This window comes from Lactuca saligna, chromosome 7 (genome assembly GCF_052625555.1).
Source record: "Lactuca saligna cultivar CGN05327 chromosome 7, ASM5262555v1, whole genome shotgun sequence".
Taxonomy (NCBI): domain Eukaryota; kingdom Viridiplantae; phylum Streptophyta; class Magnoliopsida; order Asterales; family Asteraceae; genus Lactuca; species Lactuca saligna.
Window position 1 is genome coordinate 49375121 of NC_136423.1, and position 72089 is coordinate 49447209.

General features: G+C 40.9%; 3 protein-coding genes across 4 annotated transcripts; all 3 read left to right on the forward strand.

Moving 5' to 3' along the window:
* Positions 1-16500: 16500 nt before the first annotated feature.
* On the forward strand, positions 16501-19707 carry LOC145004672 (zinc finger BED domain-containing protein DAYSLEEPER-like). The gene is made up of 2 exons (XM_078963640.1): positions 16501-16807; positions 17508-19707. The coding sequence occupies exon 2, from the start codon at positions 17514-17516 to the stop codon at positions 19572-19574; it is 2061 nt and encodes a 686-aa protein (XP_078819766.1). The 5' UTR covers positions 16501-16807; positions 17508-17513; the 3' UTR covers positions 19575-19707.
* Positions 19708-21173: 1466 nt separating this feature from the next.
* On the forward strand, positions 21174-23378 carry LOC145004166 (Small nuclear RNA activating complex (SNAPc), subunit SNAP43 protein). Its single transcript, XM_078963057.1, has 8 exons — positions 21174-21398; positions 21774-21866; positions 21968-22094; positions 22192-22305; positions 22374-22572; positions 22641-22686; positions 22779-22854; positions 22933-23378. The coding sequence occupies exons 2-8, from the start codon at positions 21810-21812 to the stop codon at positions 23211-23213; spliced, it is 900 nt and encodes a 299-aa protein (XP_078819183.1). The 5' UTR covers positions 21174-21398; positions 21774-21809; the 3' UTR covers positions 23214-23378.
* Positions 23379-24427: 1049 nt separating this feature from the next.
* LOC145003990 (transcription initiation factor IIA subunit 2-like) lies at positions 24428-25925 on the forward strand. Of its 2 annotated transcripts, none has more exons than XM_078962897.1 (4): positions 24428-24545; positions 25054-25207; positions 25340-25390; positions 25635-25925. In XM_078962897.1, exons 2-4 carry the CDS (start codon positions 25079-25081, stop codon positions 25773-25775), a joined length of 321 nt encoding a protein of 106 aa, XP_078819023.1. In that variant the 5' UTR covers positions 24428-24545; positions 25054-25078; the 3' UTR covers positions 25776-25925. The 2 variants fall into 2 exon arrangements, with proteins under 2 accessions (XP_078819023.1, XP_078819024.1); XM_078962898.1 differs by having other exon boundaries at positions 24469-24545; positions 25051-25207.
* The last annotated feature ends 46164 nt before the right edge of the window (positions 25926-72089 follow it).

The following is a 72089-nucleotide window of genomic DNA, read 5'->3' on the forward strand; positions in this document are numbered from 1 at the left end:
AGAAAGGCAAAGTCAGAAGTAGTTCCATGTGCTGTTCCAAAAGAGTCAATTTGCTTTTATTGCCAAGAGAAGGGGCATTGGAGACAAAGCTGCCCTATTTACCTAAGAGATCTAAGAGATGGGAGAGTCAAAACGTATGGATCTACTTTAGGTAACTTCCATTAACTAACTCTTTTAAGTTCCTATTCTAGATTCTTAATACATGATGTGATAAGATTGCATTTCGATGTTTTGTAGGATCAAAGAAAAGAAAAGAACCTTAAGGGAAGAAGTGAGCGGAATCCAACTGTGAAGAAATGGATTTCGATCGCATTACTTGAAGATTAGAATCTTGAGCTACTACTTGGAGTTAGAATAAGATTGCTAAGAAATATGTATTAACATAGTTTTTCAATTAAATTTCATTTTAAGGACAAATTTTTTCCGCAATAAAATAAATTTTGATTTTATATTATTTATTTATCCTTGCAATGATGTGTATGAAAAATTGATGTTTGTAAGTTTCTGTGGATTTGATTCTTAATTATATTATTTGTGGAAAGGTCAAGAATTTACCAAATAGGGAAAGTTTCTCGTCGCCCAAGTTTCAATTGGATAGAAACTTGGAATCATACAACTTGGTTGCATGATGAATGAGAAATTTCATATTTGGAAATTAGACTTATTCGTTGACAAAGTGTCAAGTGAAGGGCTAGGAGATCGAGTACACAAGGTTGTGTGTTGATCAAGTCCACCACAAGAGTAACAAAGATATTAGTCATGATGTACTAAGGTTAAGTAAATATGATTATACTTATGAGATTAAGTGTAATTCTCAGTTGATATATTGAAAGAGTTTCAATCAATAGCAGAACAAATAAAGAAGAATCAGGTAGGCGGGAAGATAAAAGTTTCTCTATTCTAAGAAGAAGGGAGAGTACCTTTTATTATGTTTTATGATAGGTCTTAATGACTAAGAACCATATCTAAATTGATCCACTAAGTGAGTCTTAGTACAATTGTATGTCTGAGAAGAGGAATCAAGAATTGAAGAAATGGTTAAATCAAGAAGTCAATCATACTTCGTTCCAAAACCAAGTCTTAGAGTTAAGATTATGACATTGAGTGACAAATCTTAAGAAGGTTATAACATTCATTAAATGTGGAAAGTTGTGAATTCTTGGATAAGACAAAGACCAACTAGGACCAATTTTGTGAAGTGTTTTTTCTTGATAAAAGCTACACTAATTCCTGAATATTTGTTTGTCAAGAAATGTTTATTGACAAGAGAATCTTATATGTCAAGGATTCAGTGGGAGTCTTAATGGTCTTGAAAGGTTTCAAGAACTGATCAAGAATAAACCTTATCAATAATCACTAGCACACGACTTAAGGTTTACAACCTATCGTGTTGACACTATCTTGTTTCTGTTCCGTTCCAATTGAGTTAATTATGCATGTGAGTTTTATGAGTTATCACTTAAATGCATAAAAGGCAAGCACTTTGCTCAATGAAAAGTACATTGATAGGAAAGGGTGAGCTGCTTAACTACTTGGAAGACATGGTGGGCAGTCGTGTTACCATAAGGCAAGAAATCAAGATTAAGAAAGTTCGGTCCATATGAGTTCGGATGTGTCGCAAACTTTGGTTTTGGAAAATTCGCATGGACAGGAACTCATACACCATAAAATCTAAGTGTCATAAGATTACCTCCTTCATGAAAATGACTGTGAGGAAATGCTTTCACTAAGAGAGATTTAAGAAGATAGTGATTGTGAAATTGTATTCTCGAATTCGATTATGGTTACGGTATCCCTTTCCATAATTCGAATTGTGAGATTTGGCAATTAGTCTGAATTGTTTAGACACACATATGGGCTATCTAAGGCAAAGGTGTATAAGTTTAAGAAGCTTAGATAAAGTATTATCATGTCAAAGCTAGTGGGAGCATAAGTGTTATGCTTATTTGATAATAATCATCATGATAGTGGGAGGATAAATGTTGTGTTTGTATGATTATTAAAACAAGTACTGCAAGTTAGCAATATTAATTATAGAAAACAAGAGTTATACTTTGCAAAGTCGTAAGGGTTGAATAGTTGTTTTGCTATAATTAAGGGAGAGAATATTATGCTTTATTTCTAATCTAAAGGATTAGGTTGTGGAATGTTAATAAATTTAGTCAAGGATACATAGTGTTATGGCATTGTTCGAATTATGAGAACGTGGCACATTAAATATTATGGCAGAAGATTGATAAAGTATCATATCTTTATGTAAGACATTATGCATCGTATCCCATACGCTTCGGGTATAGGATTGATTGCTAGTGCTATTATATTTGACCATTCTAAAATTTTCCAAATGTCTAGCGCAATTAGAGGGAAAAAGAACTAGAATCGGTTTTGACTAAAATAATTAAACAACTATCAAAGGACGATCCAAAGCTCGCTGAGGATTGGTCGCTTGTGAATAGTTGGAAGTATGGTATTGGATGGACCATATCGACATTATTATGAATAGATAAGATTCTATTAAGAATAAGTTGTCGTATGGCAAAATATGGAAATGTTTCCATATTGGGAGTTGGATATTGAGAATCTATGTTTGGATTAGAAAGTTTTATGCAAGAAGGATGTTCAAAGGAATGTACTTTGAATGAGAGACATCATATCTATCGAATTGCTTCTGATAGAGATTGGCCAAGTCTTGATGATTTTGAGTTATGAATTTATGAAATGATCATTGCATAAAATGTTAGAATCTAGCATATTCTATATAGGTGGCAAGAATTTGATATTCTTATACTTATGATAAGGATTGGGAGTTGTGAAATGAGTATGATTGGAAATTTATTCATTTCATCTATTTCACAAAGTAAGTACCGTAGGTAAACATTGTGTGCATGCTAAGAGCATGGGACAATTGTTGTTATAATTCAAGTAAGAAGTTGATTACCCGAAAAAACAAATAATGAGTAATCAATATGGTGATTAAATAAAATGTTTTATTTATACCCAGAGTTTGGGGCCATATGGGATTAGTATTATTGTGTTTCACTTTCCATGTTTTGACTTCCTGAATAATTAAATTGATCCAGAACAATCAAATTATTCGAACGGACCATAGTCGTTCATACGTTGGAAGTAGGTATGAATGTAGACTGTTGTGAATTGGTGTGTGGATTGTCTAAAGTGTATTATACATAAGCAAATGTTTGTTGCAACGTTCATGAGTGCTTATGAATATGATTTGAGCATTGGATTAAACCCACGCTCACTTGGATCACTTCATGGATTTTATCACGAGTGATTGGTGAGACGATAATCTCTTATATTCTTGAAACCGAGATGTGTGAGTTGTATCTTACGAGTCGGTTACACATTGATAATATGTAAACGCACCAGTAACTTGGTGTCATAAAACATATTGTTGTGTGTGATTCGGTGAGTGAGTACAAGCAAGCATTGAATCAAAGTTTATCCGTTCCTTTTATCCAAAGTAGGATGAAAGCGATATCTTTGGGCCCCTCGATGATTTAGTGATGACACCTAAGCGCTTGGCCAAGTCGTGATTAACTTGATGTGTTCAAATGTAGTCTATTGTCAGTCGTCATAAATCGGAAATCGGGAAACAATATAGAGAGAATGATTGAAGTCCATGTCTCACGTCTATACGATATCTAGAATGGAGGAATATATGATCCCTTATCTAAAGGACACGCTTCTGATAGGATCAGAGTTGATAGCGGCTTTTGAAAGCTACGATTGCAGATCAGGATCTGAAGTCATACGCAAAATAGTTATTAGACTTATCCAAGTGGGAGACTGTTGGATTAGTGTCTAAGTCCATAACTATTTTGGTATGTACTTGACCCGATGGTGCATGGTCCTTTTGGGTTGCCTTCACCAAAGCAACTTGATAGGATGAATTATGGAGAGAGAAGATTAATTATGATTTATTAATATATTATGAGAATAATATATTAAAGGAGAAATCATGTTGTTTAATTAATATTAGTCAAGAATTAATTGATAATTAATTTTGTGGCTAAAAGAGATTAATTAAACTTAAGGGACTAGAACTGTAATTATAAGATAATTGCATTTGGGCTATGGATTACCTTGGAATAATAGGTTGGACGAATTCTATGGGGAAACCCATTAGAAATCGTCCAAGGGTTATTCTAAAAGGGTCCATGGGCTGCTTAGGGCTTAAGCAGTCAAATTAGGGTTTCCTAGTTGAAAACCCTAATAGCCTACATGTATATATAGTGCCCTTAAGCTCCAAAAACGTGGCTAAGAGTTACACTAGGGTTTCTGGACCTTTTGGACAGCCTCCTCTCTCCTTATTCTTCATCCTCTTTCTCTTGGTGTTTGTGAGCCATTAAAGGAGTGGCACTTGTGACTCTAAGCTTTCTAAAGTCATTACAAGGAGGATTTGAGATTGTTATTGCTACATAACAATCAAAGGTAATTCTCTAAACCCTAATTTCAGTTTATAATATGTTAGATCTAAGATGGTAAGTCTTGGATACATTGCATGTACAATAGAGAAACCTAGAAGCAAGCATTAGGGTTTCCATGAGCACATATGATGTTCTTATGGCCAAAAACCAATCAAAATGATCAAATAAGTTTTAACGCCACCAAGCTTATGAGAGGTATTGCACTTTACTGGGAATTACACTGTGTCTAATGCAACTTTTCTTTATTAGTCAAGAGCTTGTTTGATTAATTTAGTAAAAAGTTGAATTTAATTCACAGAACTTATTTTGATTAAATGATTTTTGTAGTAAAGGTCATTAGAGCTTGTTAATGAACCTTAGTACTAGTTTTAACAAGTGCGTAGTCAAATATTGTGTTGAAGGTTAATTATATGATTAGAGGAGTCACCACGAAACTGGAATTGCTTTCTCTTAATTGAATTTTCATCACTTTAATTTTAGTCATTTCTTGTCATTTTCAATTTCTATTAGTTTAATTTTCATAAATAAACCACCCATTTTTATGTTTATTGCATTCATCAAGAATTAGATCACGCCTTACGCAAAGAGGTGTAAACATTAGGACATGTCCCTGAGGATCCGATCCTGCTTACCTGTACTACCTGTTAGTGCAATAAAGCAGTTCATTTTATATTTTTATTTGTTTAAATCGTGTACGATAGCGGTCTTAACAAATTGACACCGTTGCTGGGGACATGGTAAAACACTAATAGTTTTATGCCAAGATCTTCACGTACAGGTAATCTGATTTTTGATCCAGAGATTGAGAAGACTTCTAGGAAGCTAAAGAAGGAGGAAAAACTTCAAAAGCAACAAACAGAAACTTCAAACTCACCCATACCACAAGGCACTCCCTTGTGGAACGAACCTAAACACTCATTTCAACCTTTTCCAAAAGCACCACCTACCTCACCCGTTAACAGTCCGTTCAAAACCTACTCTTCATCATCTTCAGTAAACCCCAAACTTACAGATTCTTCCGAAACCGAATCAGAATTCATCATGAGCGAAAACAGAGACGAAGCTGAAAAAAATATCTGTGAGTGGGCAACACAAGAGGTTACCCAGCAGCCCTTGTGTATCACCTTTCCATAAGCTCAAATTCGGTTTAATCCATCTGCTGCCCCCATTTCAAGGCTTTGAGAATGAATATCCTCATAAATTTCTCAAGGAATTCCATGTTGTCTGCTCTGGAATGAAACCCATGGAGTTACTGAAGACTAGATCAAACTCAAGGCATTTCCCTTCTCAATCCAAGATGCAGCAAAGGAGTGGTTATATGTCCTCCCATCTGGTTCAATAACAAGCTGGAATAAACTCGCCAAACTCTTCCTAGAAATTTTTTTTCCTAAGGCGAACGTTTCAAATCTATGCAAAGAAAGTTTGGGTATAAAGCAACGCAAAAGAGAAGCTCTCCACACTTATTGGGAGCGATTCAAGAAGTTGTTAGTCCGATGCGCACAACATGACATTAGTGATTATCAGTTATATCAGTGTTTCTGCGAAGGATTGACACCTATGGAGAGGTGACTAATAAATGAATCTAGTAGAGGGTCACTTTCATACATGATACCAACAGAGATCAGGGCATTAATAGAGAAGCTGGCCAATGAATTAAAACATTCAGCAACTGAGGAAGAGTGGTACCCAGGCCATCCAAGAGGAGTTAAGGAGATGAGCAACACCCACCTACAATTCCAGATTTCAGAATTGACTAAAGTTGTCCTTTTGTTGACAAAAGAATAAGGTATTTAGCCAAAGGTCAAACCTTGCGGGATCTACTGCAAAACCAGGCACCCAACTGATATGTGCCCAATACTTCAAAAAGATAATGAAATATGTGCAAGTTATGGAAGGATTTCAGCAAAGGCCATTTGATCGACATCGCAACAACCAAGCTTAGGGAGGGCCTCAAAATATCAATTTCCAGCCAAGACCTCAACAGAACTTTCAGCAGAGAAACCAATATCAAGCTCCACCCGAGTTTCAGCAACCTTTTCAACAAAATCAGCACCAAATCAATTTTCAGCAACCATTTGTTCAGTCACAAGCTAGTAGTTCTAGCAAGTCTTTGGAAGACATAGTTAAAAGTCTTACAACCAGTACCCAAGCTTTCCAGAATGAAACAAAGTCTAGCATCAAAAATCTGAAGCAGCATGTATCGTAACTTGCGAACTCCATGAGCAAATTAGAAGCACAAACACAAGGAAATTTCCCATCTTAGATTGAGAAGAACCCAAAGCAAAATGATTGTGTTGTCACCCTCAGAAGTGGTAAAAACTACAAAAGGCCATATCAGCAAGAAGATGAGGAACAAGAGATCGTGGTTGAGTAAGAATCTGAGGCAACTAAAGAGATGTAGAAAAAAAAAAAGATGGACCTGCTGAAGCTGAAGTGAAAATTACCCCTCCTCCTTTTCCCTCAAGACTGAAAAACACTAAAAAAGAAAAGGAAGATAAAGAGATTATGGATTTCTTCAGAAAGGTTGAGGTAAATATTCCCCCTCTTGATGCAATTAAACAACTACCCCGATATGCTAAATTTTTAAAAGAGTTATGTACTTTAAAAAGAAAATTAAAAGGAAACGAAACAGTTAAAGTAAGCGAGAATGTATCAGCTGTTTTACAAAAAAGGCTACCCCCAAAGTGTAAGGATCCATGAGTATTTACTGTTCCTTGCAAGTTGGGGAACCTTTCAGTGCCAAGAGTTATGTTGGACTTATGAGCTTCTATAAATGTTTTACCATATTTACTTTTTAAAACTATCAGGGTGAGGCCTTTAAAAAGAGCAGGAGTCATCATTCAGTTAGCTGATCGTTCTCTGGTGCACCCAAAAGGTGTACTGGAAGACGTTTTGGTTCAAGTGAATGAACTCATATTCCCAACTGATTTCTATGTTTTGGATATGGGAGATGACGACTCACCAAACTCATGTTCCATTCTTTTGGGGAGACCATTTTTAAAAATTGCCGCAAGGTTAAGGCCGAGCACCAGCATCCACATGGTAAGTTGCAACCGTTAGAGATTCCCGAGTGGAAGTGGGAACAGATTACCATGGATTTTATCACCAAATTTCTGAGGAATGGCAGGGGTGTCGATGCAATTTTGGGTGATTGTGGACAGGTTGACGAAGAGCGCTCACTTCCTTGCCATCAGTGAGAGCTCTATCGCGGAGAAGCTGGCAGAGTTGTACGTTAGGGAGGTGGTATCACGGCATGGAGTACCGATCTCGGTCGTCTCAGATCGAGATGTGCGTTTCACTTCAAGATACTGGAAGAAATTTCATGAGGAATTGGGTACGAGGGTGCATTTTAGTACCGCATACCAACCACAGACCGACGGGCAGAGCGAGGGGACGATTCAGACGCTCGAGGATATGCTTCGGGCATGTGTACTGGATTTCGGCGGGAGTTGGGACACGTATTTTCCCTTGGCTGAGTTTTCCTATAACAATAGCCATCACTCGAGCATTGGTATGCCACCCTTTGAGCTATTGTATGGAAGGAGGTGTCGTACCCCCATTTGCTGGGGCGAGGTAGGGCAACGTGTGATGGGTAGTACGGAGATAGTGCTTCAGATGACAGAGAAAATATGGTAGGTCAGATAGAGGTTATTGACCGCTCAGAGTCGCTAGAAGAGTTATGCGGATAGGCGACAATTCGAACTCGAGTTCCAGGTCGGTGATTTTGTGCTCCTGAAAGTGTCTCCTTGGAAAGGAGTGATCCGTTTCAGGAAGAGGAGCAAGCTGGGGCCCTGTATATCGGGCCGTTTAGGGTGATCGCGAGGGTGGGCAGAGTAGCATATCGTTTGGAGTTACCTACGGAGTTAGGTCAGATTCATGACACTTTCCACGTATCGCAGTTGAGGAAGTGTGTGGCTGATGAGTCGGCGGTGGTACCGTTAGAGGATATCCAGGTAGATGTGAGTCTGAACTACGTCGAGAGACCGGTTGCGATTATGGATCGGAAGGTCAAGGTTTTAAGGAACAAGGAAGTGCCCCTGGTGCAGGTCCAGTGGCAACATCGGAGGGGGTCCGAGCTGACTTGGGAACCGGAGCGCGAGATGCGTGAGCAGCATCCAGAGTTGTTTGAGGAATGAGACTTCGAGGACAAAGTCTGATTTTAATGGGGGAGAATTGTAACATCCGGACTCCCAGATATCTTATTTATGCTTTAATATTGAGTTTTTGGAGAGAGACTCAGCGAGTAGGCACTCAGACTCGCCGAGTAGGAGCGCGGATGGTCAGACTGGTTTAATGGTGGACTCGGTGAGTCCACGTTGTTTAATGAAACCCTAATCCACAGGGTTTGAGACCTATTTAAAGGGGCTTATAGCCACCATTTGCGGCTACCAGACCCTTGAGAGAAACCCTTATTGTGCTTGAGCGTTTGTGAGAGAGAAGAACCCATTATTAGACATTTGTGGGTTTGTTTTGCAAGAAGAAGTTGATTCCATCTTGGAGGAGGCCAAGGAAGTTGCATATTCGTGGATTTCAAGCAGAGGGCATCATCTTTGAGGTAGCATATCGACCCTCTTTTTGTTTTGTTAAGAAATCCATGGATCTAGGGTTTCCTATGCCCTTTATTGGGTTGATTTGTTGAGAATAAGGTCCCTTATCATGTTTAGACTTCAGATCTGGACCCATAGTGGTCCAGAGAAGGTTATCCATATTGCTTTATGTTGGGTTATGGTAGAAATGAACTTAGAGTGTTGTATTTGGGACCAAATCATCAAGTAGTGTCATTTGGATGTTGCATGTGTATCAAGTTCGAACCTTTACGTGTTTATTGAGCTTGGGGAGGTTAGATCTATGGATTAAAGGAGCAGGTCTGACCTCAGAAGGTCATTTGAGTTTGAGCATGGCTTGAACTCGCCGAGTCCAAGAACAGACCCGACGAGTAGGATGAGTTTCTCCATAAATCACGCATATGGTAACTCGTTGAGTTGGGGAAGTGACTCAGTGAGTCATTTGGGGTTTTGAGGACGTGAGTTCATGACTGAACTCACCAAGTCACAATTATGCACTCAACGAGTTTGGTCAAAGGGTTGACCATTGTATTTTGTTGACTTTTGTTGACTTTTAGGGTTTGGTCAACTTTAGAGTATTTGAGCCTTCAGAGGGGTAAAATGGTCTTTTACCCTCCTAAGAGTGCTAAGAGAGGGAATGGTCTAGCCTTGGGAATTGTGTTGATGTCGAGTGTTTATTTTTGTATGATTAGGCGGAGGCTAGATCCTATTTTACGGAGACCGAGATTTCCAAGTTACCGAGTTACACGAGGTGAGCCTTCTCACTATACATTACCTAGAGTGGTATTATGAGTTGATCGGAAGGTCTTATGTGCTATATATGAGATTGTGTGCCATGTATGAGATTATGTGCTATGTGATGTATGTATGATAAATAATTGTATAGACCGGACCGGAGGGTCCAACGATTCAGACCGAGTCGGAGGACCCAACGAGCTATGACCGGACCAGAGGGTCCAACGAGCTACGGGACCGGAGGGTCCCGCTGAGACATATCGGCCGAAGGGTCGTACAGTAGCCTCGAGTGGCGTATGTGTTGTATGTGGTATTTTGGGGAACTCACTAAGCTTTTATGCTTACAGTTGTTGTGTTATGTGTTTCAGGTACTAGCGAGGACCGTGGTAAGGCGCCGACATGAACCGTACACACCGAGAGGAGATTTGATTTATGATCTTGGGGACATGTTTGATTAATAACTATTGTGAAACACTTTTTTTAGAATGCTTTATATTTAAAATATCGTTGTTGAAAAATGAAAATTTTGTTTTGAAAATCTCGTCATTACACACTGCTTGCTCGTTAGCTATAGAAACACGCAAAGGTCTACTCATCGCCTCTCGCTGGATACTAATGTGCTTATTGAATACTAATGAGAAAAAAGACCGACTCGCACCCGAGTTAAATAACACCAAGGCAGGTACAGAATTCACAAGAAAAGTACCTATGCATAACATAATATAAACACAAGATCTTATTACAGCATAAATAAATATGAACAGAATACATACCAGTCACGACATCGGGTGCTGCACTAACCTCCTCTGCTATCAGCTGGAATGCTCTCCCTCGCACCTTTGGCGCCTCGGCCTTCACCAGCTGACCCTCAATAGCTTGCGTAGCAGCAGTGATAGATCCCTGAGGTGTCCCATGTGCTGTCCCCCTCAACTGTGGACACTCAGCCTTCCGATGTCCGATCTGGTTGCAATGAAAGCAAACCATGAACCCCTTTGGGGCAATCCTTGGCGATATGCCCCTCCTTGCCACACTTGTAGCAAGCACCAGACCTACAAACCCCCTCATGACCTTTGCCACACTTCCCGCAAGTGCGGCCCTTCTGTCCCCCAGATCTCGAATCGGCGGGCTTTCCCCGCTTGGCCGCCGGCTGAGACTGTGTCGGTCGGCGATCCCTGCTCTGAGACTCGACCTCCTCCCTGGCCTGAGTCTCTAGCTCAATCTCCCTCTTTAGGGTATTTTCCTGGATCTCAGCAAATGTTCGGTATGATGACTTTGCCGCGAACTCACGAATGTCTCTCCTCATAACGCTCAGATATTGGCTCATGCGTGCCTGCTCGGTCGACACGTGCTCAGGGCAGAACATCGCCCTCTCATGAAACATCCTGGTAATCATAGTAACTAACTCCGTACCCTGCTTGAGGGTCAAGAACTCTTGAGCCAATCGTTCCCTTTCCACCGGGGGAACGTACTCGTCTCTGAACATGGCGGTGAACCTCTCCCAGGTCACCGCTGAAATCTACGCATAACTAAGATGCGTTGTCAAAACTGCCACCAGTCCTTCGCTCCCAAGCGAAGCTGGTTCAGCGCAAACCGAACCCTCAGATGATCTGGACACGAACAAGTCTAGAAGCATCCCTTAATGTCAGATATCCATCTCATCGCAGCAATCGGGTCTTGTGTCTCGTCAAACTCTGGTGGCTTCGTGTTGCTGAACTCCCGGTACAACAACGAGTCACCCCCTATGGCCTGGCGGCAGCGACAGCTGCAGTGGCCGCAGCAACAACAACATCAGTAAGAGCAGCGTACCGCTCATCAAAGGTCTCAATCAATGTGGTCTTAATAGACCCGAACATCTCTAAAACCTCAGCTCGGACGGCAACAACCACCTCCTCATGAATCATCTGGCGGAGCTCCTCATTGTTCAAACCTCCCTCGCTGGTCTCTGGTCTGTGGCGCGTCCAAACCATGATGTCTCTGAAATACAACATAAAAATATCACGGACTCGCTCGAGTATACCCGCACTCGATAACCCAACCCTTCTTGATTCCTAGTACCCTAAGGAATCCTACTTGGGCTGCACACTGATCCGGTGTTTCCAGTAGTACGGGCCTAATACTACCTTCCACACCGTACCAGTATTCATCCCAAGTCACAAGTACTCTATCTGCTCCACACATAAACTACCCTTCGGTAGACTCTCATAGCACCTCACTGCTATTTACTCATTCTAAAACATCCCATGGTAGCAGAAATCTTCCTAGGCTAAGGCATCACAAATCAGACCACTCTAGTCCTAATATGAATACCTAGCCTAATCTGTCATGCATAATACATTTCAATATATATATATATATATATATATATATATATATATATATATCATAACACATAATCTAAGGGTAATTTAGGAAATCACCGTTCTGGCGCTGGCTGATCATACACACTGTTTCCTTGAGCATCTTCCAAATCCTTTTACTCTTTAGAAAAATTGTTTATTTTATAAAAATCTTTCTCAAATCCTCAGTTTGAGTTCAAATACACCCAAAGGTGAATCTGAATCCCTCAAACTAAGGCTCTAATACCAATTTGTAACACCGTTAAATTTCAAACAATTTTTCATTTGATTTTAATAAAAACATTTCATTTCCAAATCATCCCAAAATCGAATATCCAATTTTTTTCAACAAAAACACAATACAAATCCAAATTCCAATGTCTCAAAACATGTCATCTACAAGTGTGTACGGATCATGTCGACGCCTTCCCGCAATCATCACTGGTACCTGAAACATATAACACACAAACGGTAAGCATAAAAGCTTAGTGAGTTCCCCAAAAAACCACATACAACACATACGCCTTTCCAGGCCATAACTCTATAGGATCTTCTGATCCAAGTGTCTCAGGGTATTTCCATCCTATAACTTTGTTGACCTTCCGGTTCATACTCTGTTGACCTTCCGGTTCATACTCTGTTGACCTTCCGGTCCATGTCATCCTGACCTTCGGTCCACATCATCATAATCATATCATAACATATCACATATACAACATGAATCACATATTCACCATACACATAAGACCTTCCGGTCACACATAATTACCCCCATCGGGTAAGACATAGTGAGAAGACTCACCTCGCTGATGTCGGATAATCACTCGAGCTCGATTCCCCAATGTATCGCCTCCTATATCATAAGTTCATCTCTAATTATACCTTCCTAACTTAGTTTGAATAACACTATTAAGTCAACTCTAGTTAACCATGGTCAACGCTGGTCAACGGTCAACCTTTGACCCGACTCGTCGAATCTTGCATAGACTCGTCGAGTCCATACGTGAACTCGAGTCCTTTGAATCCCTTCTGACTCACCAAGTCACTTACCCAACTCGGCAAGTCATCCACTGATCTGAATCACGGGACAACCCGCTCCGACTCATCGAGTCTGCTCATGGACTCAGCGAGTTCGTTTCATTCACAACCTCAAACACCCTTCTGAGGTCAGATCTATTCCTATAATCCTTAGATCTAACCTTTCCAAGCTCAATAATCACGTAAAGTCTCTATCTTGATGTACATGCAACATCTATATAACCATGTATGATGATTTAGCCCCAAATACCACAACCCAAGGTTATAACCTCCATTACTCTCCATAAAGCTTGATGAGTGAGGCTCTCTGGACCTCTATGGATCCAGATCCAAAGCCTCATCACCAGAAAGGGACTATTAGACATCAAATCAACCTAACAAAGGGCACAAGAAACCCTAAATCCATATATACTTCATAAAACAGAAGATGAACTGAATTTAATACCTCAAATGCGATGATCTTAGCCTTAAATCCACATAATAGCAACCTCCTTTGCTTCCTCTTGGCTAAGACCTCCTTCTTCTTGCTAAACAACACCACAAAGGTCAAGAATGGCTTCCTTTCTCTCTCAAAACGCTCAAGCACTCTAGGGTTTCTCTCTATGGACTGGTAGCCGAAAATAAAGGCCATAAGGGCCTTTAAATAGGTCCCAAACCCGAGAAATTAGGGTTTCTTTCTTCAGCTCTGACTCGGCGAGTCACTCCCCTGACTCGTCGAGTCCCCTCATTAACCACATCATCCAGTCGCAACCAAACTCGATGAGTCTGAGCACCAACTCGTCGAGTCACCCTACATAAATAAAGAATTGCAACATAAATCAATATACTTGGGAAACTGGGTGTTACACTCAGATCCCGACGCTCGGCCGCCACAGTCTAGCTCAGGCCAAGAGGCCCTAAATAACAATCCAAAACAGTACCAACCGCTTCTCAGAAGCAACAAGTGTAGCGTTCAGAATGCTGCCCTGCGGTGGTTCTGCACTAATAGCAGATAACCGCTAATGATGCACAACCCACCAATAGGACATCTCCATGTCGCGTCGGTCTAGATAAGACAAAGGTACTATCGGGGTCATGCTCCCCAACGATAGGTATAAAAGAGATCCTTCTCCTCCAGAAGAAGGGATAGCCTCTCTCACTATCTTAAATTAAACCATAGTTCTCTCATACAACTACTGACTAGACCATCGGATTCTCGTTACTAGACTCCCTCCTGGACGACGACTAATGTCGGTTCTTTCTTTGCGGTGATTCTCAAGAAAAACAACCATGAACATCGTTAAGCTCAGAGACATATCACAACATTTGGCGCCATTTGGACGTGTATTCAGAGCTACACAACCTTAAAACGACCCTAGACGGCAGCAATGACAGGAAAGACATCTATGACGTCCAACGGGGGAGAAACGATCTCACTCAGATCAATTTCGTCGCTTGATTACACTCAACCATCTATCTTAGATGGACAAGCCTCTACCCACACTCCAACAACATAGATGCCTGGTCCAATATTAGGAACGAAAACGCCAACGATAACTGCCATATGGTAACCGTTGTCTGTTACACAGAGCAGCCAATTACAACTGTAGTTGTAGCATCTCAGTCAGCAACGATTTAGCTGTCGCAACTAGTGGTTTGCCTGTCGCAATCACCGACCCAACGATCATAGTGGTCGACTCAACTGTCACAACTGGTAACTCTTGGCCGCAACCGTTACCACAAAAAAGGCGGCAACCATTTAGTTCCCACAGACCATACCATCTTCTACGCAATCTGTAAAGTCGAGATACCAGTTTTCTCTAGTGGTAGGCACACCAACATTTTATGTAAAAGAGCCACCACGACTCAAATCTTACATAAACCAAACCCATGAAACCCTTCCTCAGGTGCGTATTGTTGCTGGGACAGAAAAACAGCAACTAGCAAGCAACATCTTCGACATCGGAAACAATTGGAAGCCCAAATTCATTATCGATAAGGGGAATATCAGGGTCCGAAAGGGCGGTAACAAACACCAAGATCCTAAGAACGAGGTTCTTACCATCAAAAGACCGCACAAGAGGTATGAGCGCCGAGAGGTCAACGATGATGTGGAAGTATTATCTAGAAACCTCTTGAACATCAACTTCTCATAAGAGGACCCGAGGCCAAGCGATTGGAAACCCAAGATCTGCTCCAAATTACTGCTTGTATACGCCAAAAACAAATCCATCTCATTTACATAGATAATGGTAGTAGCACCGACATCCTCTATGAACATTGCTTCTGATAGCTGTCAAGTTCCTGGAAGGAGGACCTGAAACCACCAACATGCGGCCCTTTGATCGGTTTCATAAGATACAGTCTATGGCCATTGGGCATTATAAACCTCCCGTTCATGTTGGTTAGCCATGACGGGAATGAAGGCATCACACAAACAATAGAGTTCTCAGTAATCCTTCAAGTAAGTTTGGTGCAAAAATTCATATATTGGTTGAATACGTTAGCAAATCTGCATCGTGAAGGTAAGATAGTCGTGTTACAGCCTTAGAAATTCAACAAATAATTTTCTTTGTTGATTCAAATCAACAGTTCAACTTCAGTTTAATCTTTCAACTCATTTTAATCAAAAGTGTTTTCACATCTACAAAACAAAACTTTAACATAATAAGTATCATATATCTCAATTTAAAACCAAAATACAACTAAAAATACCAAACAAAACTTTAACATAATAAGTATCATATATCTCAATTTAAAACCAAAATACAACTAAAAATACCAAGACCTCACATAAAACACAAGAACATAAATGACGACATGATTAGTCTTGTCCTAAATGCTCGTTTAAAGAATTTGAAATAAAAATCATTGTATTTTTTAACAAATTATATATAAAGAGAATGCTAATTTTGAAGAAAAATTAAGTAAATATAATTTTAAAATCATGTTATAAATTTAAGTTAAATAAATAATCTAACCATCAATAAATTAAAGAAATCTGAGTATTTTATTTTAGTTATAAATTTATAATATAAATAGTTTATCAACGAGTATGAAGATACATAAATTTTATATATAATTTGCATACAAAAAACATGATTTTAGTTAATTTTATTTTATACAACCTACTCTAAAATCAATGTTCAGAATTTTATATTAATAAAAAAAAACAATTACTAAGCTATGCTTTATTTAAAATAAATTTTGACTAAAAACATTGGTTTATTTATTGCATTGATTTTTTTACTGCAAAAGCATCTTAATTTGTAGACCCACCCACGCTATGTCTACTCCAAACAAGTCCCTTATTAGAAAAAAGTAAAGCTATGTGGTTCAATGGGCTGCAACCCCCTACACCAAACACACACAAACACACAAAACACACACTAAACAAAATATATGTTAAACATATGTCATCTCAAAATATTAATGGATCTCAAAGTCCATATCCAATCCGCTTTTATTTTTATTCCCTTTTGTGAATTGTGATTTCACATTTTTTACAAAGACCCTTATCGTCTTCTTCCTTGGCTTCCCCCAACAAACCCCAATTCCAATAGTCCAATTCGCTTTCTCGGGTTCAAGCCCAATCTCTCATCTTTCTCTCTCCTCCCAACTTTCTCTCTCCTCGAAGAACCCCTCTCCGGATCTCGATTTCACCGGATTCAGATCGGTGTTTTCGCCGCTGCAGCTGCTGTTATCGGTATAATTTTAACCCATACTCTTAATTCGCTGTTTTCTGCTTCGATTGATGTTTTTTTTTTATGGGTTTCTGGTGTTTGACCTGTTGATTGATTAATTAGTATGCTTCAGTGTTAAATTGCTTGAATCCGAACATGTTTAGTTGATTAATTGATTAATTGATCGTTATATATAGCTCCATTTGGTATGGATTTTTGATGTGTTGACCTCTCTGGGCTTAATTCTTTATCTTTCTAAGAGGAAACCCTAGATCTGTTCAGATGAACTTGTTTCAGCCCATGGATGTTGAGATTCGTCCTGTTTGACCCGAATTCCGACAAAGATAACGGACTTCTCTATGTGCCCATGAAGGGTATTTATGTAAATTAGACTCTCTCCTTTAATTCAACTGAACCACATCGAGTTACATCGAGTTCTCCTGTTATGGTGAAGATGGACTTAAAGTGGTTGGCCCAATTCGGTGTTCTTTTAAAGTATAAGTCTTCATGCTATACGGGTTTGTACCTTGTTCATACATATGTGTACTTAACATAAGATTTGTGTTTCTCTTCAAGTCCATGTACACTTTTGTACATAAAGACTACAACCTGCAAATTGTAATACAATAATTCTTCCTCAGAAGAATTGTCAATATGAATTTGAACATTAAATAGTTAAAAAAAAAAAAAATTGCAATTAAACCTTGTTGTCTATTTGTAAAGGTATTCATGGAGTCACTTCCCACTGAAAACAACGCATTGGTCAACATGGAGATGCAGCCGGTCTTCCTAGACGCGCAAAACATGGAATCGCAACCCAACAAACGCCGAAAGAAGAAATCAATCGTATGGGAACACTTCACAATCGAAAACGTGGGCCCCGGTTGTAGACGCGCTTGTTGTAAACAATGTAAACAATCATTCGCATACAGCACAGGTTCAAAAGTCGCCGGAACAAGTCACCTGAAACGCCACATCGCCAAGGGCAGCTGCCCGGTTGTCCTCCGTAACCAAAACCAAAACAACCACCCCGACCTGTCATCACCATTCACCACCCCACAACCACCAAACACCGCCACCGAAACACCCAAGCGCCGCTACCGGACCGCCTCTGCCGCCCCGTTCTTCCCCTTCGATTCCGACCGCTGCCGCCATGAAATCGCCCGTATGATCATCATGCATGATTACCCACTTCATATCGTTGAACACCCAGGTTTCGTTTCCTTTGTTCATAACTTACAACCGAGGTTTGACTTGGTCAACTTTAGCACTGTGCAAGGCGATTGTGTGGCGACTTATTTAAGCGAAAAGGATAAAATCCAGAAAGTGATTGAATCAATGCCGGGTCGGGTTTGTCTCACGGTTGACTTATACGGGTCGTGTCAAACCACGGGTTATGTTTATGTAACGGGTCAGTTTGTGGATAGTGAATGGAAGATTCATCGGAAGCTTTTAAACGTGGTAATGGAACCGTATCCCGATTCCGATTCCGCCTTTAGTCATGCGGTTTCCGCTTGTCTTTCCGATTGGAATATGGAAGGGAGGTTGTTCTCGATTACGATCAACCAACCCGTGAGTGAAATCGGAATCGAAAGTCTCCGGAATCTTCTCTCGGAAAAAAACCCGAACATCCTCGGCGGTCAATTACTCCTCGGAAACTGTCTTTCCCGTTCCATAAGCGGAATCGTATCGGAATCACTCGCCGCAAATCATGAAACCGTGAAAAAAGTACGTGATTGCGTGAAGTACGTGAAAACATCAGAATCGTTAGAAGAGAAGTTTTTATCCCTTAAACAACAACTTCAAGTCCCGAGTACAAAAACGTTAGCAATCGACAACCAAACGCAATGGAATACAACGTACGAAATGTTACAATCGGCATCGGAATTGAAAGAGGTGTTTTCTTGTTTAGATACCACCGATTCCGATTACAGTAAAGGCCCGACTCGCGAAGAGTGGAATGTAATCGAGAATCTTTGCGCGTATTTAAAGATTTTATATGACACCGCGAATCTTTTAACAACCTCGAGTGTCCCGACAACAAACACGTTTTTCCATGAAGCGTGGAAGATTCAACTCGAGCTGGCTCGGGCAGCCGCCAGCGAGGATCCGGTCATCAGCGGGCTGACCAAACCAATGCAAGAGAATTTCAATAACTATTGGAAAAATTGTTGTTTGATATTAGCAATCGCGGTAGTTATGGACCCACGTTTCAAGATGAAGTTAGTTGAATTTAGTTTCACAAAGATATATGGTGACGAGGCGCAAACGTATATAAATATAGTGGATGAAGGGATTCATCAGCTTTTTCTAGAGTATGTTGCGCTCCCGGTGCCGCTAGCGAATGGCGGTGGTCCGGTGACCGGAGAATTGAAAACGGAGGATGGGGATGGTGGGGGTGGAGGTGGAGGTGGTGGTGGGGGGCCGGGGTTGACGGATTTTGATATGTATATTATGGAGACGACAAGTCAGCAATCGAAATCTGAGTTGGACCAGTATTTGGAGGAGTCGTTGTTGCCACGTGTGCATGAGTTTGATGTGGTGGGGTGGTGGAAGTTGAATAAGGTGAAGTATCCGACACTTTCGAAGATGGCGAGGGATATTTTGTCGGTGCCGGTGTCGACGGTGGCGGCGGAGGCGGTGTTTGAGGTGGGGCGGCCGGAGATGGGGCGGTACCGGTGTTCGTTGAGGGCGGAGACGGTGGAGGCGTTGGTGTGTGCTAAGGATTGGTTGCGTGGTGAGATGGTGGAGGCGAGTAATGCGATGATTAAAATGGAGTTTCCGATTTGAAAGTTTGGTGGTTGTTTGTGTTTTTTTAGTGGTAGTGGTAGAAAGTGGTGAGTTTGTAGACTTGAAATTGTTGGGATGCTTGTGACAAACTTTATTGTACAATTTGAGTTCAAATTTGTGGGTATTTCGTAAAGCTATATTTTTTTTTTCTCGAGACTATTGATTTTTGTGATATATATTAAATTATTTAAAACTAGTTTCGTATTTTTCAAAGTTGTTAGGATCTTTATGATTCTTAATTATATTTAGATCGCTTTGGGTAATCTTATGTATGAATCTTCTCTGATCGTTTTTGGGTAAAATCGGGATATGATCATAGGATTGAATCATATCGTTATTATTTATTTTGTATAAAAGAATTCTAATATTTTATGTTGTCTAAAGCAATGTTTGGAACATCACAAAAATAGTTTATTTTTTCAAATTTTTTTAGATTGTTTGGTTTAAGAAATCAAAAATAATTTATAAGTTAATATTTTAAAAAGATATTCAGACCAGCATTTGAACAAGTTGATTGAGTTATTTAAAATTTTCCAAAATATACATTTTATTAGTTATATTAAACTTCAATATTCTACAGACATTTTTAGCTATTTTTATAATTTTTTTAGTTAGCTTATCAATTAATTTTATATCAAACATTTTTTTCTTCATTAAATGGTTAATCAAGTTGCAACTAACTTTTCAAAGGTCATGAGTTCAAGTTGTCTTTGACGAATATGATAATAACTAGATTAATTTGATGTTCCAAAAAATATTTTAGTTTAATCCATAAAATACAGTCTAAATAAATGAATGAATATGAACCCTAAAAAACCTCTTTTGATTTTTTTTATTGTTAAATAATATATCGAAGTGGTATTTTTATGTTTAAAACTATTTATTATTACTGATATGTTTCAATGTAATTTTTTTATGTTTTAAATTGTTTGTTTAGAATATTATTACAAAACGGAAAACAATTTTATATATATAGAATCATATGGAATTTTTAATAATTGAAGGATAAAAGAGAATTAAATATCATTCTATATTTTTTTCTACATATCTTTTTATTCATCTTAAATGATGATATATGTAATATTTAATGAAGATAATAATATATATTTTAATATAATAATGTGACAGATGTCATCATTTAAAATGTATAGGATCATTTAAAATGTATAGGATGATGTATAAAAATAAATATGCTGTAAATCAATTAGGTTTGAAGGAATGGATGCAGTAGAGGGTGCACTCCATTGTCATGTCAACTTGGAATACCACCCCCTTCCTACGGTTTTGGTGCGGTAGAGACCACTCCAAGGGAGCGCTTCTTTTTTTTATTATTATTGTCATTCCAATTGATGGTAATTAGTTAGATTATCAAAGGCTTCTAGCTCAACGGTATCGGGTGTTGCGTTCCCTCCTAAAGGTTGAGGGTTCAAGTCTCTTTGGAGATTATGTCAAATTAAGAGTAGTTTATAGATTAGAATACATTTGCTGTTAAAAAAAAATAATAATAAAAAAAAACAGATTAGTCAGATTAAAAAAAATGTTTTTTTTTTAATTATAATAAATGTGTCGACATGGCACCACTCTCTGTAACTTACAAAGCTACACAAGTTCTTTCTTTAAGCCTAAAAAAAAAAAGACGTCGTGCGTACTCTCTTCCCTGTGTTCACCTTCAACCGTCTCCCTCGCCTGGTCGCCTTCATCCTTCTCTCTTCAGACTTCGCCGGACCACCTGAAGACGGGCGCCGCCGACGACCCACTAGACGATCTACGTCGACTCACCAGACGCTTCCGCTGCTATCTCGCCTGATTTTCTCCTCAAAATAGGTTCTTTTCAATTTTCAATTGTGTAATTTACTATGTTGTTGAATTGTTATTTTCTTGTTGAACTTTAAAATTATGGCTGAATTTTTTCTTAAATGGTTAGTTGTTATGCCTATTAGGTGTTTGATTAAATGCCACAGTGAATTCCATTTTTTCAGATGGTTAGTTGCTATGCCTATTAGTTTCTTTATGCAATTACATGTGATTTGAATGCGATATGCGGCTATTCTAAGTGGTGCACCATCTGTTAGATAACAATAAATAAAATGGTTAATTTTGCAAAAAACATGATGATCATTTTTGTTAAATTTTCAAAAACTATGGTGTTTTGATAGTTACACAATCTTAATCCCTAACAATGAATTTCTTAATTATCAGGGTCTTTTTTGGAAATACCAAATTTTTTTAGACTCAATGGACCTCAAACCCTTTAGACTCGACATTGATGACCTTATCAATGAGTTTGCAAAGGTACTCAAAACAACTTCCCTTCCATTAATCTCTCTTTTATAGAATTCAAAGTTTTATATACTGTTTTTTTATGGAATTTGGGGTTTAATTATTTATTTCAGGGTGAAATGACTACATTAACTGATATGAAGAAAATATGGCTTTCTAAAAAATTCTCATGCATCTTCCAGGCTAAACCCAATTCAAAATTAGGTTTCTTTATGCAATCTCTTTATTCCCATTCCATAGGTATAAATTATAAATTATACACCCTCATTTTCTCAAATTAATTATTTAATAACTGACAATATACTGTATATATAATTATATGTATATTCTGATGCAGGTTACATGGTATCTAATTCTTCCATATCACACAGAATCGGAGGGCTTTATTGTCTTTTCTGCCTACATGAAACACAACCATTCAAGCCTCCCTTCAGAATCTATTTATGTGCAAGTATGTTGTTTTTTTATATAATCTTTTCTTTATTTTTAACCTCATGGGTTTAATTTTTTATTTGGTAGGGGAAATCAAGAGGCTTAAGGAACTTGTTGTTGATGCAAAAAAAGAGAATATAGAAATTGTATCAATTTTAGTTAAAAATATGTTAGAAAGGGATTTATTTCTTTATGGAGCTACTGATTTAAAACAAGGATCTGTTGAAGAAAGGGTGAATGAATTAACAAATTTACAAGATGCACGTGTTCAACATGCCAATAAAAAGTAAATCTTTAAATCTTGAATTTAACATTGAATTTAAATTTTGAATTTAACATTGTTTTAAATGTTAGGTTATTTAAAGACACGGAAATCGAACGTTACATTAACATGGACATGGTGAGTTGCTATTTTTTTTTTTTTTTTGGGAATATTTCATAATGATTTTTTGTGACTTTTAAGAATTGGATAATCTTTTTTGTTTTTTTAAGGATAAAGAATTTGATGTTGATTCACTCAAGAAAATGTCAAGAGATTATTATTCGGCTAAAGAGCTAGCTATAAAAGGTTTGTGAAAGCTTATAAATAAATAACTTGAGGTGTTAACTGAGTACACGAGTGAAATGACTGTTTTGCCCTTTACAGAAGCGGAAAAGGTGGTGGATACACGTGATATAAAGCACATTGCTGAAAACCAGATATTGATTGGGGATGTGATTGGGAAAACAAGTGAAGATTGGAATGTTGAGAAAGAAATGTTTTATAAGAAAACTGGACACGTGGCAGAAATCCAGAGCAAAGAACAACAAAATGGAAATGGAGAAGACTTTGAAGCAATTGAGTTTAATGAGAATTCAGGAGAGGAAGAGTATGTAAAAGATGACTTTTGTGATGAGTTAGAGCAACAATTATTAGCTTTAACATAATAAATCATAATCATAGCAATTGAATGGTTGTACTTTGTGATGAAGGGTGTTTTAGTCTTTTACTATGATGCATTGTGGATAGTTGCATAGAGTATAATCAAGAGATTTTCTTGGTAAAATTTGATTACAAAAACTATTTTATTATATAAGTTATTTTATCAATAATTTTATGCTAATTAGCACCGATAATCAAGTTAGTCAAGATGATTAAAAAATTGTATTGATGTGGGGAAAAAAATATCATTTTGTTTTGGTATATAATTGAAAAGAGATTATTTGAAGCTACACATGACTTTTATTTTAATAGAAATAATATAATTATGTGGTGGATAAATCCAAAGGGTCACTCAAATCGTCACATTTGAGAACTTGTGTTTTGTGTGATGTTGGATTTTTGGTTATTAGCTCTTTTGAGAATCATGTTTATTGGTTGGGAAATTTTAGAGTTTGCTTGATTTATGTAAATTGTTTTTCGTTTTTTTTTTATTTATTATTTATTTTTATTTTTATTTTTTTTTCGATCATAAACCATATTGACTGGTATGGCTTCGAATAAGGTTTATGATCTTTGGTTGTAACTAAATTAAAACAAATTTTAAATCCATTTTCCGGTTTGATTTTCGAGTCGAGAGGTTTTGACAAAAAAAAATTAAAAAAAAAAAAATTTAAATCCCTTTTTGCTAGAATAAAACGGATACAACATATAAATGCAAATATAGGTTTAAATATCTAATAAAATTATGATTCAAAATGTCATAACCATAAAGGTTTCAAAATCTTGCATTATTTCTGTTGAAAAAACACACTTCAAAAACATGAAATGGTCAATATATTTTTTTAATTATTTCTAGAAGGCAAACAAATCGTTTATAACATATTTAACCGAATATATGAAATTTCTGAAAATTTTCATCACTATGCAATTTTTTTTTTAAAAATAGGAATTATTTCTAAAATTTTGTAAAAAAAATTCATGAAATTTAAATAATTATTTTCATGCTTTATTGACTTAATTCTATCATAAGTAAGACGTAAGGTACAAGTTATTATTGAGCCAGGCCCTGATTAACGTTATTAAATGGGCTACAAGCTTTTTTCGAACATCTAGAAGCTCAGAAGTCGAATGGACGATTTTACCCTACAAAGACCTTCGATCAGCCATCTTCTATCATCAACAAGAGCAGGGGCAGTTTCGTCTTTTGATCATTCGATGCTTTACCCTCTCCGCCTATATAAGGCCAGAGCTACAAAAACTAGGGTATAAAAAGCAGATCTCATTCTCCCTCTGCACCAAAGTTTCCACTTTCCACAACCTCAACGAGCGGAAAAAAAGTGAGTCCGATTCTCTATAAATCATCAATTTAAAACTCAATTGATTTCATATTGAATGATATATGCGCGTTAACTGTGTTGATTTATGTCTATATTGAAGATTCTCGTGCGAAATTATGCGATGCCTGCTGTTTGTTTCAGATTTTGAGTTTTTGTTTGTTTGATTCAAAATTCTGACATCTCGCTTTGTTGGTTATGTCATCGTGATTTCGATTTCGGATTCGAAGTTTCAGATTATTTTTGGGTGTTTTCTTTGAATATGGTAGCTCGGTTGCTTCGTATCATAACACTAAAAATGTCATGTTTAATTTGTGTCGTTTTGCAAATCGAAGTACGCATGAACGAACTTCATATTGTGTATGAGTGAATATCTAATTCAGGTTTAGAATTTCTGTAAAAATATCCCCAAGCGTAGATTTTGATATCTTTTGATGAATGAGAAATGAGAAATGAGTTTTTTCTTTCATCTTGTACAACATGATAATTATGTTGGGATTTGATTTAGCAGGTTGTTGATTAAGAAGAGAAATCAAATGGCAACATTTGAGTTGTATCGTAGGTCAACAATTGGAATGTGTTTGACTGAAACTTTGGATGAGATGGTATCAAGTGGGATTCTTGGTCCTGAGCTTGCTATCCAAGTTCTTGTTCAGTTTGATAAGGTCTCTTAACTCTTCAGAGCTTCTTCTTCTTCTTCTTTTTTAACTATGTGTTAATTAAGTGTGAAGGTAGTATGTGTATTGATGATTATTTAGTCTATGAGATTATGAGATATCATGTTTTGTTGGTTGTAGTCAATGGCTGAAGCTCTGGACAATCAGGTTAAGACCAAGGTCTCTATTAAGGTAAATAATTTCCATCTCTTTAACTCTGGTGTGGAGACAAAATGACCATTACACCCTTTACATTCCAGTTAACAAATTTCATAATATCCATCAATGTGAACATGAGATAAGTTACATAAGGTAAAGAGTTAGTGTCTTGATATACATTCAGTCTTAGGCTTTGGCTTAAGCATGTAAAGAGTTAAATGACGATTATACCCTTGGTGTATGGATGCTGATGTTTTTTGTTTATATAATGACACAGGGGCATTTGCACACGTACAGATTCTGTGACAATGTGTGGACATTCATTCTTCAAGATGCTCTGTTCAAGTATGATGAATGTCAGGAAAATGTTGGAAGGGTTAAGATAGTGGCATGTGACTCAAAATTGCTTGTTCAATGAGAAGATTATATGTGATTTGGTAAATTTTTAAGCTTAGAATCAATGAATGAATGTTAATGTCTTAATGAATGAAATATTATGGGGTTTGTTCCTCTGTTGTAAACTTATCATGGAACAGAGTGAATTCCATACAATTTCCCCATAAACTCACTCACTTGTGTCACTCTAATTTCATTTCACTTTTTTTTTGGCTTTTCAAAAGTGATTATTTCGCCGTTTTTGTAACTATTTTAAAGGTATAAATATTGGGAGAAAAAAAACATTAAATGGACTAATGAGGAAAGGTGGACATTTGACCATTATATATGAATGTTTCCATAAAACGAGCTAATTCATACAAACACTTGAAAGAACTTTGATTTAAAGAAAGACCTTGAAATGAATATCACAAACACTACGAGATTTAACATTTCTTGCGATTTTTTTTATATATTTTATTTATTTATTTATTTTTTGTTGTTGTTGTTGTTGTTGTGTAGAAACTTATATTGAAGTCATATCATTATGTAATAAATTTTCATGAGCCGGTGATTTTGTTATAAGACCTCACCATATTTGGTTGATATAGAGATTGGTCTTAGTAATAGAAAGAACTGTATTAAATCCTTGCAATTAAATTCAAGGCGTATCAATAAAGTAATGCAATAAAATTGAAAAATTATTTATAGTATTTGACAATATCGGCTTATATAATACCAAAATGCAATAAAGTTAAAAAATTATTTTTTAGTGTTTGACAAATTTCGCTTATATATGTAAAATGACCAAAAAGACAGTAGTGAAATGGTAAATTAGTTACGAGAAAAGAAATTTGAGGTTACAATCCATTTGTGTTTTGTAATGTGGAATCGTTAGGGTTTGCATTAGTTTTGTATGAATAGATGCAAATGTTACATAAAACGACCATATATATTATACAATGTGAACAAATAAATAATACAATGTTTAACACACCTCCTTAATTGGAGCAAGGGTTTACAAATGATCAAATGTCCCAAAAGTTCAAAAATAATTGTATAGGTATTCTTTAGTAAATATATTTTCAAATTGATCAGTTGATGACACGTGCAACACACAAACTTGCCTAATAGCAACATGTTCTCTAAGAGAATGTAAATCGATATCCAAATGTTTGTTATTTGGTGTGGACTGGTTAGGGGCTAAATACATGACAATCATTATTACAAGAGAACAATAGTAACACGAGATAAGGGGAAATACAACTTGAGAAGAAGGTTTCAAAGCCAAGCGACAACTTATTGGTGTTTAGATGATCACAAGATGAGGTTGTCACCAAGATAGACCCAAAACTTGGACAACCCGATTAGTATTAGAGTAAGAGACCAAAAAATCAGTACGAAATAGATGAATCTTAAGATAACGGAAAGAATGCCCTGAATATAGCAAAGAATATGTTAGGGTAAGGAAGTGGGGTTCCTATAGGTCATGCATGTAGAGGCAGACTTCTTGAACTGCATACACAATATCACGAGTATGTGACATTGAGATATTGTAAGGCCCCTACAAGACTCTGATAAAGGGTTAGGTCCGAGGCAGGCTTGCTTTTAGAGGTGAGCTTAGGCTTAGAGTCTGTAAGGGTGTTGCATGAGTTACATGTATCCATGTTAACATAAGTAATGATCTACCTATAAAATGAGGAGCGAGAGAGAAATAGGCAAACAGGGTTCGAGTCGCAACAATTGCAAGAATAAAGAGATAGATTCCAAGACATGGGAAATTCATATTTAAGTCGACCAATGACATGAGTAAGTAAGGCAGCAAACAAGCAGTTAGAATGATATCATCAAAATACAGAAGTAAGTAGGTGGTATCAGACCTGTGATGATATGTAAAAAAAACGTATCAGAACGTCTTCTTTTAAGTCGATGGAAGAGATGTGAACAGAAAAAACGGTGATATCATGCATGTAGGGTCTATTTAAGATCATATAAGGACTTACATAGTCAACAAAGGTGATTAGGATTTTACGATTCACATAACCATGAGGTTGTTTCATGTATACAACCTCACTAAGATCATTGCGGAGGAAGGTGGTTTTCATATTGTTAGGACACGACAATGCTTAAGATAGTGTAAATAGTGGTTATCTTGACGAGACTAAAAATGTCATCAAAGTCAAGACCAAGTTGTTGAGATAAACCTTTGGCTACAAGTTGACCTTTATATTGACCGTGCTTGCCAATATTGTTAAACTTGTGTCGGAAAAGTCAACGAAAACCAACAATGTTGGTGTGGGAGGCGGTAGGACAAAATCCTAAGTGTGATCGTAGAAGGAGATGCCATTTCAAAATCCATGGAAACTTTCCAATAAGCATCATAAAGTGCATGGGGATTAGAGCTAGGAATGGTTCACATGTCAAATGTGACTGACATGTTTAAAATATGTTGAGGTTTGAGAGAGTCTGTGTGTGACTTGGTTGTCATATGGTGACTGGTGTGAGGAGCAGAAAGAGGAGCTTCAAGAAGGGATGAAGTAGGACTTATTGCAGTAGAGAAAGAGAGAGATATCATATCGAAGGGAAGATTGAGACACCTTGTAACACCCAAAGTTTTAAAGGTCAAGAAAGGAAAAAAAGCCCTAATTTTAAGGGTCGAATCGGTGAGTCCGAGCAGGATCCGGGTCAAGGTGTAAGTGGCCAACTCAGCGAGTCGGCCAAGTGGACTCGGCGAGTCTGGTCTGTGCGAGGAAAACCCTAGATCCGGGACTTTGGGCACTATTTAAGCTTCTTATTCTCTCCATTAGGGTTCCTTAGAGCATCCCTCATTCAGGAAACGAAGCCTAAGCCTCCATTGTTGTGCATCCAAGCATCCAAGCCATTTTTGGGTGATTTGAAGGAAGAAGAGGGAGGGGAATCAGTGAAGCTTCAAGGATTGGCTTCGGATCTGGAGTTTGTGGAGTCTTTCTGAGGTATTGAAGGTATTAAGTCATTTCCTTCCCTTAGATCTATTTTGGTTGTGAGTTTTGGGCTTTTTAGGCCATGATTAGCCACCCTTATAGGTTAGAAGTCGGATCTGGAGTTGCTACTTCAAATCCAAGTGTGTTATGGCCTAGAGAAGCAAAAAGTATCAGCCCTTAAGTCGATTTTGAAGCCCCTTGGCCTTAAACACTAGTTTATGGCATATTTTGCCTAGATCTCCTTCTCTACACGTAAAGTTTGCAACTTTACGTGAGGAATAGGCTTGGGAAGGGTAGATCTACAGTTTGGAGTCCATGCATGACTCAAAAGTCCTTTGCATGTAAGGAGAAATGAAGGGACTCGGTGAGTCCTTAGAGTGGACTCGGCGAGTAGCATGAAGTTGTGGATAAACTCGACGAGTGGGATGAACAACTCGTCGAGTCGTATGAAGATTGCCTTGTACTCGGCGAGTCTGTTCTTGGACTCGGCAAGTCAGGTCGCGAAACCCCAAACCCTTCAAGTTGAGACTCGAATCAATGAGTCGGGTGGAGACTCAGTGAGTTGGTCAGGTCAGGACTCAGAAATCGGTAGACTCGGCGAGTCATGGACTGACTCAGCAAGTCGAGTCACGAATGGAAGGAATCTGACCATTTTGAACTCGGCGAGTCAGTAGGGTGACTCGGCGAGTAGTGTTGACCTGGAAGGTTGACTTTGACCAGGACTTTGACCTTGACCAGGGTTGACTTGGTTGTCTTTCAGGGGTCAGTTAGACTCAGTGTTGCATTGATATTGGTAGTTCGGAGAGCAAGGGGAGCAGGAGTCCAGTGAGTTGTCGGGCAGCAGCTAGTGAGATCATCAGCAAGTTCAGCCAATGCAGGTGAGTTTCCCTTTGTGTGAATGGGTCTAAGGCCACAATGCCGGCCCATGTAGTTATGAGTAGAAGACCTGGGGGTTAGCCCTAGGCACAGTATGCTAGTATGATTTTCAGGACGAGGTCCAGTAGTAGCGGGGGGTGCCCAAGGATTTGTTTATATGATAGTTTATACTTGTTGTCTGTGTGATACATGTATGTGCCTGGTAGGGAGGTAAGTGTGGGCGAGGTCCCATATCTCACCAATAGCAGAGTGTGGATGGGGTTCCATATCTCCATAGTCGCATAACAGGGGCGAGGCCCAAGTTAAGGAAGGAGTGAGGGTGGGCTGGGCCCGTATCTCACTACCACTAGGAGCGTGGACGAGGTTCCATGACTCATCAGAAGCAGTACATGGGCGAGGCCCAGGATAGGCGAGGCCTTAGGACAGAACCAGTTGTATATGTTTAGTTATGTGTTGTGATATGTTTATGTGATATTAATTGTTGGCGAGCGAGGCCCTGTAACAGGCGGGGCCTAACTAAAACAGATCTGTATCCGAGCGGGGCTCGAAGCCATGCGGGGCCGTTGTAGCGGGCGAGGCCCGAGGTAGGGGGCGAGGCCCAAGATAGCGGGCGTGGCCCAGTATGTGCAATATATGGTTATGCATGGTATGTTGGTAGGGTGGGGAACTCACTAAGCTTCGTGCTTAAGGTTTTCAGCTTTGGTTTCAGGTACTTCCGGTAGTGGAGGGAAGAGCTCGGGGTAATCGCATGGCACACACCATAGATTAGACAGCCTAGGAATGTTTACTCTGATAATGAACATGTGTTTTGAAAACTTATACTCATATTATGTTTTGGAATGATGACTTTACTTTAAGTAATGATTTATTTATAGAAATTTTTGGTCTTAAATTTTGGGTCGTTACAAGTTGGTATCAGAGTCTTGGTTTGAGGGATTCGGACATGCTCTCGAGTGTGTCTGAACTCAAACTGAGGAAGTGGTAAAGAAGTTTTCAAAATGGAAAGACAGTTTTGTAAAAAGAGTTTTGAGAAAGAAAACGGTTTTAGAAAAGCAAAAAGAATTCAGAAAGAGAAGAACTTTGAAAAGAGAAAAGAGGTGTGGTGCATGCATTCAACCGAGCTCAAGTAAGTACCCCAAAATACCCATAAAAGTTTATGATTTGATTATCAGTTAATAGAACAACATGCTAGATTAGGACTAAGGATCTAGGGAGGATGCCTTATGTGCCTGTTATATGTGCTTTTGATCTACATGATAGTGCTGAATAGTCAGTAGTGGGATCGCCTGATTAGGTTATGCCTGAGTTTATGAGTTGTGTTGCATGCTAGTTCAGATTCTTGCTATGTGGATATGATTGCTTGAGTGTGTTATGGTTAGATTTTCCCTTTGTCTGAATGCTGCTTGCTTTGTGCATTGTGGGATTCTGAGTAATAGGAGTTAGCCATTAGGTGGATATGGTACGTCACATGTGATCAGGGTTGAATAACCTCAGAGTGTTGGGTTTGGTCCTACTGCGCAGCTCTTGTTTGAGTCCAATCGTTGTAGGAACGAGTCCTCTACTTGAAGGATTATTTGAGCCTCGTTACATGTGATGGTATCCAGGTGATGGCTAATTGGCATCACAAGGGGACCTTCAGCAGCTGAGGGCTGGTTTGAGTTGAGTCAGAGGTTTCCCTAGGGTAAGCCTAGGATGAGGTAGTACTGGGAGCAGTAGAAGTAGAAAAGGGACCTGGTGGAGTCAAAGCAGTTCTTGAGGAAAGTACGGATAGACGTGGAAGGTAGTATGGGCCCGTACTACTGAAAGCAGAGGATCCGTACTCGATTCGGGAAAGGCCGAGACAAGACCGGGAACCTGGTAGTGAGTGTGTTTGGTCTCGCAGCAGTGAGGAGTATTCTGATAATGGTTATGTTATATGTTTCAGTATGGTGACATTGCAAGGGGGACCAACGGGCGAATCAGGTGCCGGAGAGGGATTGGGCTCGGGTTTAGGGACCGAGCAGCTCGAGGAGCGGATGAGAGAGTTGATATCAGCCGAGGTTACGCGCAGTATTCTAGCTCAGACTCCTGTGATCTTTGGCACGGTCAAGGAGGGTATATTGGAGATTTTGGATGAGAGGCTGGGAGCCTTCCGTACGGATATGATGGCTTTGTTGGGAGCGCGTACCTTGACATTTTGGGAGTTCAGGGCTTGCGGGGCACCAGATTATCATGGGGCTAGGGACCCCATCGCTAGCAGCAGATGGTTGGCTGATGTTGCCAACACATTCTGTACGAGCCGGTGTCGTGAGGAGGACAAGGTCAGACTTGCTTCCTGTCTTCTGAAGGACAGAGCGAGGGATTGGTGGGAAGAGATTGGTCATGCTTTGGGTGATGATGCCGCGTTGGATGCGATGACTTGGAATGATTTCTCAGCTAGGTTCAGAGCGGAGTTTTCGCCGATTATTGAGGTGCAACAGTTGGCCAGGGAGCTTCAGGATTTAACGCAGACTACTGAGACTGTGGTGGAGATCACCGCCAAGTTCAGGGAGAGAGCCCTTCTTGTTCCGCAGTATGTCGCGGATGAGGAGATGAAGAAGGCACGATATCATGAGATGCTGAGGGATGACATCAGGGAGTTCGTGAGCAGGTCCGGTTGTAAGACGCTGGAAGATATGATTTTTCGGGCCAGGGAGAGGGAAATTGATTTGGAGCAGATCCGGAAGAGGAAGTCAGATGAGGTTCAGGTAGCTGTGAATTCAGGCAAAAGGCCCAATGGATTGAATTCGAAATCGAGGGATTATCAGGACCACAGTCGATGCGGAAAGTGTGGCAAGGCGCACAGGGGCGTGTGCAGGAGTGGTAGTGGTGGTGATTAGGGCTGCTTCAGGTGCGGTCGGACTAGTCATTTTAGCAGGGATTGTACTGTTACCACCACTCACGGATCAAACTTGATATGTTTTCACTGCAATCAGAGGGGCCACAAGAAGGCCCAGTGCCCCTGTTTGTCTTCAGTAGGACGGGTGATGGCACCTGCCCCTGTAACCTTGAGGATCACAGATGACCGTCAGGGCCGTGCGAAGGCGCCTGCGGTAGGAGGCAAGGCTTTTCAGATGGCTACCTTGGAGACGCGAGCATCGCCGGACGTTGCAGGTATGCGATTTCGGTTTTTAGTTCTTCTGTTTGTGCATGATGTTATATTGGTATGTGTGACATCCCCAAAATCATGGCCAGAAATGACCGATTTTGTTTATGCTTTATAAAAATCAGAGTACTTCATTTTATAAAAAGGTTGCGGAATTTGTTCCCAGAAAAACACGATAAATACGTTATTAAAACATTTTCGAAGAAACGTATTTTTATACATCTTAAAACGTTTGGGATGGCATCGTTAATACAGAAACATAAGCATAAACAGAACTTTCATTTATTTACACTAGTGATCTACATCTCTTTAAATCTCTCAGTGTAAAGTGACTTCATATCAACACCTGTGATATACATAAACTGAGTGGGTCAGGTTGGGAAACCTGGTGAGTACATAGGGTTTTCAACCCACAATAATATAATTGTTATGTTTAATCATCAAACAATTAACCCCATTACCCATCCCCGTTATCTTCTTTACTCTTAAGGATTTAACCTAAGAGTCGTCTATCCTGCATTTGTTTATTCCGAAGTCCCTTACTTCCAGGGTTATAGGACTGGCACTAAATCCATAGCTGCCGATGTTAGTTCGTAAAGCACTAATTCCATAGCTGCTATATCCTACTCATCGGGTACTAAATCCATAGCTACCAGTGTTCAACAGGTACTAAGTCCATAGCTACCAATTCCTACAGGTACTAAATCCATAGCTACCAGTGTCTAACTAATAGGTACTAAGTCCATAGCTACCAATTTATAACAGGTACTAAATCCATAGCTACCAACGTCTGACATGTACTAAGTCCATAGCTACCGGTGTTTGTCCCATAGGCACTAAGTCTATAGCTGCCAATGTATACTTACGTCATCTTCTATCTCTCATCATCTATCTACCCATCATCATACCCCACATATTCGTATATATAAAATATGTATACAGTTTAAATCTTTTAAAACATGTATAAAACGTTCATCCAACATAGACAGCAAGTATTCAAATAATATGCACACATAGCACGTAGTTTATATTAAATACTTCATATCTATGTGTAAGATGAAAGGGACTATGCACTCACCTGATTAGGTGGTGATTCCGAACTCAGACAGCACTTCGTTATCTCAAAACAATTTTCCTCGACAAAACCTAGTATCAATACCACTAGGGTTTAGTTTTTAACGTTAACCACGACTAATTAATAGTCTAGCTATTATTACTATTATATAAGCGTTAAATAACACTCAATATAACTCATAATAATAGCCCAAATAATTGTTTTAAGGTCTTAATAATGTTACTATAATTAAATAAAAGCTATATTAAATATAGTATAGGCATAACTCACTTACAATGGGTTTTTATTAAAAAACCGGGCTTCGTTGGAGCAGTGTTTCCGAGCCGAAAGCTTTTCTTCTCGGAGCCGTCGGGCGCTCCAGGGCTTTCTTCTCGTGATAGGGAGGTTCTGTAGACTTGGGAGGGGTTTAGGGAGGCTAGAGAGAAGTTAGAGAGAGAAAGAGAGGCTTATGGTGTGAAGAAAATATGAGGAGTTCACCCTTGTATTTATAGGAGTTTTATAGTAAAGTAGCCTCTAAGCTTCGTCCGTAACTTTTGCATACGAGCTCCGTTTTTGTTTGTATTTTTACCGTTGAGATCCTATTAATGAGATCTTCAACTTTCGTTTAGACCTCGTTAGCTAATTCTCATTCTATCTCGGATTTACAAAACTGTATCGAATTCGCCGCGCTCGAAAAGTAGAGACTAAGCTTCGTCCATAACTTTCCCATACAAGTTCCGTTTTTGTCTGTCTTTTTACCGTTGAGTTCCTATTAATGAGATCTTCAACTCTCATTTAGACCTCGTTGGCTAATTCTCATTCTATCTCGGATTTACAAAACTGTATCGAATTCGCCGCCCTCGAAAAGTAGGGACTAAGCTTCGTCCATATCTTTCGCATACGAGATCTATTATCGACGTTCTTTATATCTACGCGTTGGTATTTACGAGTACTACAACATTCATTTAGATCCCGTCGGCTAAAAATCAACCGATCTAAAATTCAGTTTTCGGGCTGTGCACTGCTAAGCTGAAACTTTGAAAAATCATAACTTCCTCATACGAAGTCAGATTTGGGCGTTCTTTTTACGGATTTTCTCATTTTAACATAATCTACGACTTTGTTTTAGATAACTAAGGCTAAAAAGTCTTCTATCATAAATTCACTTTTTACGCTTCCCGGTGTCGTGCCGGTTTTGCCGTAAAACTTCGACGGGCCATAACTTCTTCATTATAACTCAGATTTCGGCGTTCTTTATATGTATGGAAACCTTGTGACATATACTATAACTTGGTTAAAATTATTTATTCTAAATAATCTTTTGCCGAAAAGTCGTTTTCGACCCATATTGCCTCTAAATTGACTTGGCCGGATCTACGGGCGTTACAATTATCTCCCCCTTAGGATGATTACGTCCCGGAATCATCAATGAAACAGGGCTCGTATAATGACTCCATACGTCATCTCTTCATCCTAGGTAATAATTATAAGTTCTATATTCCTTCAAGTCTATCTCTTAGACTCATTGACTGTAAGCAGTACTCGATCATGCACCTGCTCTCTACCTCAGGCTAGTCTTCAAATTATGACCTATCATCATGTGATGCACATTTAAACTTAGGTCTCTTAGAGTTAAATTCTAAAATAGACTATGCCTTCCTTCATGTTCTAATGTGATATAATCACACTTTAACATGTAGCGTTTCTGGCTACCAACTTCTTTAACAACGAACGCGATACTTCTATTGATCGCTTTGATTTCAATTGTTTGGTTTTTGTCGGACGCTACATCGAATTTGGTTCCATGAACCACGCAACATACTCATTGTAGTCGGACTCAATTCGGTACGACCACTAGGGTCGGAAATTAACAATCTTTTTAGTCATTATCGAAACGATGGTAATGACATACTTGAAAAAAAAATAGAATTAGTTACTAGCTTCTTGGTAATCCTTGTGACTTTCCTTGATCCAAGTGTGAGTCCTGTGCTTCCGGTAGTATAGGCCTCTACTACCATTCACACCTACTCATACTCGTCCCAAGTATCGTCTCGCAGTTTCCCAAGTCACCATGCAGCAAATCACACAACAATTTCACACACCAGATAACAAAACAAAGATTTCATTATTTCTCGAAACTATTACATAGGTGTTCAAGTTCACCCTAGACTATGCCTCTACTAGGCTACATCGTACGAAACTATGGCTACTGCATAATCCGATCTTCGGGTAAGAAGTCCTCATTCTTGATTCCTTGCATGGTTCTCTGCCTCGTCAAGGATCATGTGAAATGCCCTCGGCCTTGGTGGCGTTTCTGGTCTTGCTGCTTTATTTTTCCTTGGGTAGTCTCTGGACATGTGCCCCTTGCCTCCACATCCATAACATACTTTGTCATTATGCGTGCAGTCTTTGGAATAGTGACCAGTCCTCCCACACTTGTAACAAGTCACTTCTTCATTGCACTTTCCACCATGCTTCTTCTTGCATCTATCACACCATCTTGCTTCACCTCCATCTGCTCCTCCAAGCTTTGAGAATTTTCTTTCCTTGTTCGGCCTTGAAGATCCTTCAAACTTCCGCTTCTCTCCTACCTTATCTTTTTCTAGACCTTTTTCTCTTATCTGGGCCTCTACGTTCTTAGCTGCCCTAACAGCTGCTTTCAAAGTAGTTGCCATTTTGACCATTGGGCCAAAGTCAATGGGCAGTCCGTTAGCAAACCTATCAATCTTGGAGAGTTCAGTAGGCACCAAGTAGGGGAATAGCTTCATCCTTTCGGTGAATGCGGTGGCATACTCGTCAATACTCATCTTCTCTTTCTTCAGGTTCTGAAACTCGTTGTTTAAGTCCATCAGATCTACCTCCGAGCAGTACTGCATTTTCAACTGCTCCAAAAACTCTTCCCACGACATCCTTAAGGCTTCTCCTCGTGGCATTGTATCTGCCAATAGCTTCCACCAGCTCAAGACTCCAGCTTTCAGCTGTCTTACTGCGAAGACAGTCTTCTGTTTCTCATTACAGCTGCAGCTCTCAAACACCATCTCCATCTCAAAGATCCAATCCATAATCTCAACCGGCTTCGGGCTTCCTGAGAGACTTGGGGGTTTCGCACCCAAGAAATTCTTGTATATCCGCCCATCCTTGTTGTTTCTCCCTTCAGGGCCATCCCTTTGCTCACCTTGAGTCCCTACTTGACTCACTTGGCGGCTGTAGTTCCCTTCCTCTGATTGCTCGGGAACTGGCTATGTCGGTTCAACATGTACGGTAGGTTCGTCCCTATTCAACATTTGTCTCATTTCTTCCCTTTGTTCAGCCAACATAGCCCGAATCATGGCTTGAACTCCAGCCATGGTGACTGGATCAGGCGCAACTTCTTCTACAACAGGTATTTGCTGAACCACTGGGGGTTGGTTCCTGTTCCCATTTGCGTTTACGTTTCCGCTACGGGTTCTTGCCATCTTGATCTATACACCGAATAAGGTGAATCTAGATCTTAATTTAGGATTGACGTCTAAAATCATTCTTATCACCCCGAAACGTTTATATGCTAGTTCTAATATCGTAGTTAAACGCTTAGAATCCTAAACATATAAGGCTTCCAGATCCGGTCGGCAACAGACCATAGATCCGAACAAATAACAACAAATCATGCACAAAGCGTTTAGCAAATAAAAGCAATTTAGGCATCATTCCTAAAATAAGCTAGTGCTCACACCTGACAATCATCGCTTAGCATTCTAAGTTTAAGTCTAGAAATAAATCCATATTCCTAGTTCGCTTAAACTAATGCTCTGATACCAACTGTGACATCCCCAAAATCACGGCCAGAAAAGACCGATTTTGTTTATGCTTTATAAAAATCAGAGTACTTCATTTTATAAAAAGGTTGCGGAATTTGTTCCCAGAAAAACGCGATAAATACGTTATTAAAACATTTTCAAAGAAACGTATTTTTATTCATCTTAAAACGTTTGTGATATCATCGTTAATACAGAAACATAAGCATAAACAGAACTTACATTTATTTACACTAGTGATCTACATCTCTTTAAATCTCTCAGTGTAAAGTGACTTCATATCAACACCTGTGATATACATAAACTGAGTGGGTCAGGTTGGGAAACCTGGTGAGTACATAGGGTTTTCAACCCAAAATAATATAATTGTTATGTTTAATCATCAAACAATTAACCCCATTACACATCCCCGTTATCTTCTTTACTCTTAAGGATTTAACCTAAGATTCGTCTATCCTGCATTTGTTTATTCCGAAGTCCCTTACTTCCAGGGTTATAGGACTGGCACTAAATCCATAGCTGCCGATGTTAGTTCGTAAAGCACTAATTCCATAGCTGCTATATCCTACTCATCGGGTACTAAATCCATAGCTACCAGTGTTCAACAGGTACTAAGTCCATAGCTACCAATTCCTACAGGTACTAAATCCATAGCTACCAGTGTCTAACTAATAGGTACTAAGTCCATAGCTACCAATTTCTAACAGGTACTAAATCCATAGCTACCAACGTCTGACATGTACTAAGTCCATAGCTACCGGTGTTTGTCCCATAGGCACTAAGTCTATAGCTGCCAATGTATACTCACGTCATCTTCTATCTCTCATCATCTATCTACCCATCATCATACCCCACATATTCGTATATATAAAATACGTATACAATTTAAATCCTTTAAAACATGTATAAAACGTTCATCCAACATAGACAGCAAGTATTCAGATAATATGCACACATAGCACGTAGTTTATATTAAATACTTCATATCTATGTGTAAGATGAAAGGGACTATGCACTCACCTGATTAGGTGGTGATTCCGAACTCACACAGGACTTCGTTATCTCAAAACAATTTTCCTCGACAAAACCTAGTATCAATACCACTAGGGTTTAGTTTTTAACGTTAACCACGACTAATTAATAGTCTAGCTATTATTACTATTATATAAGCGTTAAATAACACTCAATATAACTCATAATAATAGCCCAAATAATTGTTTTAAGGTCCTAATAATGTTACTATAATTAAATAAAAGCTATATTAAATATAGTATAGGCATAACTCACTTACAATGGGTTTTTATTAAAAAACCGGGCTTCGTTGGAGCAGTGTTTCCGAGCCGAAAGCTTTTCTTCTCGGAGCCGTCGGGCGCTCCAGGGCTTTCTTCTCATGATAGGGAGGTTCTGTAGACTTGGGAGGGGTTTAGGGAGGCTAGAGAGAAGTTAGAGAGAGAAAGAGAGGCTTATGGTGTGAAGAAAATATGAGGAGTTCACCCTTGTATTTATAGGAGTTTTATAGTAAAGTAGCCTCTAAGCTTCGTCCGTAACTTTTGCATACGAGCTCCGTTTTTGTCTGTATTTTTACCGTTGAGATCCTATTAATGAGATCTTCAACTTTCGTTTAGACCTCGTTAGCTAATTCTCATTCTATCTCGGATTTACAAAACTGTATCGAATTCGCCGCGCTCGAAAAGTAGAGACTAAGCTTCGTCCATAACTTTCCCATACGAGTTCCGTTTTTGTCTGTCTTTTTACCGTTGAGTTCCTATTAATGAGATCTTCAACTCTCATTTAGACCTTGTTGGCTAATTCTCATTCTATCTCGGATTTACAAAACTGTATCGAATTCGCCGCCCTCGAAAAGTAGGGACTAAGCTTCGTCCATATCTTTCGCATACGAGCTCTATTATCGACGTTCTTTATATCTACGCGTTGGTATTTACGAGTACTACAACATTCATTTAGATCCCGTCAGTGATAGCTTCATTTTATTTACTTATTTTTATAGTTTATTTTAGTACATTTCATTCGCATTTTAGTTAACTTTCATGCATATTTTCCCTTTTGTTATTTTTATGACCATTTCGGGGTACTTTCTAGTTTCTTGAGCATTATTGCAGATTTTCTTGGAAACTAGCGGGGTGGCACTCTTGCGAGGCGATTGGGCTTGAAGGGAATTGGAGATTTCATGCTTGATGGCTATGAAGGTGATTCATGGGGTGGACTTGTCAATTGCTTGAAGGCTTGGAAGAATTGAGCTTTAAATTTGAAAGATGCGGGGGAACATTCAAGCGTATGAAAATTATTAATCGGGCGAGTTCACGAGCTTTGGAGGATTTGGAGAGGTCAAATTGGGCTTTAAATGAAGAAAAACTTGAAGAAAATGGGCTAGGAGGTGATTGGATTCGATCTGGGCTAGTGGGATATGCTTTAGAGGCCCAAAATCTCAAAGAAGCCCATGTCAGGCACCACCCGCGCAACCCACCCGCGCAGCAGCACGCGGGTCGCGCAAGGCCCTGCAGGGGCAATTTCGGGAATTCTTCTTTTGAGCTATTTGAGGAAGGTTGGTGCCCATCTTTTGCATACTCTTGGACATCCGATTTTTGAAGATTCTCTCTGGAGTTTTGGAGACTTTTGAAGGCCAAGAACCCTTGAAGAACATCATATTTTTACCTCTTGATTCTTGCTTAATGTTTGGTACAAATTTCTCTAACTTTGTTTCTTTGTGTTTAGCCATGCTTGGCTAAACTAATCTTGGTTAACTTTTGTTTAATCCTTTGAACTTTTGTTGAATGTTGAAGAATCCATGAACATGTTCTTGAATCTTTATGGAAATGTTTTGTGTTTTAACATCTTATCATTACTTGTATGTTTTAGTTCATGAGTTTAAATGTGTTTGTGGTGATTAGTTGGCTAATTTCTTGATTAAGTAAAGGATCCTCAAATTAGCAAGCAACAAATGATTTTTGTGTTGTTTTTACTTCACACAATCATAAAAACATTTCCTCCAACATGGTGGTGAAAGCATTTGACCCCTCTTGGATTTGGTGACTTTTTGGTTCTAAATGCTAGTTGACTTTCACTAATTACATGCTATTTGGAATTAGTGACTTTGACTATGGAAATTGTTATGAGCTTCTCTAGCCATTTCAACAATTAAGAAAAGTCTAGGTAATCTCAAGCTTCTTGGATTACTATAGTCAAATTGAGGATTTAAAACAAGTATTGCACCATTGAATTCTAATGATATGTTCATCAAAAGTCAAAGTGAGAAAACTTTAAGTCAACCATCTTTCCCTTATTGATTTTACATCAAATTCTTATTTTTGTTGCAATTGTCTATTTAAATCATAGTTAATTCTAGTTAGCTTCAAGTATTTCAAAACACCAAAACCCCCCATTTTATTTTTATTGTTATTTTACAAGTATTTTTACAAAGAGATTTTTCATAGAGTTAGAAATTGAACCAATCTCCGTGGATTCAATCCCTTTACCACTATACACTATTTAGTGTGTAACATTTAGGGTTATTATTTGTGTTGGCCTCGACAACCACCAAATTTTTGGCGCCGTTGCCGGGGATTGGTTTATTTTTAATCAATTTGTTTCTCTATGCCCAGATCTCAGCGTACAGGTGACTTGATTTACAATCCAGAAATCGAAAAAGAAGGAAGGCGTTTAGCAAAGGAAAAGCGAATTGAACGTGGTCAAACTTCTAATCCTCACGGGGATCCGGAGGTCGAAACCGCTTCACTAAGCGACATAGAGCCCGATTCTAGTCCCGACCTTCACCAAGAAATTCCCGAAACACCACCCCTACAACAAAATCCACCCATTATTGAACCAATTGAAATGGCGGACGGAGGAGAAGTTCCCGAAAGAACTTTGAGGAAAATGATGGAGACCGATGTTACACAAAATCCAACCGGTATCAATTACCCGGTTTTGGAAGGAGGCTCGGAGTTGAAGTCAAGTTTAGTCCATCACCTACCGACTTTCCATGGATTGGAGAATGAAGACCCTCATAAGCATTTGAAGATGTTCCACATTATTTGCACTAGCATGAAGCCACAAGGGTCAACCGATGACCAAATCAAGCTAAGGGCATTCCCCTTTTCATTGGCCGATAGAGCAAAAGATTGGTTATTCTATCTTCCACCGGGGTCGATCAACTCATGGACCGACATGGCAAGAGCTTTCCTTGACAAGTTTTATCCCGCCTCAAGAGTCTCAAGTCTTCGAAATGAGATTTGTGGAATCCGCCAAGGTCAAAATGAGACTTTCCATGATTATTGGGAGAGGTTCAACAACTTGTGCTATAGTTGCCCACAACACCAAATTCCGGAACAACTCCTCATTCAACACTTCTATGAGGGATTGTTGCCAATGGAGAGAAGACTAGTTGATGCCTCAAGTGGTGGAGATGTCTTTAGTAAAACCCCACAACAAACAAGACAACTTTTCAACACCATAGCCGCAAATTCACAACATTTTGGCCCTCGCCAAGACATGAAGAGAGACACACAACACAAAGTTAATGAAGTGGGAACATCGAATCTTGAGTCTCAAATAAAAGATCTAACATCCGTCGTCCAAAAGCTAGCCATGGGACAAACTCCACAAGTGATGGTTTGTGGAATATGTGCAACCATGGGACATCCTACGGATATGTGTCCCATCCTTCAAGAAGATGCGGAGCATGTGAATGCCACGGGAGAATTCCAAAACTACCACAACAAACCATCCGGGTACCAAAATGCATATAATTCAAGTTGGAAACCAAATCCCAACGGAAGCTACAACCCAAGACCATTGCCTCACAATGCATTGGTTAGACCGTCCTATCCACCACCACAACCTCAATACCAACATCAACAACCACACTATCAATCCAAACCACACCCTCCACATCATCATCAACAATCTCCTCAATCTCAACCAAGTAGCTCCGGAATGTCTCTTGAAGACATTGTCAAATCTCTAGCCACTAGTACCCAACAATTCCAAAAAGAGACAAGGACTAGTATCTCCAACCTTGAAGCACAAATGGGAGATATAGTTACATCTATAAGCAAGTTGGAATCTCGTGGTAAACTCCCTTCTCAAACCGAAAAGAACCCAAATGTCAATGTGGTGACCTTGAGAAGTGGCAAGCAAGCCGGAGAAAGTAGTTCAAAGAAGAAGCCAAGGGAAGAAGAGGAAGAAATAGAGATCATTCCCATTGAAGAACCTACAGTCAAGAACGATGCACAAGCCGGAGTTCCAAAGAAGTCCATCCCTCTAGTAACACCAATAGCCACTCGACCATCGTTCCCCTCTCGACTTGCAACTTCAAAGAAGAATATGGAGGAGAAAGAGATTTTGGACACCTTCCGAAAGGTGGAAGTAAACATCCCTCTACTTGATGCAATCAAGCAAATCCCGAGATATGCAAAGTTCTTGAAAGAACTTTGTACCAACAAGAGGAAGTTGAAGGGAAATGAGAAAATTTTGATGAACGAAAACGCATCCGTGGTTTTACAAAGGAAACTTCCACCCAAATGCAAAGATCCCGGAATGTTCACGGTTCCTTGCAAGATTGGAGATGTCACTTTTAGTAGTGCTATGCTTGATCTTGGTGCTTCTATCAATGTCATGCCTTATTCAGTGTATGAATCATTAAATGTCGGACCCTTAAGTGAAACCGGTGTCATAATCTCTCTTGCGGATAAATCAAGTGTCTTTCCTAGAGGTGTTTTAGAAGATGTCCTAGTGCAAGTGAACCAGTTAGTCTTCCCGGCGGATTTCTATGTGATTGATCTAGATGAGCAAGTGTCTTCCAAATCGGCTCTAATCTTGCTTGGGAGACCGTTTTTGAAGACGGCTAGGACAAAGATCGACGTGTATGCGGGAAGTTTGACAATGGAGTTTGATGGTGAAACAATAAGTTTTAATATTTATGATGCCATGAGATATCCTAGTGATGTTTCATCTTTGTACTTTGTTGATGTTGTTGAGCCAATTACTCAAGAATTGTTTGAGTTATCTAACGGTGATATGTTGGAGATGATCTTAAGCAAAGGATTCGATTGTGGGAAGCTAGCCGAGCAATTAAAGTTTTATTCTTTGGATCCGGAAGTTGAGAAGTTGGTAAATAAAATGGAAATGAAAAAATCCACAAGATTAGATGTCAAGCAAATTGAATTGTCCCAAACTCATACAAAATTGTCTCCATCCCTTGTTCAACCACCCGAGTTGGAATTAAAGGTCTTACCTCAACAGTTGAAGTATGCCTACTTGGGAAAGAATGAAACCCTTCCGGTTATCATCTCAACTCATTTAACCGAATTTGAAGAAGAGCAACTCCTCAAGGTGTTGAAGGAGCATAAAGAAGCTATGGGTTGGACGATTGCGGATATCAAGGGTTTGAGCCCCTCCACTTGTATGCACAAAATCTTAATGGAGGATGAATGCAAGCCAAGTAGAGACGCGCAAAGAAGGCTAAATCCACCAATGATGGAAGTCGTGAAGAAAGAGATATTAAAGCTTCTTGATGCGGGGATGATCTATCCAATCTTGGATAGCAAGTGGGTGAGTCCGGTGCAAGTCGTTCCAAAGAAGACGGGAATCACGGTGGTCGAGAACAACAAAGGTATGATGGTTCCCACCCGTGTGCAAAACGGGTGGAGAGTATGTATTGACTACCGCAAACTCAATGCGAGCACACGAAAAGATCATTTCCCATTGCCTTTCATTGATCAAATGTTAGAAAGGTTGGCCGGGAAATCCCATTATTGTTGTCTAGACGGGTACTCTGGTTTTCACCAAATCCCGGTGGCACCGGAGGACCAAGAAAAGACAACATTTACATGCCCATTTGGTACTTTTGCATACCGGAGAATGCCATTTGGATTGTGTAACGCCCCGGCCACTTTCCAACGTTGTATGGTTAGTATCTTTTCGGATTATGTTGAAAACATAATTGAGGTTTTTATGGATGATTTCACGGTACATGGCAACTGTTTTCAAGAATGTTTGACTAATCTCACAAAAATTTTAAAAAGATGCATTGAAACAAACTTGGTTTTGAATTTTGAGAAATGTCATTTCATGGTGAGTCAAGGTCTCATTTTGGGTCACATTGTGTCTAAAAAAGGAATTGAGGTAGATAAGGCAAAAATTGATGTTATTCAAAGCTTACCTTACCCGACTTGTGTTCGGGAAGTTCGTTCTTTTCTGGGCCATGCAGGTTTCTACCGAAGATTCATCAAGGATTTTTCAAAGATAACAAGACCAATGTGCCAACTCTTGCAAAAGGAGGTCGATTTCGAGTTCAATGAGGCGTGCAAAGAAGCTTTTGACAAGCTCAAAGAGTTGCTTACATCCGCTCCCATCATGCAAGCACCAACTTGGGATCTCCCTTTTGAGATCATGTGTGATGCAAGCAACTATGCGATTGGCGCCGTTTCGGGTCAAAAGAATGGGAGGGCCTCCCATGTGATTTGTTATGCATCAAGGACACTAGACAATGCCCAAAGCAACTACTCTACCACGGAGAAGGAGCTATTGGCCATAGTGTTCGCCTTGGAGAAATTTAGACAATACCTACTTGGTACCAAGGTCATAGTGTATTCGGATCACGCAGCTCTTAAGTACTTGATGATGAAGAAAGATGCAAAGCCGAGACTCATCCGGTGGATCCTACTGTTACAAGAATTTGACTTGGAAATCCGGGATAAGAGCGGATGCGAGAACCTCGTTGCCGATCATCTAAGTCGGATCACTTCAAATGAAACTCCTCTCCCATTGCGGGACGAGTTTCCGGATGAGCATCTCTTTTCCCTTACCCAATCTATTCCTTGGTATGCCAATATCGTTAACTTTTTGGTCACAAAAAGGTATCCCGACACATTCACGCGTTCTCAAAAAGACAAGTTGAAAAGTGATGCAAAATACTATGTGTGGGATGAACCTTATTTGTGGAAACATTGTCCCGATCAAATCATTAGGCGATGTGTGCCCCAACAAGAGCACCAATCCATTTTGCAATTTTTTCATGAATTTGCTTGTGGGGGACACTTCGGACCTAGCCGGACTTTGAGAAAAGTCCTTGAATGTGGATTATTTTGGCCAACCATGTCACGCGATTGTTATATGTTTTGCAAAAGTTGTGAGCGGTGCCAAAGGACGGGAAACATTTCGCAAAAGAACCAAATGCCCCAAAATCCAATCCTTGTTTGTGAAATTTTTGACGTATGGGGGATTGATTTTATGGGCCCATTTCTCGTGTCATTTGGCAACGTTTATATTTTACTCGCGGTTGACTATGTTTCCAAATGGGTTGAAGCCAAAGCCACAAGATCGGACGATGCCAAAACGGTTATCGAGTTTTTAAAGTCTAATGTTTTTGCAAGATTTGGTGTGCCTAGGGCTTTGATTAGTGATAGAGGGACGCACTTTTGCAACAAAATGATGGAGGCTCTATTGAAGAAGTACCACGTGACTCATCGTATCTCCACTGCCTATCACCCTCAAACGAATGGTCAAGCGGAGGTCTCGAATCGTGAAGTGAAGTCTATTCTAGAGAAAACGGTGAATCCGACAAAGAAGGATTGGAGTTTGAGACTTGACGATGCCTTATGGGCATATCGGACCGCTTATAAGACCCCGATTGGAATGTCGCCCTTCAGATTAGTTTTCGGAAAACCTTGTCATCTTCCCGTCGAGTTAGAGCACCGAGCATTTTGGGCGGTCAAGAAATGCAACTTCGACATTGACGAGGCTGGAAGGCATAGGAAACTTCAACTCCAAGAGCTAGAAGAATTGAGAAACGAATCCTATGAAAACGCAAGGATCTATAAGGAGAAAACGAAGCTCTTCCACGACAAGCCCATCACCCGGAAGAATTTTGAACCAGGACATAGGGTCTTACTTTACCATTCACGGTTGAAGTTATTCCCGGGCAAATTAAGATCAAGGTGGATTGGCCCATTTGTTGTAATAAAGACTTTTGACCATGGAGCGGTGGAAATCCAAAGTGAAGAAACGGGACATATTTTCAAAGTTAACGGGCACCGATTAAAGCCATTCTATGAAAGTTTTAATGCAAGTGTTATTGAAGTCATCCACTTGGATGTCCCGGAGTGTTGAACCAAGCTAGAAGGACGTCTCGCCTAAGACGTTAAAGAGAGGCATTTTTGGAAAAGCTTTATGCTTTCGTGTTTCTACGTTCGAATAAAGAAGTTTTGAAACGTCTTTTGAAGTCATTTTTGAAGAAATCAAGAGTTTCTAGGTGTTTGGGGCATTTAGGATCAAGAACTAGTGAAGAAACGGAAGAAAACAGAGAAAAATCGAATTCCGGGAGCAGGAGTCTGCGCGACCCGCGCACGGGTGCGCGGCTGGTGTGCGCGGCCGGTCTTCAACATGCAACAAAGATCAAATCGAAACTGCAACATGTGCGCGACCCGCGCGCCCCCTCTGCGCGACCCGCGTGCTGCCTTGACGATCATCCCATAAATTGTTGACCAGCTTTGACTTTCGTTGACCAGGTGGTTTAATGAGTTGACCAACATTGACCGGGTGTTGACCACACTTGAATATGGATTGAAAACCTCCAGCAACTCTCCTTCTTCATTTCATTCTCTCAAAACCCTCTCATTCTCTCTCAAACTCTCAAGAACACATACACCCACTTTTCACAAAAATTTGATTTCCCGGAGTTCCACTGGTCGGAATACGATGAGACCACCACCATTCTTCACCATTTTCCGTGCTCTACAAACCCCACCTAAAGTTTACTCCGATCCATCGCCGGATCTAGGGGCGCCACCACCACCCAACTCGCGGCTTTCCGGCCATTTTCCGGCCAACTCCCATCACCTCTCGCAATTCCGACACCACCAAAGTGTTTCTTTTTCAGGGATCTTTATGTCTAACCAAACAAAACCTCAAAATCTCACAAAAAAAAATTCCCATAATTTTTGAGCCACCACGAGCCGCCGCCGGATTTTTCACACAAATCAAGTTGAAAATATCCCTTCAATGAACAAGATTTGCATTTAGGCACCCACGAATAACCAAAGCTTGGGGTGCACGGTAGCGGATTCCGGGTTCAAGTTCAATTTTGGAATAAAACGGGTATTCTCTTTCCTTGGTTTTTATTACATTGCATTGTTTCAATTCAGTAATTGCATTCAATTGTGCTTTGGAAATTGCCTAAGATCGTTAATTGTTGCCCGGTTTATTTGGAAACATTGATATGAGAAAGGTTGAGATTGGTTAATTTGTTTGGAAATTTGTTCAAAAAAAAAAAAATTGTTTAAACTTTGGTTGGGATTTTCTCATTTTGTCTCGTATTGTTGTCGAATTTTTGTTGGGATTATCAAATTATCCGAGTGTTGTTGTTGAAACCATTTTACATTGTCAAAAGTTGGGTGTCATTATTTCTTGGATTTTTTTTTTTTGTGTTCGGTCTAAAGATAGTTGCATTGATTTGAGAGTGGTGAGGTGAGGGATTACGTTAGTGAAGTTGTTTTTGATATTGTAGGTTTCGAAAATGGGCAAAACCACGGCTCGGACACGCACCCATGGATCATCGATCGATCCTAACCCGCAAAAGGATACCGCCGGTCCATCACGCAAAGCAGCCGGTAAACGAAAAAAAAGAGGAGAAGAGGGAAGCGATCCTTCCCTTACAAATGCTGAGATCAAAACCTATCGCTCCAATCTTCGGGGTCGCGCAATCCGGCCGACAAAATTCTACCACAAAAAGTCCATGAAAAAGCTTGGGGTGCATGATGGTGTATACCATTTGTTCATAAAACTCGGTTGGCGTGGTTTTCTTCGACTTTGTGACAGAACTTACGAAGAACCCACAATGGAATTTCTTAGCACATATGCACGAAATGATGACACGGAAGTCCTCACATTCCAGTTGAAAGGGGAGCATCATAGACTCACATACGCAGAGCTTGATTCTATCATGGGTATAGACGATCCGTTTCGCATCAGCCCCCAAAGTCAAGAGTACCAAGATTTTCTGCGTTGCCCTGATGCAAACTTCTGGATGCAAATTTCCGGTCTCCCAACCTTCAACCCAAGCCGACAGCGAGCCAAGCACATCGTTCACCCCTGTTGGCGAATTGCTCACCGAGTCCTTACGACGAGTATCTTCGGGCGTCTCGAGCCCGGTCAAATCAACAGATGTGAGCTATTTTTCCTCCGAAGCATGAGGCATGCACTCTCCCTCAGTTTTTCAGGCTTCTTTTTAGACAAATGTGACTCCATACGCCAATGTTCCTCAGGGGAAATTTTCATCGGGGGACTTATCACGATCATAGGTCGAGCCGTCGGCCTAGACTTCCCGGATCCCGAGTACATACCTGTCGACACCCCACCGAACTTCCTGCTAGATTGTGACACTCTCATCCGGATGGAGATGTTGCTCGATCAGGGAACCCGCACGTACAGTTGGTTAGACGCTGATAAAGCCCTGGTTTACATCCTGCCAAGTTGGATCGGTTCTTCATTCGATACAGGCGACCCCGACACTTGGCTTCCTCCAGATCAATTGACCCAAGCAGGTGTATTCCTAGAATTCGGTGATGATGAGGGTGACGACGCAGAGGAACAAGAGGAATAAGATGACGAAGAGGACGACGAGATGCCCGAAGCTGAAGACCATTTTGACCAACCCTCGATGCAGCAGGCGATGTTTCAGCACGATCAGTTCCAGGCCCCTCCGCATCATTTTGACCAGCCGCATCAGCAGGAGGGACACGAAGTCCCACCATATTTCCCCCCCCCCCACGTTCTTTGACCAATTTGCCACAATGTTCTCCACGGTGCAGCGTATCGACGCCCAAACGCAAGAGAATTCGAGAGCCATCCTAGATGTGGCAAGCCGTGTTGATCGATTGGAGCAGTCCTCCTCTCACACTTCCCGCCAGCTCCAGGATATGTGGGACTACCACCATTGCCACGGGCATTTTCCGCCGCCCGACCCCCCGATCTAGGTCCTTTCTGCCCTTTCCTTAAGCATTGAGGACAATGCTTGTTCTTAAGCTTGGGGTGGGGCATTTCCCTTTTTTTTCTTACTCTTTTTCATGAATTTTTAGTTAGGTTGCATAACATATTAGTTTAAGTTAATTTGCATTCATTTTTTTATTTTTTATTATTTTATTAAATTTTAAGAAGATTTTATTTTCTTCTTTTCTACTTTTTATTTTTGCATAACATTTAGCTTAAGACATTAGCATTCATGCATTTTTGTTGTCTGTTTATTCTCACCTCTCTTGGATGCCATGGAACAGGTTCATAGTTATTGTATCATTATTGGTCCAGGATCTTGTTGCTATCTCACCCATCGAACCGGGACCACTAGCTGCAGTTTGGGATTTCATACTTGGGATCAGATGCTGGTAGCTTAAAGGGGTAAGTGATCATGGACAGGTAGTTTTCATGAAGAATTATGCATACAATACTAACAACTGTAGGATATACTATAGCAATGGGTGTTCTTAGCCTTGCGGTCACTACCGCGGAGAGGATCACACTTGATCATGTTTGAACTGTTAGGATGAAGCATTGGTGCTTGTCCCCGAGTAGAATCCATATCCGGTCTCTTTACATCACCTTATCTTTTTACGATTTTCTTAGAATTTAGAGAGTCTTTTAGTCCACATTTGGACATTTTCATTATCTTTGAAAAACCACAAGTTTGAAAAGGAGCTTACATTACATCTTTATGCTCCACACATGGTCATTTTCACACTTAGGCCATTCGGATTATACCATTACCCTTTCGGTTCCACCTACACACCTTTGGGAACCAAATTTTGAGTCAAAGGGTTTTATAAAAAAAAAATTAAAAAAAAAAAAAAACAAAAACAAAAAACAAAAAACAAAAAACAAATAAAAAAAAACAAAAAAACAAAAACAAAAACAAAAACAAAATGAAGCATGCAAATTTTCAGTTGCAACTATCTTAAATAGGTGGCTGGTTCGATTATTGAACAAATTTCCCAACATCTTGGTCACCCGACATTTGATATTCATTTGTATAGATCTGTTTTATTGTATATAGATCGAGTTGTTATTTTTTTTTTCTTTCTCACAAATTGGTGATGTTAGAGAGACTGTCGAGTCGGATACTACGGGAGGTTTGGGCCAACACTAAGTGAACTGATTCCTACAACGGTGCCCGAGCGATTAAACCTAGTTACACATGAGAGAAACCAGCAAATGTGAGATCAGAGTGTACACTTAAAGAAGAGCTCCACCCGAGCCCATCCAGTTGCTTTCTCCCTACTACAGATGTTCTTCATTGTATACATGTTCCATTGAGGCTGCGACTGCTCATCCCTCCTTACTCACCTAAAGGAGTTGTCCTGGCTGTGGTTTATGGTTCCATTGTCATCGGATGAAAAAGTTGTGAGATAGCAGCGAAATCAATTCTGACCATGTTGACTAACGTCGAACAGGTTCCATGGTTCTATCCATTCTTTTTATTTCTAGGGTAGTTCATCCCAAGTTCATTTAGTCTTGTCTTACTTGAGGACAAGTAAGGTTTAAGCTTGGGGTGATTTGATAGCTTCATTTTATTTACTTATTTTTATAGTTTATTTTAGTACATTTCATTCGCATTTTAGTTAACTTTCATGCATATTTTCCCTTTTGTTATTTTTATGACCATTTCGGGGTACTTTCTAGTTTCTTGAGCATTATTGCAGATTTTCTTGGAAACTAGCGGGGCGGCACTCTTGCGAGGAGATTGGGCTTGAAGGGAATTGGAGATTTCATGCTTGATGGCTATGAAGGTGATTCATGGGGTGGACTTGTCAATTGCTTGAAGGCTTGGAAGAATTGAGCTTTAAATTTGAAAGATGCGGGGGAACATTCAAGCGTATGAAAATTATTAATCGGGCGAGTTCACGAGCTTTGGAGGATTTGGAGAGGTCAAATTGGGCTTTAAATGAAGAAAAACTTGAAGAAAATGGGCTAGGAGGTGATTGGATTCGATCTGGGCTAGTGGGATATGCTTTAGAGGCCCAAAATCTCAAAGAAGCCCATGTCAGGCACCACCCGCGCAACCCACCCGCGCAGCAGCACGCGGGTCGCGCAAGGCCCTGCAGGGGCAATTTCGGGAATTCTTCTTTTGAGCTATTTGAGGAAGGTTGGTGCCCATCTTTTGCATACTCTTGGACATCCGATTTTTGAAGATTCTCTCTGGAGTTTTGGAGACTTTTGAAGGCCAAGAACCCTTGAAGAACATCATATTTTTACCTCTTGATTCTTGCTTAATGTTTGGTACAAATTTCTCTAACTTTGTTTCTTTGTGTTTAGCCATGCTTGGCTAAACTAATCTTGGTTAACTTTTGTTTAATCCTTTGAACTTTTGTTGAATGTTGAAGAATCCATGAACATGTTCTTGAATCTTTATGGAAATGTTTTGTGTTTTAACATCTTATCATTACTTGTATGTTTTAGTTCATGAGTTTAAATGTGTTTGTGGTGATTAGTTGGCTAATTTCTTGATTAAGTAAAGGATCCTCAAATTAGCAAGCAACAAATGATTTTTGTGTTGTTTTTACTTCACACAATCATAAAAACATTTCCTCCAACATGGTGGTGAAAGCATTTGACCCCTCTTGGATTTGGTGACTTTTTGGTTCTAAATGCTAGTTGACTTTCACTAATTACATGCTATTTGGAATTAGTGACTTTGACTATGGAAATTGTTATGAGCTTCTCTAGCCATTTCAACAATTAAGAAAAGTCTAGGTAATCTCAAGCTTCTTGGATTACTATAGTCAAATTGAGGATTTAAAACAAGTATTGCACCATTGAATTCTAATGATATGTTCATCAAAAGTCAAAGTGAGAAAACTTTAAGTCAACCATCTTTCCCTTATTGATTTTACATCAAATTCTTATTTTTGTTGCAATTGTCTATTTAAATCATAGTTAATTCTAGTTAGCTTCAAGTATTTCAAAACACCAAAACCCCCCATTTTATTTTTATTGTTATTTTACAAGTATTTTTACAAAGAGATTTTTCATAGAGTTAGAAATTGAACCAATCTCCGTGGATTCAATCCCTTTACCACTATACACTATTTAGTGTGTAACATTTAGGGTTATTATTTGTGTTGGCCTCGACAACCACCAAATTTTTGGCGCCGTTGCCGGGGATTGGTTTATTTTTAATCAATTTGTTTCTCTATGCCCAGATCTCAGCGTACAGGTGACTTGATTTACAATCCAGAAATCGAAAAAGAAGGAAGGCGTTTAGCAAAGGAAAAGCGAATTGAACGTGGTCAAACTTCTAATCCTCACGGGGATCCGGAGGTCGAAACCGCTTCACTAAGCGACATAGAGCCCGATTCTAGTCCCGACCTTCACCAAGAAATTCCCGAAACACCACCCCTACAACAAAATCCACCCATTATTGAACCAATTGAAATGGCGGACGGAGGAGAAGTTCCCGAAAGAACTTTGAGGAAAATGATGGAGACCGATGTTACACAAAATCCAACCGGTATCAATTACCCGGTTTTGGAAGGAGGCTCGGAGTTGAAGTCAAGTTTAGTCCATCACCTACCGACTTTCCATGGATTGGAGAATGAAGACCCTCATAAGCATTTGAAGATGTTCCACATTATTTGCACTAGCATGAAGCCACAAGGGTCAACCGATGACCAAATCAAGCTAAGGGCATTCCCCTTTTCATTGGCCGATAGAGCAAAAGATTGGTTATTCTATCTTCCACCGGGGTCGATCAACTCATGGACCGACATGGCAAGAGCTTTCCTTGACAAGTTTTATCCCGCCTCAAGAGTCTCAAGTCTTCGAAATGAGATTTGTGGAATCCGCCAAGGTCAAAATGAGACTTTCCATGATTATTGGGAGAGGTTCAACAACTTGTGCTATAGTTGCCCACAACACCAAATTCCGGAACAACTCCTCATTCAACACTTCTATGAGGGATTGTTGCCAATGGAGAGAAGACTAGTTGATGCCTCAAGTGGTGGAGATGTCTTTAGTAAAACCCCACAACAAACAAGACAACTTTTCAACACCATAGCCGCAAATTCACAACATTTTGGCCCTCGCCAAGACATGAAGAGAGACACACAACACAAAGTTAATGAAGTGGGAACATCGAATCTTGAGTCTCAAATAAAAGATCTAACATCCGTCGTCCAAAAGCTAGCCATGGGACAAACTCCACAAGTGATGGTTTGTGGAATATGTGCAACCATGGGACATCCTACGGATATGTGTCCCATCCTTCAAGAAGATGCGGAGCATGTGAATGCCACGGGAGAATTCCAAAACTACCACAACAAACCATCCGGGTACCAAAATGCATATAATTCAAGTTGGAAACCAAATCCCAACGGAAGCTACAACCCAAGACCATTGCCTCACAATGCATTGGTTAGACCGTCCTATCCACCACCACAACCTCAATACCAACATCAACAACCACACTATCAATCCAAACCACACCCTCCACATCATCATCAACAATCTCCTCAATCTCAACCAAGTAGCTCCGGAATGTCTCTTGAAGACATTGTCAAATCTCTAGCCACTAGTACCCAACAATTCCAAAAAGAGACAAGGACTAGTATCTCCAACCTTGAAGCACAAATGGGAGATATAGTTACATCTATAAGCAAGTTGGAATCTCGTGGTAAACTCCCTTCTCAAACCGAAAAGAACCCAAATGTCAATGTGGTGACCTTGAGAAGTGGCAAGCAAGCCGGAGAAAGTAGTTCAAAGAAGAAGCCAAGGGAAGAAGAGGAAGAAATAGAGATCATTCCCATTGAAGAACCTACAGTCAAGAACGATGCACAAGCCGGAGTTCCAAAGAAGTCCATCCCTCTAGTAACACCAATAGCCACTCGACCATCGTTCCCCTCTCGACTTGCAACTTCAAAGAAGAATATGGAGGAGAAAGAGATTTTGGACACCTTCCGAAAGGTGGAAGTAAACATCCCTCTACTTGATGCAATCAAGCAAATCCCGAGATATGCAAAGTTCTTGAAAGAACTTTGTACCAACAAGAGGAAGTTGAAGGGAAATGAGAAAATTTTGATGAACGAAAACGCATCCGTGGTTTTACAAAGGAAACTTCCACCCAAATGCAAAGATCCCGGAATGTTCACGGTTCCTTGCAAGATTGGAGATGTCACTTTTAGTAGTGCTATGCTTGATCTTGGTGCTTCTATCAATGTCATGCCTTATTCAGTGTATGAATCATTAAATGTCGGACCCTTAAGTGAAACCGGTGTCATAATCTCTCTTGCGGATAAATCAAGTGTCTTTCCTAGAGGTGTTTTAGAAGATGTCCTAGTGCAAGTGAACCAGTTAGTCTTCCCGGCGGATTTCTATGTGATTGATCTAGATGAGCAAGTGTCTTCCAAATCGGCTCTAATCTTGCTTGGGAGACCGTTTTTGAAGACGGCTAGGACAAAGATCGACGTGTATGCGGGAAGTTTGACAATGGAGTTTGATGGTGAAACAATAAGTTTTAATATTTATGATGCCATGAGATATCCTAGTGATGTTTCATCTTTGTACTTTGTTGATGTTGTTGAGCCAATTACTCAAGAATTGTTTGAGTTATCTAACGGTGATATGTTGGAGATGATCTTAAGCAAAGGATTCGATTGTGGGAAGCTAGCCGAGCAATTAAAGTTTTATTCTTTGGATCCGGAAGTTGAGAAGTTGGTAAATAAAATGGAAATGAAAAAATCCACAAGATTAGATGTCAAGCAAATTGAATTGTCCCAAACTCATACAAAATTGTCTCCATCCCTTGTTCAACCACCCGAGTTGGAATTAAAGGTCTTACCTCAACAGTTGAAGTATGCCTACTTGGGAAAGAATGAAACCCTTCCGGTTATCATCTCAACTCATTTAACCGAATTTGAAGAAGAGCAACTCCTCAAGGTGTTGAAGGAGCATAAAGAAGCTATGGGTTGGACGATTGCGGATATCAAGGGTTTGAGCCCCTCCACTTGTATGCACAAAATCTTAATGGAGGATGAATGCAAGCCAAGTAGAGACGCGCAAAGAAGGCTAAATCCACCAATGATGGAAGTCGTGAAGAAAGAGATATTAAAGCTTCTTGATGCGGGGATGATCTATCCAATCTTGGATAGCAAGTGGGTGAGTCCGGTGCAAGTCGTTCCAAAGAAGACGGGAATCACGGTGGTCGAGAACAACAAAGGTATGATGGTTCCCACCCGTGTGCAAAACGGGTGGAGAGTATGTATTGACTACCGCAAACTCAATGCGAGCACACGAAAAGATCATTTCCCATTGCCTTTCATTGATCAAATGTTAGAAAGGTTGGCCGGGAAATCCCATTATTGTTGTCTAGACGGGTACTCTGGTTTTCACCAAATCCCGGTGGCACCGGAGGACCAAGAAAAGACAACATTTACATGCCCATTTGGTACTTTTGCATACCGGAGAATGCCATTTGGATTGTGTAACGCCCCGGCCACTTTCCAACGTTGTATGGTTAGTATCTTTTCGGATTATGTTGAAAACATAATTGAGGTTTTTATGGATGATTTCACGGTACATGGCAACTGTTTTCAAGAATGTTTGACTAATCTCACAAAAATTTTAAAAAGATGCATTGAAACAAACTTGGTTTTGAATTTTGAGAAATGTCATTTCATGGTGAGTCAAGGTCTCATTTTGGGTCACATTGTGTCTAAAAAAGGAATTGAGGTAGATAAGGCAAAAATTGATGTTATTCAAAGCTTACCTTACCCGACTTGTGTTCGGGAAGTTCGTTCTTTTCTGGGCCATGCAGGTTTCTACCGAAGATTCATCAAGGATTTTTCAAAGATAACAAGACCAATGTGCCAACTCTTGCAAAAGGAGGTCGATTTCGAGTTCAATGAGGCGTGCAAAGAAGCTTTTGACAAGCTCAAAGAGTTGCTTACATCCGCTCCCATCATGCAAGCACCAACTTGGGATCTCCCTTTTGAGATCATGTGTGATGCAAGCAACTATGCGATTGGCGCCGTTTCGGGTCAAAAGAATGGGAGGGCCTCCCATGTGATTTGTTATGCATCAAGGACACTAGACAATGCCCAAAGCAACTACTCTACCACGGAGAAGGAGCTATTGGCCATAGTGTTCGCCTTGGAGAAATTTAGACAATACCTACTTGGTACCAAGGTCATAGTGTATTCGGATCACGCAGCTCTTAAGTACTTGATGATGAAGAAAGATGCAAAGCCGAGACTCATCCGGTGGATCCTACTGTTACAAGAATTTGACTTGGAAATCCGGGATAAGAGCGGATGCGAGAACCTCGTTGCCGATCATCTAAGTCGGATCACTTCAAATGAAACTCCTCTCCCATTGCGGGACGAGTTTCCGGATGAGCATCTCTTTTCCCTTACCCAATCTATTCCTTGGTATGCCAATATCGTTAACTTTTTGGTCACAAAAAGGTATCCCGACACATTCACGCGTTCTCAAAAAGACAAGTTGAAAAGTGATGCAAAATACTATGTGTGGGATGAACCTTATTTGTGGAAACATTGTCCCGATCAAATCATTAGGCGATGTGTGCCCCAACAAGAGCACCAATCCATTTTGCAATTTTGTCATGAATTTGCTTGTGGGGGACACTTCGGACCTAGCCGGACTTTGAGAAAAGTCCTTGAATGTGGATTATTTTGGCCAACCATGTCACGCGATTGTTATATGTTTTGCAAAAGTTGTGAGCGGTGCCAAAGGACGGGAAACATTTCGCAAAAGAACCAAATGCCCCAAAATCCAATCCTTGTTTGTGAAATTTTTGACGTATGGGGGATTGATTTTATGGGCCCATTTCTCGTGTCATTTGGCAACGTTTATATTTTACTCGCGGTTGACTATGTTTCCAAATGGGTTGAAGCCAAAGCCACAAGATCGGACGATGCCAAAACGGTTATCGAGTTTTTAAAGTCTAATGTTTTTGCAAGATTTGGTGTGCCTAGGGCTTTGATTAGTGATAGAGGGACGCACTTTTGCAACAAAATGATGGAGGCTCTATTGAAGAAGTACCACGTGACTCATCGTATCTCCACTGCCTATCACCCTCAAACGAATGGTCAAGCGGAGGTCTCGAATCGTGAAGTGAAGTCTATTCTAGAGAAAACGGTGAATCCGACAAAGAAGGATTGGAGTTTGAGACTTGACGATGCCTTATGGGCATATCGGACCGCTTATAAGACCCCGATTGGAATGTCGCCCTTCAGATTAGTTTTCGGAAAACCTTGTCATCTTCCCGTCGAGTTAGAGCACCGAGCATTTTGGGCGGTCAAGAAATGCAACTTCGACATTGACGAGGCTGGAAGGCATAGGAAACTTCAACTCCAAGAGCTAGAAGAATTGAGAAACGAATCCTATGAAAACGCAAGGATCTATAAGGAGAAAACGAAGCTCTTCCACGACAAGCCCATCACCCGGAAGAATTTTGAACCAGGACATAGGGTCTTACTTTACCATTCACGGTTGAAGTTATTCCCGGGCAAATTAAGATCAAGGTGGATTGGCCCATTTGTTGTAATAAAGACTTTTGACCATGGAGCGGTGGAAATCCAAAGTGAAGAAACGGGACATATTTTCAAAGTTAACGGGCACCGATTAAAGCCATTCTATGAAAGTTTTAATGCAAGTGTTATTGAAGTCATCCACTTGGATGTCCCGGAGTGTTGAACCAAGCTAGAAGGACGTCTCGCCTAAGACGTTAAAGAGAGGCATTTTTGGAAAAGCTTTATGCTTTCGTGTTTCTACGTTCGAATAAAGAAGTTTTGAAACGTCTTTTGAAGTCATTTTTGAAGAAATCAAGAGTTTCTAGGTGTTTGGGGCATTTAGGATCAAGAACTAGTGAAGAAACGGAAGAAAACAGAGAAAAATCGAATTCCGGGAGCAGGAGTCTGCGCGACCCGCGCACGGGTGCGCGGCTGGTGTGCGCGGCCGGTCTTCAACATGCAACAAAGATCAAATCGAAACTGCAACATGTGCACGACCCGCGCGCCCCCTCTGCGCGACCCGCGTGCTGCCTTGACGATCATCCCATAAATTGTTGACCAGCTTTGACTTTCGTTGACCAGGTGGTTTAATGAGTTGACCAACATTGACCGGGTGTTGACCACACTTGAATATGGATTGAAAACCTCCAGCAACTCTCCTTCTTCATTTCATTCTCTCAAAACCCTCTCATTCTCTCTCAAACTCTCAAGAACACATACACCCACTTTTCACAAAAATTTGATTTCCCGGAGTTCCACTGGTCGGAATACGATGAGACCACCACCATTCTTCACCATTTTCCGTGCTCTACAAACCCCACCTAAAGTTTACTCCGATCCATCGCCGGATCTAGGGGCGCCACCACCACCCAACTCGCGGCTTTCCGGCCATTTTCCGGCCAACTCCCATCACCTCTCGCAATTCCGACACCACCAAAGTGTTTCTTTTTCAGGGATCTTTATGTCTAACCAAACAAAACCTCAAAATCTCACAAAAAAAAATTCCCATAATTTTTGAGCCACCACGAGCCGCCGCCGGATTTTTCACACAAATCAAGTTGAAAATATCCCTTCAATGAACAAGATTTGCATTTAGGCACCCACGAATAACCAAAGCTTGGGGTGCACGGTAGCGGATTCCGGGTTCAAGTTCAATTTTGGAATAAAACGGGTATTCTCTTTCCTTGGTTTTTATTACATTGCATTGTTTCAATTCAGTAATTGCATTCAATTGTGCTTTGGAAATTGCCTAAGATCGTTAATTGTTGCCCGGTTTATTTGGAAACATTGATATGAGAAAGGTTGAGATTGGTTAATTTGTTTGGAAATTTGTTCAAAAAAAAAAAATTGTTTAAACTTTGGTTGGGATTTTCTCATTTTGTCTCGTATTGTTGTCGAATTTTTGTTGGGATTATCAAATTATCCGAGTGTTGTTGTTGAAACCATTTTACATTGTCAAAAGTTGGGTGTCATTATTTCTTGGATTTTTTTTTTTTGTGTTCGGTCTAAAGATAGTTGCATTGATTTGAGAGTGGTGAGGTGAGGGATTACGTTAGTGAAGTTGTTTTTGATATTGTAGGTTTCGAAAATGGGCAAAACCACGGCTCGGACACGCACCCATGGATCATCGATCGATCCTAACCCGCAAAAGGATACCGCCGGTCCATCACGCAAAGCAGCCGGTAAACGAAAAAAAAGAGGAGAAGAGGGAAGCGATCCTTCCCTTACAAATGCTGAGATCAAAACCTATCGCTCCAATCTTCGGGGTCGCGCAATCCGGCCGACAAAATTCTACCACAAAAAGTCCATGAAAAAGCTTGGGGTGCATGATGGTGTATACCATTTGTTCATAAAACTCGGTTGGCGTGGTTTTCTTCGACTTTGTGACAGAACTTACGAAGAACCCACAATGGAATTTCTTAGCACATATGCACGAGATGATGACACGGAAGTCCTCACATTCCAGTTGAAAGGGGAGCATCATAGACTCACATACGCAGAGCTTGATTCTATCATGGGTATAGACGATCCGTTTCGCATCAGCCCCCAAAGTCAAGAGTACCAAGATTTTCTGCGTTGCCCTGATGCAAACTTCTGGATGCAAATTTCCGGTCTCCCAACCTTCAACCCAAGCCGACAGCGAGCCAAGCACATCGTTCACCCCTGTTGGCGAATTGCTCACCGAGTCCTTACGACGAGTATCTTCGGGCGTCTCGAGCCCGGTCAAATCAACAGATGTGAGCTATTTTTCCTCCGAAGCATGAGGCATGCACTCTCCCTCAGTTTTTCAGGCTTCTTTTTAGACAAATGTGACTCCATACGCCAATGTTCCTCAGGGGAAATTTTCATCGGGGGACTTATCACGATCATAGGTCGAGCCGTCGGCCTAGACTTCCCGGATCCCGAGTACATACCTGTCGACACCCCACCGAACTTCCTGCTAGATTGTGACACTCTCATCCGGATGGAGATGTTGCTCGATCAGGGAACCCGCACGTACAGTTGGTTAGACGCTGATAAAGCCCTGGTTTACATCCTGCCAAGTTGGATCGGTTCTTCATTCGATACAGGCGACCCCGACACTTGGCTTCCTCCAGATCAATTGACCCAAGCAGGTGTATTCCTAGAATTCGGTGATGATGAGGGTGACGACGCAGAGGAACAAGAGGAATAAGATGACGAAGAGGACGACGAGATGCCCGAAGCTGAAGACCATTTTGACCAACCCTCGATGCAGCAGGCGATGTTTCAGCACGATCAGTTCCAGGCCCCTCCGCATCATTTTGACCAGCCGCATCAGCAGGAGGGACACGAAGTCCCACCATATTTCCCCCCCCCCCCCCCACGTTCTTTGACCAATTTGCCACAATGTTCTCCACGGTGCAGCGTATCGACGCCCAAACGCAAGAGAATTCGAGAGCCATCCTAGATGTGGCAAGCCGTGTTGATCGATTGGAGCAGTCCTCCTCTCACACTTCCCGCCAGCTCCAGGATATGTGGGACTACCACCATTGCCACGGGCATTTTCCGCCGCCCGACCCCCCGATCTAGGTCCTTTCTGCCCTTTCCTTAAGCATTGAGGACAATGCTTGTTCTTAAGCTTGGGGTGGGGCATTTCCCTTTTTTTTCTTACTCTTTTTCATGCATTTTTAGTTAGGTTGCATAACATATTAGTTTAAGTTAATTTGCATTCATTTTTTTATTTTTTATTATTTTATTAAATTTTAAGAAGATTTTATTTTCTTCTTTTCTACTTTTTATTTTTGCATAACATTTAGCTTAAGACATTAGCATTCATGCATTTTTGTTGTCTGTTTATTCTCACCTCTCTTGGATGCCATGGAACAGGTTCATAGTTATTGTATCATTATTGGTCCAGGATCTTGTTGCTATCTCACCCATCGAACCGGGACCACTAGCTGCAGTTTGGGATTTCATACTTGGGATCAGATGCTGGTAGCTTAAAGGGGTAAGTGATCATGGACAGGTAGTTTTCATGAAGAATTATGCATACAATACTAACAACTGTAGGATATACTATAGCAATGGGTGTTCTTAGCCTTGCGGTCACTACCGCGGAGAGGATCACACTTGATCATGTTTGAACTGTTAGGATGAAGCATTGGTGCTTGTCCCCGAGTAGAATCCATATCCGGTCTCTTTACATCACCTTATCTTTTTACGATTTTCTTAGAATTTAGAGAGTCTTTTAGTCCACATTTGGACATTTTCATTATCTTTGAAAAACCACAAGTTTGAAAAGGAGCTTACATTACATCTTTATGCTCCACACATGGTCATTTTCACACTTAGGCCATTCGGATTATACCATTACCCTTTCGGTTCCACCTACACACCTTTGGGAACCAAATTTTGAGTCAAAGGGTTTTATAAAAAAAAAATTAAAAAAAAAAAAAAACAAAAACAAAAAACAAAAAACAAAAAACAAATAAAAAAAAACAAAAAAACAAAAACAAAAACAAAAACAAAATGAAGCATGCAAATTTTCAGTTGCAACTATCTTAAATAGGTGGCTGGTTCGATTATTGAACAAATTTCCCAACATCTTGGTCACCCGACATTTGATATTCATTTGTATAGATCTGTTTTATTGTATATAGATCGAGTTGTTATTTTTTTTTTCTTTCTCACAAATTGGTGATGTTAGAGAGACTGTCGAGTCGGATACTACGGGAGGTTTGGGCCAACACTAAGTGAACTGATTCCTACAACGGTGCCCGAGCGATTAAACCTAGTTACACATGAGAGAAACCAGCAAATGTGAGATCAGAGTGTACACTTAAAGAAGAGCTCCACCCGAGCCCATCCAGTTGCTTTCTCCCTACTACAGATGTTCTTCATTGTATACATGTTCCATTGAGGCTGCGACTGCTCATCCCTCCTTACTCACCTAAAGGAGTTGTCCTGGCTGTGGTTTATGGTTCCATTGTCATCGGATGAAAAAGTTGTGAGATAGCAGCGAAATCAATTCTGACCATGTTGACTAACGTCGAACAGGTTCCATGGTTCTATCCATTCTTTTTATTTCTAGGGTAGTTCATCCCAAGTTCATTTAGTCTTGTCTTACTTGAGGACAAGTAAGGTTTAAGCTTGGGGTGATTTGATAGCTTCATTTTATTTACTTATTTTTATAGTTTATTTTAGTACATTTCATTCGCATTTTAGTTAACTTTCATGCATATTTTCCCTTTTGTTATTTTTATGACCATTTCGGGGTACTTTCTAGTTTCTTGAGCATTATTGCAGATTTTCTTGGAAACTAGCGGGGCGGCACTCTTGCGAGGAGATTGGGCTTGAAGGGAATTGGAGATTTCATGCTTGATGGCTATGAAGGTGATTCATGGGGTGGACTTGTCAATTGCTTGAAGGCTTGGAAGAATTGAGCTTTAAATTTGAAAGATGCGGGGGAACATTCAAGCGTATGAAAATTATTAATCGGGCGAGTTCACGAGCTTTGGAGGATTTGGAGAGGTCAAATTGGGCTTTAAATGAAGAAAAACTTGAAGAAAATGGGCTAGGAGGTGATTGGATTCGATCTGGGCTAGTGGGATATGCTTTAGAGGCCCAAAATCTCAAAGAAGCCCATGTCAGGCACCACCCGCGCAACCCACCCGCGCAGCAGCACGCGGGTCGCGCAAGGCCCTGCAGGGGCAATTTCGGGAATTCTTCTTTTGAGCTATTTGAGGAAGGTTGGTGCCCATCTTTTGCATACTCTTGGACATCCGATTTTTGAAGATTCTCTCTGGAGTTTTGGAGACTTTTGAAGGCCAAGAACCCTTGAAGAACATCATATTTTTACCTCTTGATTCTTGCTTAATGTTTGGTACAAATTTCTCTAACTTTGTTTCTTTGTGTTTAGCCATGCTTGGCTAAACTAATCTTGGTTGACTTTTGTTTAATCCTTTGAACTTTTGTTGAATGTTGAAGAATCCATGAACATGTTCTTGAATCTTTATGGAAATGTTTTGTGTTTTAACATCTTATCATTACTTGTATGTTTTAGTTCATGAGTTTAAATGTGTTTGTGGTGATTAGTTGGCTAATTTCTTGATTAAGTAAAGGATCCTCAAATTAGCAAGCAACAAATGATTTTTGTGTTGTTTTTACTTCACACAATCATAAAAACATTTCCTCCAACATGGTGGTGAAAGCATTTGACCCCTCTTGGATTTGGTGACTTTTTGGTTCTAAATGCTAGTTGACTTTCACTAATTACATGCTATTTGGAATTAGTGACTTTGACTAAGGAAATTGTTATGAGCTTCTCTAGCCATTTCAACAATTAAGAAAAGTCTAGGTAATCTCAAGCTTCTTGGATTACTATAGTCAAATTGAGGATTTAAAACAAGTATTGCACCATTGAATTCTAATGATATGTTCATCAAAAGTCAAAGTGAGAAAACTTTAAGTCAACCATCTTTCCCTTATTGATTTTACATCAAATTCTTATTTTTGTTGCAATTGTCTATTTAAATCATAGTTAATTCTAGTTAGCTTCAAGTATTTCAAAACACCAAAACCCCCCATTTTATTTTTATTGTTATTTTACAAGTATTTTTACAAAGAGATTTTTCATAGAGTTAGAAATTGAACCAATCTTCGTGGATTCGATCCCTTTACCACTATACACTATTTAGTGTGTAACATTTAGGGTTGAATGTGGTCAAACTTCTAATCCTCACGAGGATCCGGAGGTCGAAACCGCTTCACTAAGCGACATAGAGCCCGATTCTAGTCCCGACCTTTACCAAGAAATTCCCGAAACACCACCCCTACAACAAAATCCACCCATTATTGAACCAATTGAAATGGCGGACGGAGGAGAAGTTCCCGAAAGAACTTTGAGGCAAATGATGGAGACCGATGTTACACAAACTCCAACCGGTATCAATTACCCGGTTTTGGAAGGAGGCTCGGAGTTGAAGTCAAGTTTAGTCCATCACCTACCGACTTTCCATGGATTGGAGAATGAAGACCCTCATAAGCATTTGAAGATGTTCCACATTATTTGCACTAGCATGAAGCCACAAGGGTCAACCGATGACCAAATCAAGCTAAGGGCATTCCCCTTTTCATTGGCCGATAGAGCAAAAGATTGGTTATTCTATCTTCCACCAGGGTCGATCAACTCATGGACCGACATGGCAAGAGCTTTCCTTGACAAGTTTTATCCCGCCTCAAGAGTCTCAAGTCTTCGAAATGAGATTTGTGGAATCCGCCAAGGTCAAAATGAGACTTTCCATGATTATTGGGAGAGGTTCAACAACTTGTGCTATAGTTGCCCACAACACCAAATTCCGGAACAACTCCTCATTCAACACTTCTATGAGGGATTGTTGCCAATGGAGAGAAGACTAGTTGATGCCTCAAGTGGTGGAGATGTCTTTAGTAAAACCCCACAACAAACAAGACAACTTTTCAACACCATAGCCGCAAATTCACAACATTTTGGCCCTCGCCAAGACATGAAGAGAGACACCCAAATCCAGGCGTAAGCAGGATTGAAGTGGGGGAGAATCCTCCGAGTGTATAAGGGTAAGATCACGCAAATCCAGAACGAGTATGTGATTTATGAGAAGGGAAAATAGGTAGTTCAATGTTTGACAGATTGAGTAGTTCAGGGTTAGGAGTTTGAGAAACTCCCCATCAGGAATGGGGAATGGATGAGAGTGGTAAGGAGTTGCCTGTATAGCCCTTGAGAGATGAGACCTTAGGAGAGGCCGCTCTAGGATATAGTCGGGTGAGACCCGTGGGCGAGGCCCGTATGAGAATAGCAGTATAGGTGAGACCTGAGAGCAGGGTTGCTCAATAGTATGGTTGGGTGAGACCCGTGGGCGAGGCCCGTGAGTTTTAGCAGCACAGGTGGGACCTGGTAAGGGTCTTAGTGTCTAGATAAGGGGATCAGGGACCCCAGGAAATTGTATTGCCAGCATGGTAGAATAGATTGAGCAGTATAGGTGGCGGAAGTTTCTTCGAATGTCGCTAGGAGCGACTAGTGGTTGTGCTGGGTCAGCAATCGGTGAGAGTCGGTAATCCAGATATTGATAGGTTGGTAGGGACCAGGATGGTCTCAGTTCATCCGGAAGCCAGATATGGAATAGCAGAATTTTCAGTCAGTTGATCGTAGGGTGCTCGACACCAAATGATAGTAGAAAGAATGCCAAGTGGATACTGGCAATGATGAGTCGTACAGAGTAGCGGGAGTAATAGATTGGGTGAGGAAAGGGCCTTCGCAGTGGCAGAGGGGATAGATGGTTATGGAGCATTGCCTTGGGGAGGCAAGGAAATCGCGCAAGGAAAGAAGTGGTGAACCCCTACGGGGTCAGTGCAGTTTTTGGAGATTACCAGAAAGATTGTCGGCTGAGTAAGTTGTGTTCCCAGGATGTTCAGGGTCAGGATGCACCCGAGATTATTATCTGTAAGGATTGATGTTAGTCTGAATGACTGAGCGAAAGGCCAGTGAAGTTAGGCAGCTGGTGTTAGAATGAATGGTGGGGTATTGGAGGCAGATCGCAGGCGGTGGATCATAGCAAACTTCGAGGACGAAGTTTAGTTTAAGTGCGGGAGAGTTGTAACACCCAAAGTTTAAAAGGTCAAGAAAGGAAAGAAAGCCCTAATTTTAAGGGTCGACTCGGCGAGTCCAAGGAGGGACTCGGCGAGTCCGAGCGGGATCCGGGTCAAGGTGTAAGTGGCCAACTCGGTGAGTCGGCCAAGTGGACTCAGCGAGTCTGGTCTGTGCGAGGAAAACCCTAGATCCGGGACTTTGGGCGCTATTTAAGCTTCTTATTCTCTCCATTAGGGTTCCTTAGAGCATCCCTCATTCAGAAAACGAAGCCTAAGCCTCCATTGTTGTGCATCCAAGCATCCAAGCCATTTTTGGGTGATTTGAAGGAAGAAGAGGGAGGGGAATCAGTGAAGCTTCAAGGATTGGCTTCAGATATGGAGTTTGTGGAGTCTTTCTGAGGTATTGAAGGTATTAAGTCATTTCCTTCCCTTAGATATATTTTGGTTGTGAGTTTTGGGCTTTTTAAGCCATGATTAGCCACCCTTATGGGTTAGAAGTCGGATCTGGAGTTGCTACTTCAACTCCAAGTGTGTTATGGCGTGGAGAAGCAAAAAGTATCATCCCTTGAGTTGATTTTCAAGCCCCTTGGCCTTAAACCCTGGTTTATGGCATATTTTGCCTAGATCTCCTTCTCTACACGTAAAGTTTGCAACTTTACGTGAGGAATAGGCTTGGGAAGGGTAGATCTACAGTTTGGAGTCCATGCATGACTCAAAAGTCCTCTGCATGTAAGGAGAACTGAAGGGACTCGGCGAGTCCTTTGAGTGGACTCGGCGATTAGCATGAAGTTGTGGAGAAACTCGACGAGTGGGATGAACAACTCGTCGAGTCGTATGAAGATTGCCTTGTACTCGACGAGTCTGTTCTTGGACTCAGCGAGTCAGGTCGCGAAACCCCAAACCCTTCGAGTTGAGACTCGAATCAGTGAGTCGGGTGGAGACACGGTGAGTTGGTCAGGTCAGGACTCAAAAATCGGTAGACTCGGTGAGTCATGGACTGACTCAGCAAGTCGAGTCGCGAATGGAAGGAATCTGACCATTTTGAACTCGGCAAGTCAGTAGGGTGACTCGGCGAGTAGTGTTGACCTGGACTTTGACCTTGACCAGGGTTGACTTGGTTGTCTTTCAGGGGTCAGTTAGACTCAGTGTTGCATTGATATTGGTAGTTCGGAGAGCAAGGGGAGCAGGAGTCCAGTGAGTTGTTGGGCAGCAGCTAGTGAGATCATCAGCAATTTCAGCCAATGCAGGTGAGTTTCCCTTTGTGTGAATGTGTCTACGGCCACAATTCCGGCCCATGTAGTTATGAGTAGAAGACCCGGGGGTTAGCCCTAGGCACAGTATGCTAGTATGATTTTCAGGACGAGGTCCAGTAGTAGCGGGGGGGGGGGGGGGGGGGGGGGCCCAAGGATTTGTTTATATGATAGTTTATACTTGTTGTCTGTGTGATACATGTATGTGCCTGGTAGGGAAGTGAGTGTAGGCGAGGTCCCGTATCTCACCAATAGCAGAGTGTGGATGGGGTTCCACATCTCCATAGTCGCACAACAGGGGCGAGGCCCAAGTTAAGGAAGGAGTGAGGGTGGGCTAGGCCCGTATCTCACTACCACTAGGAGCGTGGACGGGGTTCCATGACTCATCAGAAGCAGTACATGGGCGAGGCCCAGGATAGGCGAGGCCTTAGGATAGAACCAGTTGTATGTGTTTAGTTATGTGTTGTGATATGTTTATGTGATATTAATTGTTGGAGGGCGAGGCCCTGTAACAGGCGGGGCCTAACTAAAACAGATCTGTATCCGAGCGGGGCTCGAAGCCAGGCGGGGCCGTTGTAGCGGGCGAGGCCCGAGGTAGGGGGCGAGGCCCAAGATAGCGGGCGTGGCCCAGTATGTGCAATATGTGGTTATGCATGGTATGTTGGTAGGGTGGGGAACTCACTAAGCTTCGTGCTTACGGTTTTCAGCTTTGGTTTCAGGTACTTCCGGTAGCGGAGGGAAGAGCTCGGGGTAATCGCATGGCACACACCATAGATTAGACAGCCTGGGAATGTTTACTCTGATAATGAACATGTGTTTTGAAAACTTATACTCATATTATGTTTTGGAATGATGACTTTACTTTAAGTAATGATTTATTTATAGAAATTTTTGGTCTTAAATTTTGGGTCGTTACAAGTTGATATCAGAGCCTTGGTTTGAGGGATTCGGACATGCTCTCGAGTGTGTCTGAACTCAAACTGAGGAATTGGTAAAGAAGTTTTCAAAATGGAAAGACAGTTTTGTAAAAAGAGTTTTGAGAAAGAAAACGGTTTTAGAAAAGCAAAAAGAATTCAGAAAGAGAAGAACTTTGAAAAGAGAAAAGAGGTGTGGTGAATGCATTCAACCGAGCTCAAGTAAGTACCCCAAAATACCCATAAAAGTTTATGATTTGATTATCAGTTAATAGAACAACATGCTAGATTAGGACTAAGGATCTAGGGAGGATGCCTTATGTGCCTGTTATATGTGCTTTTGATCTACATGATAGTGCTGAATAGTCAGTAGTAGGATCGCCTGATTAGGTTATGCCTGAGTTTATAAGTTGTGTTGCATGCTAGTTCATATTCTTGCTATGTGGATATGATTGCTTGAGTGTGTTATGGTTAGATTTTCCCTTTGTCTGAATGCTGTTTGCTTTGTGCATTGTGGGATTCTGAGTAATGGGAGTTAGCCATTAGGTGGATACGGTACGTCACATGTGATCAGGGTTGAATAATCTCAGAGTGTTGGGTTTGGTCCTACTGCGCAGCTCTTGTTTGAGTCCAACCGTTGTAGGAACGAGTCCTCTACTTGAAGGATTATTTGAGCCTCGTTACATGTGATGGTATCCAGGTGATGGCTAATTGGCATCACAAGGGGACCTTCAGCAGCTGAGGGCTGGTTTGAGTTGAGTCAGAGGTTTCCCTAGGGTAAGCCTAGGATGAGGTAGTGTTGGGAGCAGAAGAAGTAGAAAAGGGAGCTGGTGGAGTCAAAGCAGTTCTTGAGGAAAGTACGGATAGACGTGGAAGGTAGTATGGGCCCGTACTACTGAAAGCAGAGGATCCGTACTCGATACGGGAAAGGCTGAGACAAGACCGGGAACCTGGTAGTGAGTGTGTTTGGTCTCGCTGCAGTGAGGAGTATTCTGATAATGGTTATGTTATATGTTTCAGTATGGTGACATTGCAAGAGGGACCAGCGGGCGAATCAGGTGCCGAAGAGGGATTGGGCTCGGGTTTAGGGACCGAGCAGCTCGAGGAACGGATGAGAGAGTTGATATCAGCCGAGGTTACGAGCAGTATTCTAGCTCAGACTCCTGTGATCTTTGGCACGGTCAAGGAGGGTATATTGGAGATTTTGGATGAGAGGCTCGGAGCCTTCCGTACGGAGATGATGGCTTTGATGGGAGCACGTACCTTGACATTTTGGGAGTTCAGGGCTTGCGGGGCACCAGATTATCATGGGGCTAGGGACCCCATCGCTAGCAGTAGATGGTTGGCTGATGTTGCCAACACATTCTGTACGAGCCGGTGTCGTGAGGAGGACAAGGTCAGACTCTCTTCCTGTCTTCTGAAGGACAGAGCGAGGGATTGGTGGGAAGAGATTGGTCATTCTTTGGGTGATGATGCCGCGTTGGACGCGATGACTTGGAATGATTTCTCAGCTAGGTTCAGAGCGGAGTTTTCGCCGATTATTGAGGTGCAACAGTTGGCCAGGGAGCTTCAGGATTTAACGCAGACTACTGAGACTGTGGTGGAGATCACCGCCAAGTTCAGGGTGAGAGCCCTTCTTGTTCCGCAGTATGTCGCGGATGAGGAGATGAAGAAGGCACGATATCATGAGATGCTGAGGGATGACATCAGGGAGTTCGTGAGCAGGTCCGGTTGTAAGACGCTGGAAGATATGATTTTTCGGGCTAGGGAGAGGGAAATTGATTTGGAGCAGATCCGGAAGAGGAAGTCGGATGAGGTTCAGGTAGCCGCGAATTCAGGCAAAAGGCCCAATGGATTGAATTCGAAATCAAGGGATTATCAGGACCGCAGTCGATGCGGAAAGTGTGGCAAGGCGCACAGGGGCGTGTGCAGGAGTGGTAGTGGTGGTGATTAGGGCTGCTTCAGGTGCGGTCGGACTAGTCATTTTAGCAGGGATTGTACTGTTACCACCACTCACGGATCAGACTTGATATGTTTTCACTGCAATCAGAGGGGCCACAAGAAGGCCCAGTGCCCCTATTTGTCTTAAGCAGGACAGGTGATGGCACCTGCCCCTGCAACCTTGAGGATCACAGACGGCCGTCAAGGCAGTGCGGAGGCGCCTGCAGTAGGAGGCAAGGCTTTTTAGATGGCTACCTTGGAGACGCGAGCATCGCCGGACGTTGCAGGTATGCGATTTTGGTTTTTAGTTCTTCTGTTTGTGCATGATGTTATATTGGTATGGTTCTGCATCATTATCTGTATGAGCATTTCATTTGAGCGGTTTGATTGTGATCGAATTATATGCCATTTGCATAACTTGGATATTTGGTTGGTAGTTAAAGGATGGGTTTTATCGAAGAAGGTTACTTAGGGTGCAGTATTTGTAGCATGCCTTGGAAGGACTCGGTATGTCTCGCCAGTTCGGAGCCGTATAAGTTTTCGAAATGGACTGGTTAGATCCCTACCTATGGTAAGCTTGAGATTCCTCAGCGGATTGATTATGGTAGCAAGGATTGGGATTTCCCTTCATTGAGCATCGAGGCGTAAGCAGGATTGAAGTGGGGGAGAATACTCCGAGTGTATAAGGGTAAGATCACGCAAATCCAGAACGAGTATGTGATTTATGAGAAGGGAAAATAGGTAGTTCAGTGTTTGATAGATTGAGTAGTTCAGGGTTGGGAGTTTGAGAAACTCCCTATCAGTCCGTGCGTGTAAAGGGTAGTGGTGAGTATGAGGTTCGGATTCACGTTGAAGGGTCGCCTATAGGACTCAGGTGAGTCGGAATGGAGATCTTGAGGTCAAATAGCATGGGATGCTTTCGTGTTAGCAGTCAGTGGCAGAAACAGCAGGTAGAGCATGAAAGAGTGGCGGGAGAGCCTCGGCTTTCTTCAGCAGCAGTCAATGGTGGAAAGTGATGTAAGACTACGGGGCAGCCGTAACATTCCGTAGGAGCTTCGTTGGTGGAGTCGGGGCGAGGCCCTTATCTCCTAGCATTCAGATAGGGATCAGGAATGGGGAATGGATGAGAATGGTAAGGAGTTGCCTGTATAGCCCTTGAGAGATGAGACCTTGGGAGAGGCCGCTCTAGGATATAGTCGGGTGAGACCCGTGGGCGAGGCCCGTATGAGAATAGCAGTATAGGTGAGACCTGAGAGCAGGGTTGCTCAATAGTATGGTTGGGTGAGACCCGTGGGCGAGGCCCGTGAGTTTTAGCAGCACAGGTTGGACCTGGTAAGGATCTTAGTGTCTAGATAAGGGGATCAGGGACCCCAGGAAATTGTATTGCCAGCATGGTAGAATAGATTGAGCAGTATAGGTGGCGGAAGTTTCTTCGAATGTCGCTAGGAGCGACTAGTGGTTGTGCTGGGTCAGCAATCGGTGAGAGTCGGTAATCCAGATATTGATAGGTTGGTAGGGACCAGGATGGTCTCAGTTCATCCGGAAGCCAGATATGGAATAGCAGAATTTTCAGTCAGTTGATCGTAGGGTGCTCGACACCAAATGATAGTAGAAAGAATGCCAAGTGGATACTGGCAATGATGAGTTGTACAGAGTAGCAGGAGTAATAGATTGGGTGAGGAAAGGGCCTTCGCAGTGGCAGAGGGGATAGATGGTTATGGAGCATTGCCTTGGGGAGGCAAGGAAATCGCGCAAGGAAAGAAGGGGTGAACGCCTACGGGGTCAGTGCAGTTTTTGGAGATTACCAGAAAGATTGTCGGCTGAG

Excerpts from the sequence above, each read along its gene's own strand:
- LOC145004672 (XM_078963640.1), top strand. The coding sequence starts at position 17,514 with ATGGAGTCACTTCCCACTGAAAACAACGCATTGGTCAACATGGAGATG.
- LOC145004166 (XM_078963057.1), top strand. The coding sequence starts at position 21,810 with ATGGACCTCAAACCCTTTAGACTCGACATTGATGACCTTATCAATGAG. Across the intron at positions 22,306-22,373 it reads CAGAATCTATTTATGTGCAA|GGGAAATCAAGAGGCTTAAG; the intron begins GTATGTTGTTTT and ends TTTATTTGGTAG. Across the intron at positions 22,855-22,932 it reads TAAAGAGCTAGCTATAAAAG|AAGCGGAAAAGGTGGTGGAT; the intron begins GTTTGTGAAAGC and ends TGCCCTTTACAG.
- LOC145003990 (XM_078962897.1), top strand. The coding sequence starts at position 25,079 with ATGGCAACATTTGAGTTGTATCGTAGGTCAACAATTGGAATGTGTTTG. Across the intron at positions 25,208-25,339 it reads TTCTTGTTCAGTTTGATAAG|TCAATGGCTGAAGCTCTGGA; the intron begins GTCTCTTAACTC and ends TGTTGGTTGTAG. Across the intron at positions 25,391-25,634 it reads AGACCAAGGTCTCTATTAAG|GGGCATTTGCACACGTACAG; the intron begins GTAAATAATTTC and ends ATAATGACACAG.